Raw genomic sequence first — 71,465 nt, forward strand, 5'->3', positions numbered from 1 at the left:
TTTTATTTATTTCCACCATATCATCCCTCAAGCTTCTCTGCTTCAAAGGAATAGCCCAACCTCTCCAGCCTCTCCTTATTCTCCCATCCTCTACATAGTTCAAACACGTGTTCTACAGAACAGTACTCAAGAATGCTTACAATGTTGCAGCTATAGATTGACTGGTATCTTACAAAGTTAAACCATAGCTTCCTTATTTTTTAATTCAAATGCTTTGTATATAAAACACGGAATCATGTTTGATCCTTTTATAACAACCTATACATCTCTATTCTTAGATACCTCTCTTCCTCCATTCCATTGTGAGTTTTACCAATTTCCATTCTTTATTCTTTTTCCTAAAATGTACCACTTCACATTTTTCTGAATTGAATTCTATTTTCCTCGAATGCTATACTACATGTTCCACATTTGACTATTCTGTCAATATCTGCTCATAGCCTTCTGTACTATTTGTCATTGTTAATAACAGCTCCAAATTTAATATCCTTTGCAACTGTGTAATTTCACTTGTAATCACTTTGTATCCTTTCAAAGAGACTGAACTGATTAGTGCAACCATGCATCCCTTACTATGCAGAAAAGTAATTTTAGATATCTCATAATAACAGGTGCCAAGAGACATCGTGTACAGCTGAATAAATGTGCAAAACAAAACCTGTCAGAGAGACTGAAACAGATGAGCATTAATGTGTTTTCCCCAACGCTGCGAATTGTACATTTTCAATCTGCTTTGTCTCTCTCCGGAGATTTGATACCTCCACTCCCATTGATCTCCCCTCAGTCTCTGTTGTGCAGAAGCAAACAGGGTTGTAACTGAGCCATTCTGAAGAGTGAAGAGGCCATAGAATGAAGAGTGAAGACTCCGCCACTGTGAAGTGCTCTGGGACGCTACCCGCGTGAAGGGCGCTTTATAAATGCAAGTTGTTGTTGTTGTTGAAGAGGCCATAGAATAGGTCTATCTGTCATCCCTTGACCACAGAACAGTGAAACAAGAAAGGAGGTAAAACTCAGGAAAATTAAAGTCGGGAAGAAAAGATGCTCAAAGAAAATCAGCATTAACTTACGCTGGGTACGGAGAAAAGATTATTTTTTAAATCGCCATTTTTTTCTCTGTCAATCTATCACAGTGGTCCTGTGCACCCAGACTTTTTGCAGCACTTCTGACCTTCAACAGACCTGCTGCTCTATTTGTTTTGTAGCCTGATCTTGCCCACATTGGGTAGAAATCTACATAGCCTGAGGCAATCCACAGTTTGCCATCACTTAGCCCTAAAATGAAATGCTTGCTCTGAGAAATTCATAACAGCACAACAGAGAAGCCTATCTGAGTTTGAGCCTTCACCGCCTCTTTAAACCTTTATGCTATTGGGTGCTGTGGTTGGGTTGACTCTACGTTTAATCTGCACTATATCTTACTTGGAAGCACATGGTGCTGATGCAGAGTAAAAAGCAGCAGAATGTTTTTCTTTGTTGCCCGTAGTGTTTCTGTTATTTTATTAATTGTGCAGTAGACTTCATGCTTCAACCCTGCTGGAAATTGCACTCTCACTCTCTGCGCTGGAAAGTAAAAAACAACCCCATAAATAATCAATATCTGGTGGTGATTGCAAGGCAGCAATCTAATAATGGATTTAGCTGCTAATATAAAGGGTGAGCGCAAAGTTTGAGTAGGCCTGAGCCCCAGGTAAGCATTAAGGTTAGATTACAACCACAGGATCAATCATTGGCATCTCATTGTTTGCACTAAGTGAAATGTAAGCGTACATGAAGGACAAACACCACTCTATTTTATCAATCTTCAGGCTTAGTGGCAGCTGCTAATGTAGACTGCAGCTCATTCAGAAGCATTAACAATTATTGTAGGTTTAAAGATAAATAAAAAATACCCTCTCCATGGCCATCTTTACAAACTATAGTCACATTAAGTACATACCTATCACCAGTTAAAAAAAATAACAATACTGTCTCAGAGACTTATTGACTTACAATAATGGGGGTGTTTCCCCAAGTAAGTTGAAGGCCAGGTAAACAGAGTGCATCCCTCCAGGGAGTGTTTCCATTCCATGTCAGACACAGAGAAATTTCGATGTGTAGGTATACTACATATGAGGAAATCTGATTTGTATACTTTTGAACATTATGATGGGTTTCACCACATATCAGACATCTGCCGAACCAAAATAAAGATCGAAAGAAGTTATACTAACTTTGTTTAGATCACTTTTCAGTAAAACATTTGAAAGCTGCAGGCAGATTTGGCCACCCTACAGTCAAAAGTGCATCGAAGCCTTGGCTAAAGCTACAACAACAGCACTGCTGGATTTATGTTTAAAAATAAAAGATCTTAAGCAGGACAGGAGATCAGATATCGATTTCTGTCAATTAAAGTCATGTGACTATTTTGTAGGCAAACTCCTTCTTAGTCCTCCTTTGAAGGCAAATATCTTCACAAAAGAGCAAGATAACTGTCTGTTTGAGATCAATTTTAGAGACCCCAGTTTTGGAATACATTCTGTCAGAAATTAGCGAATACTCCACAGAATATAATGGTTTCTGTATGGTTGGGCCCAGAGGAAGGGGTCATTGGGAATACTGTCTGTGGAGAGATTAAGTTAGAGTTTAGTAGTGGAAATGGATGAGTCTTCGGGAGTGTTTGTCTGACTGCCTTTGGTGTTCAGGAAGCATCTAGTCAGTGTTTTTGGCTGGTGGGTGGGTGGGATGGGTACGGATGATAAGCTATTTTGTGGACTTGATGGGTCAAATAGCCTTTTTCATTCCAAACTTTCTTAAACTGAGTTGATCCAATTCTTTAGAATACATTATATGTAAGGTTGAATCTATAGCAATGAACTATCATCCGTCTGAACCAATAGCCTGACGCACAAAGATTGGAAAGTGGGAGCCTGGAGGGCGGAAGGACCCAGGACTCCTACCCTAAGGAGTGCCAATCTTCTGAAATACAACCTGTCCCCATTCCATTGCTATAATTAAAGCAGGACTCTGGGAGATATTTTTAGAAATCACCAATTAGGGAGGTTTTCCAGAAAGGACTCATGACAGCCAGGCTAACAGTGTGTATCTTAGCAATACAGAATGTTTAATCTTATTATTTAAGAGCTAAATGCCCTGTAGGGTCAGAATGTGCAACATTATTAAGTACATTACTGTTGAACAAGAGATTGCGTTAAAAAGACCAATGTGGTTACATAATTAATGGGAGCTGCAAAAACCCATTGTTATTGTAAACCCATGAGTTAATTGTATCTATGGGGAACTTTACTGCAACTGTTTTATTCAAGGTATGGTCTACGCAAACTAGTTTACCTATGACCCTCAGAGGCCTTGATGCTCCATTTGTCTTTGGGGTTTACGTTTTCTCTGATATACAATAAAGCTAGAATCCAGCATTGCGTGTTCTCTCTCTCTCTCTCTCTTGACTTGGAAAGGAGGTATAGGTTTTATAAGAGTCACACCTCCGTCACATTCTTCTGTCAATCAAGGACAAGATAACCTGCTCATCTTGCTATGCTTAGCCAAGACCAGGAAAGATGAATGCGATCCCTTGCCTCAGACGCCGCCCGTTTGATCCTGAAGAAGCAGCTCTGTGATTTTGGACCGTCGAGGATGTGCACCCCATCTGTGGGTTGGGACCAGGACGGCAGGGAGGGTAGGGGTGGGAGGGTGATCCAAGGCGCGGTTGAAGAGGAAGGTCTTGAGACGGGCCTTGAAGGAAAGGAGGGATCGAGGCACAGGGACCGTGGGATGGAGTTCCAAAGGGTGAAGAACCTCAGAACTCAGGACATGATTGTGCCCATCGCCGTGTAATCGTTTCGGATGAAGTGAAAGGTGAGAACATCAGATGTTCGCCAATTGGAGTCGAAAATGACTGAGATCACTGCAGACTGGGGGGGGGGGGGGGGGGTGTGGGGGGGGGGTGAGTGGAGTGTGGGGGGGGGGTGGGGAGTGGGGGGTGTGGGGTGGGGGGTGAGTGGGGTGGGGGGGGGGGGAGTGGGGTGAGTGGGGTGTGGGGGGGGGGTGGGGTTGGGGGGGTGGGGGTTGGGGTGAGTGGGGTGTGGTGGGGGTTGAGTGGGGTGGGGGGGGGGTGGGGGTTGGGGGGGTGGGGGTGGGGTGAGTGGGGTGTGGGGGGGGGTGGGGGTTGGGGGGTGAGTGGGGTGTGGGGGGGGTGGGGGGGGTGGGGTGTGGGGGGGGGGTGAGTGGGGTGTGGGGGGGGTGGGGGGGTGGGGTGTGGGGTTGGGGGGGTGAGTGGGGTGTGGGGGGGGTGTGGGGTGGGGGGGGGGGGGGGGGGGGGGTGGGGGGGTGAGTGGGGTGTGGGGGGGGGTGGGGGAGTGGGGTGGGGGGGGGGGGGGGTGGAGGTGTGTGGGGTGTGGGGGGGGGGGGGGGGGGGGGTGGGGGTTGGGGGGGTGAGTGGGGTGTGGGGGGGGGGGGGGGGGGGTGGGGGGGGGGGGGGGGGGGGGGGGGGGGGGGGGGGTGGGGGGGGGGGGGGGGGGGGGGGGGGGTGGGGGGGGGGGGTGGTGGGGGGGGGGGTGTGGGGGGGGGGGGGTGGGGTTGGGGGGGTGGGGTTGGGGGGTGAGTGGGGTGTGGGGGGGGTTGATTCTGGGCATTGCTGGGGGGGGGTTGTGCAATGGATTATAGCGTCAGTTGCCCTGACAACACGGCATTTGTTTGTGTGGGTAACCGGGAGCCGCGGAGAGAGGAACCCAAACCAGGAAACGATCGTCAGATCAGAGCCCAGAAGCCGAATCCCGGACACTGAGCGTCTGCACCGCTGATCGAACCCTCGACACACATTTACTGATCACATTGATTTTTGAACTTGAATCGATACCCCGAGATATAGGATTCCCCTTTTCCCCACTTTCCCCCCAGACACAGACACACAGACAGACAGACACATAGACACACAGACAGACAGACACACAGACAGACTCATAGACACACAGACACACAGACAGACAGACAGACAGACACAAACACAGACACACAGACAGACAGACACACAGACAGACAGACACACAGACAGACACATACACAGACAGACAGACAGACACACAGACAGACACATAGACACACAGACAGACAGACACACAGACACACAGACATACAGACATACAGACAGACACATAGACACACAGACAGACAGACAGACAGACAGACAGACACACAGACACACAGACAGACAGACACACAGACAGACAGACAGACACATAGACACACAGACAGACAGACACACAGACAGACACACAGACAGACACATAGACACACAGACACAGACACACAGACAGACACATAGACACACAAACAACACATAGACAGACACACAGACAGCCAAACCAAGGTGCACTTTTCCTCTTGTGCAAACCCCCCCCCAAAAAAAAACCCCATGTGAAATCACTTCTTTTCGAAGCGTTTTCTCTCTCTCCGATTGATGTAGGAATCGGGAAGAACTCCGGTCGCTATGACATTGCCGAGTGTTGAGCAGCGACTCGAGGACACAGCCCCAGGAGGAGAGCTGAACCCTGAAACCCGGGATCGGGGCATTGCAGATGGCATCCTCCACCAGGCGGCCCCCCCCAAGCCTGTCAGCCCCACTCACACAGACACCCCCCACCTCAGCCCGGTGCCAAAGGCAAGGCAGCCCGAGCAGGCCTGGTCAGATGGCTGCACGTATGAAGGAGACCTCAAAGACGGGCAGAAGCATGGGTTTGGGGTATTTAGATGGGGCAATGGGGAGGTAAGTGGATCAAAGATCAATCAAAACCTGTGTGGGGGGTTGGGGTGGTTGGGGGAGTTGGGGGGGGTGGTTGGGGAGGTTGGGGAGGTTGGGGGTTGGGGGGGTTGGGGTGGTTGGGGGAGTTGGGGGGGGTGGTTGGGGAGGTTGGGAGGTTGGGGAGGTTGGGGGGGTTGGGGAGGTTTGGGAGGTTGGAGGGGTTGGGGGGGTTGGGGGGGTTGGGGGGGTTGGGGAGGTTGGGGAGGTAAGTTCCTCTAAAACTGGCCTCATCCACAAATCTCATTTCAATAACCACAACTTGCAATTTACACAGCATATATGTTTATGTTATATATATTCATTTCAATGTTGTGTAGATATACATGAAACAAGGGAATAGAAAAGTATTGGGGTTGGGGTGGCGGGTGGGGGGGGTGGGGGGGTGATGGAAGAGGCTCATGAGAGTATAAATATTGGCATCGACTATTAATAAAAATAATGGGACTTGTTGGGCACAATGTCCCGTTTCGGTAATTCCACGTAATAAGCACAACTGGTCATCACTAAAATAAGTGGCACAGCCTTTATAAGGTTTTGATTGTCGTTTGAAGGGTATGGAGAAATTCTTAGCGAGCCAAGAACAGTTCGCTCTTTAGAACTTACTTACATCCTGCTATGACCTACAATTCAGACAGAATATATTCTATATATTCGGAAAATAATGAAGCCCTAAATGTTACCATTGCAGTCTTATGAAGGAGATTTCTATAAAGATCATCGTCACGGTGATGGAATTTACTCTTGGACAGATGGAGTCAAATTTATTGGAAAATTTTACCTTGATCGTAAAGAAGGCTATGGTACCATAGAAATGAACGATGGCTCTGTGTTCCAGGTATTCAGCGATTCTGAAACATACATGATCTAATAACACACAACAAATTCCAAAATGTAACTTTGTCCATTTAAATTTACAGCTAACAGAATCTTTCTAACAGATGTAACTCCATTGGCAACAAAGCTCACCTGAATTACCCCACATTTCACATCAAGAGTGTCTATACAATGAATTCTCCCCCTGTTCTTCAACCAAGCAAACAGTTACTACACTGGCAAGTAATTACTTGTGAAGAACTCAGAATATTTTGAGACAAGGTCCTTTAAAAATACAAGTTCTTTCTTTCCACTCTCATTCTCCCCCAATGACTTAGAATGGGAAGCCTCATTCAACCCAAGATCTTGATTCCACTGGGAATTCTTTAGATATTCCCTATGCATCAGATGTATGAATAAGGATTCTATTCATGTCACAGCATGTTTTTTGTTCAGTAACCTAGAAAATGTATTTTCTTTGCTGTTTAGGGGTTGTATAAATCTGATGAACGCTTTGGACCGGGGGTCTTGACGTACCCCAATGGACACCAAGATGTGGGTCTGTGGTACCGCGACCACTTGATCAAGCTTTGTACTGCTCTCCCCAGAAAGTTTACAATGAAGAATCACCCATATTATCATCCCATTATCAAGAAAAACACCCTTGTGATAAACCCTTCAGAAGAAGAGAAGTATGTTTGGAGAAGGGACCCTAACACAGACCCGTTTTTCTATCCTTTCAAAAAGCTGCTCTTTGATGATAAATACACTTTGCCTCAAAACATTGAGCAATACTCCAATGATTGCGATCACCTCCCTCTCACTTACTCATTCAAGGATGATTGCGACAAGTATTTTTTCAAGAAAGATTATAGAATAAGGATTGCAGAAGGTAACCAAGAAATTGACTTACTGAACAATACCCCTTTGCTCATTAAAATGCAGAAGCATATCCACAGACATAGGTATGCAGTTGTAGATTACAATGTTGTACAAACCTAATCTTTTACTCTTGCTAATTCTCTCTACCTTATTTTCCCCCTCCCTGATCTCCTGATACTGTTTCATTCTATTTTTTTCTTCCATTGGTAGGATTCCACAGGTGCTGGATCGCTACATAGTGATCAAGAGTTAGCTGAATCCAAGCAATAAGGACTTGGATAAGTAACTGTAGTATCTCTGTTGCCTCAGTTGAGATCAGATAATTCAGCATAGGCTCTGGAATCAACCTCTGTGTGGCTCAGATGATCATCTCACTGAGCCATAAATCTTTAAATTAGTTTTCTCTCTCCTGAGGACCAAATTGGTCTGAACAGATTTATGTAGGGTTTTTATCAATGTTAGACTTCTGTTGATGCAACATTTCCATCATCTCTGGGAGTTTGCCAAGTATAGCCTGCCAGTGACTCATCTTTCAATTATTCACCCAATGTCTGGTCTCAGCTAGGCACATGGAACTATATACTGTATCTACAATTGGAAATTCAATAAAGAAGGGTAATAAGCCAGTGTTCCTGACTTTCCAGGTTGAGGCTCTTGCTCAATTTCCCTTGATGTTCCTATATCTATTACATAGATTTTAATAATAATAATCCTTGCATTTGATATAGTGCCTTATCACGTCATTCAGACGTCTCAAAGAGGTTCACCAAATATACTGTAAAGTGGATTGATTGTGTATTTGGTGGGCAAAACATTTAAATAAAATATCCTCAAAAAGTATCCATAGTTTGGCAAATTTTTAGATAAAGTTTTAATTTTGAAGCCTTTTTTGTAAATTATTTTGAGAACTACAGAAAACTGAAAACTACAAGAAAAGTCTAAATTTTTAAAATTGCCAAATTCTGATGCTCTAAAATGTTACATAAACAGACATAGTCAGAAAAAGCTCCAGTGGAATGCAACTGCCGTGATTGAAGGAATTCGGGAGGGCTTTGGACCCAAAGGCATTCTTGAGTGCAATGCTGAAAAGCTGATTTCTGCAGCTGGAAATGGGAACTTTAAGAAAGTAAAGGAAATCCTGAAAGCCAACTTAGCAAGTGCAGATGTTGCTGATCTCAATGGGAATACGCCACTCATTGCTGCTTCTGTAAGTATTCAGTTATCACTTGTTTGGCTTGTCAATTGAATCTGTTAAGCAAATTAAGCTGGGGCTCACTCAGTTGCTCAGAACTGTACGAAAAGGCTCAGAAGGTCTCACCTTCAATTTCTTATCTGTTTTGCTTTAGCTGATCTCAACCAGGATGGGGTATAAAATTGTTGTTAATGCCTTAGTATCCCATCTCAAGTAAGAACACACTGTAATTGTCTTCAAGTGCAGAAGAGAGAGAAATATGTCAAATGTATTAGATGTAGATGAGAATCGTTGAGCATTAATCCTTGACAATTGCAGCTCATTCACCTGTTACAGCTTATGAACAATTTCTTACAGATCATTTGTCACAACAACATCATTAACTTTCTCCTCGATAACGGAGCTAATGTGAACAAGCTGGATGATGAAAGTACCACTGCCCTCATTTCCTGCAACACTTTGTACTACCCCATCGATTCTTTCCAATTTGAAATTCCTGCTCAATTGGTAAATTCAGTAGGTTGTAAACTATTGTAAACTATAATATGTTTGTATATCTGTATCTAGAGTCTGTTTGGCAAAGATGAAAAACAGTGTTGCCAAAAAGTTAGTATTATTGGTGTGTATCAGACCCCTCTTCCAGTCAGAGGTGGCCCCTGTTGAATGAATTCTTTGGATAGGGTTAAACCTGCCAAGGAGTGACGCTGAAAGAGATTTAGGTGTGTTAGTTGACAAGTCGCTCACCATGTTAAAACAGTGTGAGGCAGCCACGAACGAGGCAAACAGGATGCTGGGCTATATTGCTAAATCAGGTGAGTTTAGATCCCCAGGCATCATTCTCAGGCTGTACAGTGGTCTGGTCAGGCCGCACTTTGAAAACTGCATACAGTTCTGGCCACCGTGATAGAAGGGGGCTGCTCAAGCCTGAGAGGCAGTGCAGAAGAGGGCAATGAGGATAATCCCTGATGTTAGAGGAATGAGCTAATAGCAATGAATTAGACAAGCTAAGGCTCAGGCAAAAGTCTCAGTCTCAAGGGTGTCCAGCATAGAACAATCAATGGCTGCTAGACACTGAGGCTAATTGAATCCAAACATATAAGTGCCCAATTTACCCAAGATCTCCTTTTCTTTACCTCCAGGGAAATGAACTATATAAACCTTAAATGTACCAGCTGTAAAGACAGTAGATTATCCACCCCAATGTTACTCACTAAGTGTTTTCTGAATGCCACAATTCCAACCAGTAACAAGATTAATATCTACTGCCCAGAAAGCTCCCTTACTGCATCATACAATGAGTGTGATTCCACACAGTGAGCCCTTGGATTTAATCATGCCACTGTGGTCAGGTGTCCAGTTGAGATGATGCAATCCAATAGTTGATTTGAATACCTGAGTTGAATAGTTCTCGTTTTAGTAGGAACATTTCATTTGCTTTATTGTCAATGCTATTGTCTTGTTTCTGGATAGACAAACTATGAATCCCACAAAAGGATGAGTTCATCTAATGGGCAAAAGTAGCCAGAATACTAAGAATAACAGTTTCAGTTATGCAAAGAATGACTTAGATCAAATGTAGTTTAAGCACATTATTGTTGTCTTCTGATCTTTGTTCACTTAATTTTCAACTGCTCTTTCACCAGAATTCTTCAACAGAAATGGATAAACCACTCACGACTGATTTGAATACAGAAATTCTCCATGTATACGATCAACAAATTAAGCTTGGCACCTTAAATCGTGTGAGAAGTCTACATGCAGATCAGCATTTGAACCAAAAGCATATTGAATTATTTGAACAAAGCCTTGAAGAAAGCGAGGATATCATTGAGCACGAAGCTAAGGAGGATCAGTATGAGATAAACATTGGCTCTGCAACATCTCAGCCTTTCGAATCTTTTGAGGCCCTCCATGACTTTTCTATTGATGTTTCCAACAAGAAATTGCAGTATGCTGCTGAAATCTTAAGCCGTAATGCAATGTTCAACCGATTGATTGAAGAACAAGGATCATCCAAGCATGATATGGCAGAAATTGTGTGGAAAATGGCCCAAATGAAAAGCGAGTAGGTGTAGAAGATGCACTGCTTCATTCCATGTTTATTAATAGTTGCTCTCTCTGAAACTAACCCGGAAAAACAGGTTCCTGAATTTTGCCTGCAGTCTTTGACCTTCAGTGTAAAACCAAGGACCATCAACATTTAAAATACTAAAAAGACAATGTTCTTCCACTCTCATAAGCAAACCTCTTACTTAACTTAATTTTTTGAATGTTCAGTCATGTAATATATTTAAAGTAATTCCCAAAATGCCATTTTTTCAATTTTTGTAACATTTTCAGACACCGGAAAAGAAAGAAGACAATCAAGTTGCTTCTCCACAGAGGTGCAGACCCTAATATCTTTACAGACCCAATGCAAACAATTTTCTTTCCTGTGCTAGCAGCCGATGTTAGTGGGGTGAAGCTCTTACTGGAGACAGGAGTAAATACAAATATCCGATTCCCCAAAAAGGTAAGGTAATCGGGATGTTTTGTGGTAAAAAGAGCACTGTGTGACTGGAGATAAATTACCATCATTGCCTCACATTATTCCTCTATGAGGTATTGTCGTAACTGTCTTAAAACTCATACATTGCATTTACAAGAGAGGATAAAATACTGTTGAATAAAACACTGAAGTGATGTTGTCAAGTATAATTCTTAACAACCAGCTACAGCTGTGTCGTGTGACTCATACTGCAATGTAGCTTTACTGTGTAGCTAATGCTGCAGTGATACTGCCTATGTGAGTGAGTCGTGGTGCACTGTAGCTGCTGCATGATTCACAATGCAGTGTGGCTACCACATGGGCAATAATGTGACACTACCGTTAAACCGTATAGTATAGTATGACTCATTTTGCAAACCTATTTGTGTACTTACTGCACAGCAATGATATTTGTATTTACATATTATGGAGCTGCAACACAATCAGAAGGTCCAGTGCCTGCACAATCCAAATGATGGATAACATCGTCTAAGTCCTGAGGTTGTGATTCTGCTAAATAAGGCTGCTTCCATCTTACCTCTAGTCTTTAGCACCTAGGCTGATGGTACTGTGCGCTCTGAGAAGCTATTCTGCGTAGAGGGCAGGTGCTATACAAGTGCAAGCTGTTGTTGTTGTACTAATAATAGGTCTCACTTCCGATTTTTAATTATCTGTTCTTTTTAAACAGAGTCAAGGCTTATTAGTTGGAGGCGGGATTGATCAAACATCCAAAGTAAGGCAAAGTTGAACTCAAACTCGGTCTCCCAGTTATTACAGATTCCGAGTCTCTGTTTTCTTGTGAAGGTTGTCAAAGGAATGGGAGGGCGAAGAGTAGTAGTACATATTATAAAATGTGGTGTCTATATTATATGTTGAAGGGTACCAGACCTCAGATTACAAGGTAAAAACTAACTCAAGGAATACAAGAAAACGCATGATAATGTAGTCTGGGATACCATCCAGACAGCTGTCTGTATTTTATTCTCACTTTACCCTCAGAGACACATTGACTGTATTTGAGACTTTACTTGTGATAATGTTGCTTTCAGCTGACCTTTATGAAATTAGTTGCTATCAACCTCTGTACTTTATATACAGGTTTGATTTTGGGAGCAATCTATCATTGAGTAAAACGCAATGAACCAGTTCATTACTGCAAGCAGGCTAGGCAAGGGCAACTAACCCCTTTTCAAGCTAAGAAATCCAGTGTAGGTATTTAGCTTGGCACCTTTAACCGGTATTTGTAGTAGCAAAATGATGGAGGGGGTTGGAATTTTGATGTCACATGATGGAAGGGCAAGCATCATGTCTGCAATTATCACATGATAAGTTGAACTGACAGCTAGCAAAGCCCCGCTATCTCAATATCACTATGATCTCAGCCTCACTTGTATTCCATTTAGATGCGGCGGGTGAAAATATTCTTGGTGGGGTTGGGGGAAGGCTGAGTAAAACTTAGCTAAAGAGTCGGTTCCCTTTAAGACAGGTGAGCTGTTGGCTTGATTGACTGGTCCATCAGCTATTTACAGATGAGGATGCCTCTGCAAGCCGCCTGCTGGACTGTAAGAGGATAGGCACTGCCAATGAGTTAGGAGAGGGGCAAGAGTGGGCTTGTGGGGGCCACGGCAGCTCAGAGGTCTGGCTGTGGTCTTCCTGAGAGCTTTCCCCTTCTAGCTTCCCTTAAAGAGGCAACTACAGACAGACAGATGGAAGAGGAAGAGAGCAAGTGGCAGTGAGTTAAGTTCATGGTAGTGTAGATTTCACAGAAACATTAAATGGTATGTGAACAGAATGAGTTCAAATCAACCTCATTTGTTTCTAGTCCTAGCCATCCACTGGCTATGCTTCTATATACATTCCACATCCTAAAAACCTGCATGATAAAGCTTTTTCCAACCACTCCTTAACCCCGAGCTCTGTGCCCTCACTAGCAATTTACCAAATAGCAGAACTAATCTTTTACTATCTATCCTCTCAAATACTTTAAGAATTTTTAAGATCTCCATTAGATTCCCCCGTAACCTTCTCTGTCAATCAATTCCTCATTCAGCCGAATTGGAGAGATATGGGTTGGTAAGGAAAATGATTTAAGAAGATTGCTTTAGGTCCTGAGCAGGGTTGGAATTAAACACGTGCCCCATCAATGCAATCCCCATACCTGTATCCTTCTAATAATGCCCGTTATTACGACTCCATTATATGAATGACAAAATGAACTATACACTGGGAAAAAAAACATTCCGTGGCCCCAATTTTTGGAGCATTCACATGAAAAACTAACTTGCCAAAGGCTCCCATTTGGTAAAATTATGCAAGTGGCAGTGAGTTAAGTTCATGGTTGTGTAGATTTCACAGAAACATTAAATGGTATATGTGAACAGAATGACATCAAGTCAACCTCATTTGTTTCTCATCTTATAGAAATAATTGACCCCTTTTAAAGCATGGCAATTTGAAGTCCCAACAATCCCAAGAGTGCTACAACATGGCCTATTACCAGTCAGTGCTTCTGTAATATTGTGGCCAAATCCTTGTCCTAAAAAAACAATCAACTTCTGGGTTATCAGATCGCTACTGACGTCACTTCATGCAGAGTTGAGATCTAATATCCTTGAAGTCATCTAATTTTTTGTTTAGTACAGGGCCTGGCAACCGGCTTTTTAAAGCAAGTTCACCAGCCTTCTACGTATATTTATAGGTGGGGTCCGATACCCCATTCATACTGTAAGCAAACCCAAGTTATAAAGAAGATCTATTTAAACAAGGAACACATGTGGAAATTAGAACTATTTCTCCACAGCTGGCTGGACTACCTCCTCTACACATTGCTGTGTCCATCCCTGGCGTTAAAGGAGTGAAGATTACAGAACTACTGCTTAATTCAGCAGCAGACCCAGATGCTGGAGCAGAAGATATGTATGACATATACCAACCTGACATGGTACACTTTCCAGGGTTTCAGTTTCTGGTTCGATAATTGAGTAGAAAGGTCCGCAAGTCTTTGATCACCTGCCCTAAATTTCTGTCCAGAGCAAGGGATATTGAGTAACCTGCAACAAAAGCAGAAGCAGATGGTTAAACTCTAAACTTAAAACTAGAGCAAAACAGTTTAGGATTGAGAAGAGGAAGAATTTCGATCATAATAATAATAATCATAATATTTGCATTTAATGTGGCGCCTGTTTACATTGTTAAGGCGTCTCAAAGTGGTTGTGACAGGATACAATGTAAAATGGATTAAATGTATTTATGGGTGAAACGCTTAACAACAACAATAACAAGATTTCATTTATAGAGCGCCTTTCACGTCGGGAGGACGTCCCAAGGTGCTGGACAGTTGGGTCGGGACCCGAGCAAGGGGGAAATGGTCAGGGTGAGGGGAGGGAAGGGAGGGAGCGAAGAGGGGGTAGAGAGTCGAGATGGGAGCTGAAGGCACGGTCGAAGAGAAAGGTCTTGAGACCGGCCTTGAAGGAGGAAAGGGAGGAGGCAAGGCGAAGGCACTGGGGGATGGAGTTCCAGAGCCTCGGGGCTGAGAGGCTGAAGGCCCGGCCACCGATGGTAGGGCGGTTGGGGCGGGGGATGTGGAGCAGACCGGAGCCAGAGGAACGGAGGGTACGGGCAGGTAAGTAGGGGAATAGTAGGTCGGAGAGGTAGGAGGGAGCGAGGCCGTGAATGGCCTTGTAGGTGAGGATGAGAATCTTGAATTCTTAAGTGACAAGAGCACAATTAATATCCTCCACAAGATAAAAAGCATCATCCTCTTTATATGTAATAAAGGTTGAACTTCTTTCAAAGAATGTGGAAAATGCCAAGTCATTTACTGTTTTCCATTTCCATTTCACTCACTTTCTCAGTGGCAATGTTTTATTCTCTCCTCACTCTCTTCTCACTTTTCTGTTTGCCCACTCACTTTTTTCCTCTAACCCACTCTGCCTTCCTTCCCCAGTTCTTCTCCTTTCTCCCTCAACCTTTCTTTTTCTTGCAGGTTTCTGGTGTCCAGCAGCTGATCGGGTTCGAAGTAAAAAGCCTCAATCATTCTGGGGTCCCTCCACATTACTTCGATCAGCCTGCAATAATTCCCCCAAATGTTGGTCGATCTCCACTGCACATTGCTGCCCAACGTGATGATGATTACAAGGTAGAAAGAAATTTTTAAAAAATTCATTGCGCTGTTGAATATAACCCCAGTCACAGTTTTGCATTATATTCGACTGCGATATTCCTTGATTTTACTGATTTGTCCTTTTTTTTTATTATACTTTCTGCCTGCACTGTGTAAGGTTTCTGCTGCTGCACATGTGAGTTGCTTGAATATCATTGAGCTCACTTGTAAAGCTCTTCCCTTGACTTTAGAGTTTCTCTTTTTACTCCTGCGTAGTGACTTGTGGCATATTCCAGATTTCAGTGCTTGGTCCTTTCCTTTTCTCTAGCTGTGACTCTCTCACTCGGTGAATCATCCATAAATATATGTGCGCTGACGATCCCAGCAAGCCACATATCTAATAAGCTGTTTCAATGATATCTCTGAGCTGATGAGTTCTTTTTGTGTAAACATGGTTATTGATCTGTAAGTGAGTTTCCTTCTTTGCTGCTCATCCCAGAATGCTCATGAGATTGTTCAGCAGCTATTGACGCATAATGCAAATCCCAATACCCTGTGGAGCGGGCACTCACCACTCTCGTTGGCAATCGGCAGTGGAAACGACCTGGTATGTCTTCCCTTTCAATTCTCTTTGCTTCACTTGAAGGTAAAATCCAGTGCTCTGGCAACAAAATTTTATTATTATTATCCTTGCATTTGATATGGTGCTTTTCACGTCTTCTGGACATCTCAAAGCGCTTCACAGAATATGCTGTAAAGTGAATTGACCGTATATTTGTAGGCGAAACGCGGCAGCCAATTGCGCACGGCAGCATCCAACAAACAGTCATGGATTGAAATGACCAATTTATTATTGTTTTTTTCTTGAGGGATTATTATCATTATTATTAGTCGTAAAAACTAACATTAACAAAGAGGGAAAAAAATTAATGCTGGANTTTTTTTTACACAGTGAGTCCTGTGATTATGGAGCCAACAGTTCCACTATTGACAAAATTAATTAATTAATAATAAGGTTTACTCACCCGCTCTAAACTCCGTAGACCCATCACACCAGTCCTCGCCAAGTTCCACTGTCTCCCTATCACAGAACAGATAGATTTCAAGATTCTTATACTCATCTACAAATCCTTCGACACCCTGACACTTCCCTACCTTTCCGTCCTGCTTACTCCCACTTACCCTCCATGCTCCCTTGTTGACAGTCCAGCAAAAATCTGGGTCTCACCTTCTGTTGTTATTTTTCCGCTCCTTCATTCGGACCATCTGAAACATTTTACCAAAAGTGGGTGGGAGCAGGAGGAACAAGCATTCATGGTTGCAAGTTTAACAAAAAACAATTGTTTTTTAACCGATGCGATATTGATGTAAGGATAATTGTGCGAGTGTGGACACAAAAAGAGTGAAACTCAGTGCAGTTTGCATGAATGCAACTAATGATTAGACACCTTATGGGCCCAGAGAATCATTTTTATCAGAGAAGTCTGTTTTAGCTTCCTGCAGGACTGATGAATTGCCACTGAGTGGCATCAGTGTGCTTGCTACAAAATCTTCAATGTATCCTGTCTTCCATTAGAGGCAATATTAACCTAGCAGCAGTAAAGACACCTGCCATTAAGAATGTAGTTGACAAGAAAAATACAACAATAAAAACTTTTGAAGAAACTAGAAAACCACTTGCTCAACCCCTTGCAGATGAAGTGAAGGCAAGTGTATAGAAATAAGCCTGAATTTATCAAAGGAAACACAGGTTTGAAGCTGTAGTTGGGAAGCGAATAAATGTAACCTACAACTTGTACACTGGTCCAGGCAGTTGTGACCTCACAGTCCTGTGCAAGAGAAGATTCAATAATTGTTTGGTGACCTTTGAGCTTTCTTTTTTCTCTCTCTCTATCTTCTGTCGTACGTAGGCAGTGGATGAACTCTTGAACAATAGAGCTAACGTGAATCTACCACTCGGTAACGGGGTAGGGAGTGCTCTTGCTTCAGCACTGAACCCAACGTATGAGCACAGGAGATCAATGCAAGATCGACTTGCACTAGTAAGTAATTTGCCCTTTGCTTTTTTAAGCCATTAATAGGAAAACTCAAGACTGCATGCTATTACCACAGGACTACCCAGGTAGTGTTTTGTGCCTTGATCAACTACCAGAGGCAATTACAGGAGATATCTACACTTGTTCATTAACTATAATTTTAATTTATCATTCTCCCTTATACATAAAGCTTGCTACATTTTATTATATTTGCAACCACTAGTTTTAAACATGTCTGTTGCACAGGTGGACAAATTAATTCGAGCTGGTGCCAATATTTTGATGCCTATCACAATCGCACATGGAGACAATATGACTGTGGGAACAGCTGTAGACTATGCATATTTCAAGTTTTTTCAGGTATATCTGTCATAAGGAATGTCTTGAGCTTCCTAAAGAACTTCTTTACTGTAACTCTTATGTAGTGACTAAATCCTGAAAATCGTTTTTTATCCACATGGAATAAATATCAGGGAAGCTAGTTATTGCGGGGGAATGGGTGGGGGGGGGGGGGGGTGGGGGGTTGGGGAGAGAAGAGGGGGGAAGTTGTGCTTTAATGCCTGAAATGAACAACTCACCACAGTTGAGAGCATGGAGCTTGGGATCTTTGCAAACTTTACAACTCGGCTTCACTTTGAAACCGTTCTGGTTACCTGAATATGCAGGATCAGAAGATAGCGCAAACGCCTTATCATGCTCTGACACCCGAGGAGAGAGAAATCTTCAACAACCGTCGCCAACTGCTCAAAAGACTTGGTGGACCCCTACGGCATGCTGCCATTTTGAAGGAAAAGAAACGGATAGATGAGCTGGCGAAAGGTATTGGAGAAACATTAGCACTTTGTTTTGACCACCACACACAATTCGTTAGGGAATTTCCTTAGTCTGGCCAACAAACATGCAGCACGCGTTTTCGATTTCTGTTTGCAACCCGATATAAAAATCAGAATTGCCTTAAAATGGGTCAAAAGTGATTTTTTTTGTATGTCAAACAGAAACATGCTTGATTAAAGTATCATTATGTTGCAATGAATTGTCACCAAATTTGTTATTCTTCAATGCGAGTCTGGCCTGTGAGAGTCCGAGCTGGGGAGGAAGGACAAGAGCACTCCTCTTTGAATTTTGGCCATAACAATTACTTTCTTTTGATTTCAAAACCTAAAGTTGACAAGCAAGATGGTGTAGAAGGACAGCCTAATCAAATCAGTCTTACCGCAAAAGCCATCTTACACCGATACAGTGTAGTGGGCGACTTAAAAGAATATCCAACCCAAAAGGAATTTGCTGAGACGTGGCAAAGCATGAAAGATAATCAACTGCAGAGGTAAGGCACACTCTATAAAAATTGTCACTGTCCAGCAAAGTGCAAAGACCCTCAAACAAATCATGAAGTGAAGGCATTGGGAGAAAATCTCGTCTCTTTCCAGATATGTAAAATCCACCTGAATAGATAGCGCTAGCAACTTAGTTTGACATCTCATCTCACAATGCAGCACTCTCCCAGTAAAGCACTGGAGTGTTATCTATCTATCTTCTATCTATCTGACTCAGTCAGGATCGTTTGTGTTAGAAATGGACAGACACCGTTTCAGAAAATATTTGTATCCCCCTTATCTCCATTATTCAAATTGGCCTTCTCTTCCATCACAGACAACAACAACAACAAGATTCCATTTATAGAGCGCCTTTCACGTCGGGAGGACGTCCCAAGGCGCTGTACAGTTGGGTCAGGACCCGAGCAAGGGGGGAAATGGTGAGGGGAGGGAAGGGAGGGAGCGAGGAGGGAGTAGAGAGTCGAGAGGGGAGCTGAAGGCACGGTCAAAGAGAAAGGTCTTGAGACCGGCCTTGAAGGAGGAAAGGGAAGAAGCGGCGAAGGCACTGGGGGATAGAGTTCCAGAGCCTAGGGGCTGAGAGGCTGAAGGCTCGGCCACCAATGGTAGGGCGGTTGGGGCGGGGGATGTGGAGCAGACCGGAGCCAGAGGAACGGAGGGTTCGGGCAGGTAAGTAGGGGGATAGTAGGTTGGAGAGGTAGGAGGGAGCGAGGCCATGAATGGCCTTGTAGGTGAGGATGAGGATCTTGAATTCAATCCTCTGGGGGATGGGGAGCCAGTGGAGGCGAGCGAGGGTGGGAGTGATGTGGTCACGGTGTCTGGTGCGGGACAGTACACGAGCTGCAGGGTTCTGAATGACCTGCAGCTTGTGGAGGGAGGTGCCGGGAAGGCCGGCGAGGAGAGAGTTCCCATAGTCCAGCCTTGAGGTGACAAAGGCGTGGACCAGAGTTTCAGCAGCGTGAGGGGTGAAGTAGTGCCATAGTCTGGCGATGTTCCGGAGGTGATGGAAGGTGGTGCCAGTTGTGGCGCGGATATGAGGGAGAAAGGACAGCTCAGGGTCGAACAGAACACTGAGGTTCCTGACTGGCTTTGAGAGGTGGAGAGTGCAGCCTTGGATGCTGATGCTGTCAGCGCCTGAGGTGCGGAGACGCTGACGTGAGCCAATCAGGAGGGCCTCAGTTTTCCGCACGTTGAGCTGAAGAAAGTTGTCTCTCATCCAGGACTCAATGTCAGACAGACAGCTGTCAGGACATCGGTGGTCGTGGAGTTGAGGGTAGAGGAGGAAAGGTAGAGTTGGGTGTCATCCGCATACATGTGGAAGTTAACCTCATGTCTGCGGATGATGTCACCACAGGGGGAGCATGTAGAGGGTGAAGAGGAGGGGACCGAGGACAGAGCCCTGAGGGACACCGCACGAGACAGTGTCGGGGTTGGAGGAAAAGCCGTTCGTGGAAACAAAATGAAGACGGTGGGAGAGGTATGACCTAAACCACTCAAGGACAGGGCCTTGAAGGTTGAGGTGGGAGGACAAGCGGTGGAGGAGCATAGTGTGGTCGACCGTATCGAATGCTGCCGATAGGTCGAGGAGGCAGAGGGAGCCCTGGTCGCAGATGGTCAGGATGTCATTGGTGACCTTGACCAGGGCAGTTTCTGTGCTATGGGCAGCACGGAACCCGACTGAAGGGGTTCGAATAATGAATGGGTGGAGAGGAAAGAGCGCAGCTGGGAGGCGACAACTCTTTCAAGGACCTTGAACAGGAAGGGGAGGTTGGAGATGGGCCGGTAGCTTGACAGCTGCGACGCATCAAACATTAGACGACAGCATTAGTATTATACACAACTGATATCTGACAGCAAAATGAAGTCTGCAATACAGAGTATTGCATTTCTTTCATCCTTCAGAAATAGCTCAGATACTGGTTTTCAAAACCTAACAACATCTAACGTTCTGCTTGCATTATACAGACAACCCTTGTTTCTGTTCAAATTCTGTTACAACTGTGGGCGCTCAGTGGGTGTGCGTCTGACTCTGTGCAGTCGGTGCAAAGAGGTCTATTACTGCAGCAGGGCCTGCAAATTGACTGCTTGGGAAGAATTTCATAAGTATGAATGCAAGCGATTCAGAGGTATGCCCATTTCATTTTTAATGTACATCTTTAACAAATCCAACCAAGTAATTGTACAGTTGTGCAAATCTAGTGGTGAAGGTATATGCTTTCAGTATGTATCGTAGATAAAATCCCAAGAAAATTATAGAAAATGAGTGTTGGCAGGCCTTTTAATATTGGAGGCAGGAGGGGGGTAAACGAATCACAGCACTCATCCAACATCCACCACATATTAAGGCTTTCCACCAAATGCACTGGATGATAAAGAGCAAGAAACACAGACCCATGGATTTTTAAAAAAAAAAATTGGTTTCGGACTTAGACCTATCAGGTTTGAATTCCAGATACCTGGAGTAAGATGGGGTTTACTGTACATCAGTACTGATTTGCCTAGAGATTACAGAGTAACTGTACTTTATAATATATCCTGTGAAGTGCTTTGAGATGTCCTCACGATGTGAAAAGGGCCCCAAATGCCAAGATTATTTTATGAAGTCATTTATGAAAAAAAACATTTACTTTTGTGATTTATCAATTTCCAGCTCAACCAAAAATCAAAAAGAAAGACACAAGTGGGGAACAGCAGCAGAAGGTCACCAAGAAACCCCCAATAGATAACTACAGCTTTAATTAAAGTATCTTTGAATATATGACATTTCTTTACGCATTTTGTTTTAGGGGGCAGAATCTGTGCTTGCAAACAAAGGCATAAGGTGTCAATACCTGTCAATTCCAGGAATGAAAAGCCTTTAAAATTTTGCACAGCACAGGTAGCTTGCAGTACATTGTCCCAACTATTTTAACTTCAATGGCATGTAAAATAAATTAATCAAACTAAGGAATAAGTAGCACAAGTCAATCTTTATTGAAAACTTAAGTAATAATACATAACAATTCTTGTTACAATAACATGCCTTGAAGTTTCTTTTTAAATCTCCGAGCTCACCTACCGTCAGATTGCTTTTTTAAAAAAATACCAATGTATGAATTTACACATAATTGAACTGGCTCAGAATGATAAGAGTTTGTGGTTGATGAATTAGCCAATGTAAAATGAGGATTTGAAACAGGTTGCTGGAAGACAACACTGACTGAGACTAAGTAGTAAGTACCAAAGTAAAATACTTTAAAGCATAATGTTCAAAAAGGGTGCTTTTTCTGTTTAAGAAAAAAAGAGTGCCTTTTTAGTAACAAAAATGAGCAGGAAAACTCAATTGGGCAATTGTACCTATAAGTTGCATGCATTTTTGAACAGAAAGGCTATCATACGGCACAACAATCAGACACCAAATACAATCTACTCACAATGTGAAATTCTGTAAACCAAAAGGCAATAAACAATTTCAGACAGGGTAATATTTCAGGCTGTATCCATCTACTACTGCAGGCATCCTAATTACTAAGTGTGCTTATATCGGTGGTCAATTAAGATTGCGTTGGCCAGTTATGATTGCAGGCATAAGTGGTGCAAAGATTTTGTAAACGTGCTGGATCAACAGTGCCATTTTCCCGTCCCTCTCCTCAATTTACAAACTGCAGGAGCTCTGCATTGCCCCCCCCCCCTTCTCTTTCAGGGTAGATGATCACCCAAATTCTAACCTCAAATTTCCAGGTGCTCAACAGACTGAAATCTTGGAAAAAAAATTTAATCTTTCTCCCTCCCCCACCAATCCAGCCAAAATATAAATTAGTAATGGACTAGAATGTGAGTCAGTGACTGAAACATTAAACACTGTTTGAAAAGTGATAGTGTGCTTAGTTTTTTTAAAAAAAGCTGACTCCAAAATAGTTAATTGAATCTATACAACAAAACATTTTGGTCTAGCCAAGTTTTTTTTTTGAAAAACAAAGCAGGCACATTAAAATTGCCTAGAGTGATAGTTGAGGGTCTCCAAATGTACTGCACTGTGTACTATAATATGAAAAAATTCCTTAATTCAAATAATGCTTTATGTTAAACATTCCAAATGAAAGCTTTTCACTGCCAATTATTCACCTCAGCACCCATTACCTTCTTGTTGAAATATACATCATGGAAAAAAACAAATGATATCACCACAGCACTTTTGTGCTGTCACTTAGTTGCCCATTTTAACTTTTGTAGAATCATACAACCTGTAAATACAGCCAAGTGATCAAAATGTATTTACTACGTTGTGGCACACTGGAACATTCACATTAATCAATACACCTACAATACTGCTCTTAGCTGCACCCCCTCAAATGCTAAGAAAGTTGCAGTGCTGTGCATTGGTTGAGCAAAGATATAGGAATATATGGAAAGAGAGCAGAGGGAATTATAATCAATTTTAACAGAATTTAGTTAACAGTAGTGTTGATAGACTGACTAATTTCTGGATTGTCAATACTTTTATCTCATGTCTTCCAGCACAAAACACCGAATCCAAGTTTGAGTTTGTAAACTCTCGGAAAAGATCAACCACACATACTGTCTTTATTCTCATTAGAATTTTTCTTAAATTGGCTTCTTTGCACTTTTATAGCTAAAATAACAATGTTTTGTGTGGGCATTTTGGCAAAAATGTTACTTGCAGAAATGCAGTATTTTCATAGGTTGTGTGTGCACATATTTGCCTAAAAACAATAAAAATCACCTCTTCTGCTCAGCTACACTTGTTTGACAGTCTTGTGTACATCAGTTTACAAAAGGATTTAAGAGATTAGCACATTGGACACCATTTTATTTGGGAATCTAGGACTATACAATTGATGACCTCTTAACCAAAACAAAAAGTAAAACTGAAAGATAAAAAAAAAATCAAATTCCTACTTGCTGAAACTACTTTAACATAGGGTCAGAAAGAGCTCAATGTTCTCCTCAAAACTTTCAGTGCTTTTCTAAACTGGGAGCTTTTCAGGCTTGAAAATCTCCATTTTCTGTGATTTTTTGGCAATTTTGGGTAGAGAACATACAGTAAGTATCAGATGTGTTTCAAGCTGGAATTTTGCTTTGAGCGTGTTCTATAAACACATTTTACCTACAATTCTTTACTGTTCCTTAGTGTGTTACAAGATAGCTTGATCATTCCACTTCCAAGGAGTAACCCCACTAGCTGCACAGCAATATGTTCCTCAAGAACTAGTGTAGGAGTATTTTAAATAAAATTCTAATCATCTTAAACCACTCATAACATTAATGTAAAAAAAGATTAAGAGTGATAAGACCACGTTTGTGCTTGATCTCCTTTAATATCCTTTTGCTAGCTATCAAACATGATACCATAAATAACTCAAAACAGATAATTGTTACTGTTCTAGTTAATTTTAGTGTATCCATTCCTTTACATTGAAACTATTTGGTAATCGATACCATTTTCCTCATGAGGCCCGATATTGAGAGAACAGAGACAGCTGAAGGTTGGATCCCTTTATGTCAGGTACATATATTATTAAGTTGCAATGCAGGATACTGTACTACCTGCATTATCAATATCACAATCAAATACTCTTAGCTGTACTCCTAAGACAATTGTATTCCTTTGTACCTATATTCAGAGTTAACCATTTTTGAGGTGGCTAACAGATCTCAGAGTTGCAACCATTCTCTTTAAACTGGTTTGAAACTCGAGGAGGGTAATATTGCTTTCTTTACTTAATCAGCTTCTCTTCTATTGTTAAACTTGTGAAAAATGAGAAAACCTTACAGTGACAATTGTTGTACAGCATTTAGGTCATAAAAGAATCTTGAGACTTGTTAACCAAAAAAAACTTTTCATTTGAACACAAGGAATCACACAGTTGGTTTACTACATAGTTCAAGAACAGTACTGCCAGAGGCAACAGTAATAGAAACCTTTTGGTGAGTGAATTTTGTATGGTGCCAGTGGAAGTGGGATAGGATGATGAAAGGAAAAGGTAAATGCTTTGATAATTTTATAGCCAGTAAAGATCTGCTCTTTTTTTGGTTTCACCAACAGCTAATTGGATGAAAATTTCACTGCACAACAAATGCTATTGCTTTGGAGCCAAGTCATTCCTATGTATACCCTGTGAGAATAGTATTTGATAATGGCATTTTATATAGAGATTCCTTAAACAAGCAGACAACTAAAATGAAATCAGCTTCCTTTGGTTTTATACTAGTTTGAATACTCATAAGCATGTTATAATTCCTTGAGTTATTCAACCTCACTTTACCAATCAAGCTATCCTGTATGATCCACAAACTGGAGTAAAATCAACTCTGAACCTGAACAAATGTATGTAGAAACTAAGGACTTTTTTTAATATAAAAAGAAAAGCACAAATATACTCCCATTTAGAGGATGAGTGTTCATAACTGGAACAGTAGCCAAAGCACCCTCCATGCTAACAAACTGAGGCACAGCACCCCTATTCTATAAAAGAAATGAGTGCATAAATTGTTTTTAAAAAAGGAAAATGTTTCATTACGTTGTTTTTGGAAAGCATTGAAAAGTATGGAATGCAACCATCAAGAACAGTATTGCTAGGATTAAAATGCAAAATTTAGTAGCCAAAATATTTTCTGCACTGGTAATTGTAGTTTTAGACTTTCATGGAACATGAAAAATGTAAGATTTGGGCCAGGTAAATATTTTAAGATTGTCAAATTAAAAACCTACAAAATTACAAGCGTCATGTTTTAAGTCAGAGGAATTTATAAATTGGAACATTCCATTTACGTGGAATATTAAAAAAAAGAAAAATTCAACTTGTATTGCTCTTCCAGATCCATCTTTAAAAATGGCCACACATCTCCTTCATCATTTTGTTTTAATCTCTGCCCCTATTTTTCATTGAAACATCGAACCTAATGTCGTCTAAATTGAAGACTGTCAAGTCAATGCCTGAATGCTTCATTTAACGCCACTGGAGTATCACCTCCAGGTGCTCTATAGTAAATGCATTGCCTATCTGAGGTTGGGAATGAATACAATGACTAAAGAAATGTAACTAACCCTTAAAAATGCAAGTCCAACAACAGATCAGGTTGTATTCTGGCATGTAATAGAAATTCACTTCCACTATTCTTTTGGAACATTACGTTCATATAGACTGCATTATTTGAAAGTTGCAAAACACTTTCAGTTCCTTTGGATTTTGCATATGATGTTTTGCTTTAGTCACTGAAGGTAGATTTTAGCAAGCATTTTGTAACATGCATTGAACTAGATATGAATCCAAATATACTTATACTCCCTTTTGTATAATCTATAAAATTGCAAGACAGTCCACAAAAACAGATTTTGCCATCAGACTGGAGTACTGTTGAGTTCCAAGATGCAAGATATGCAGCCATGATAATCTTCTGTTTTTTGGTAGTGTTTGGCAAGTGTTGAGAGTATTGATGTTCAGGAAGGAAGGGGTTCAGGTTGGAGGCATGTGGGAATCAGCACCAAGTGTTAAGACTTGTTTGATTGCATATCTCCCACCTTTAAACCTGTGTAAAAAAAAGTGCATTGAAAACACGTTAGTGTTGATAATTACCTCCCTCCACTCCCCATTTTTGGCATTTTACCAGAGTGAGCCATTAATGTTGGGAGCATCTTGTAAAGTATAGTTTTCTTATCAATTAATAGCACAACATTCATAAGTTTAGCAAATTCTGATTTTTCTCAGTAAGAATTCAACATGTTAAATCACAACATCCCCTTTACATAGCACATCTTCTTCACATCCCCTTGTGGTTCAGAAAGTTCAATACTCAAAAAAAAACCAAGGTCAAAGCAGCAAGCAGATCTGACTAAATACAGCAGATTGCATATTCCTTAAATTCAATGTCTGCCCTTTCTTGGTCCAACTCCAAATTCAGAAGGTCTATACATCTCAAAGCATTATATTTCTTGCTAGGACATTAATGCTTCATAACAGCCAAAGAAAAATGCTTACAGTAACTAGCTGTTCACCACTGTGGGGGTACATAGCTGTAGGTAGGTGTTCCTGGAGGCCGATAAGCAGGCATAGAACCTGGATGAGCAGCGACTGGAGTCGGGGAATGAGTTGTCAACAAAGTGCCTGTGTAGAAAACAAAATCTTGTTTCAAAAAATATTGTTGAATTTTGAGTTAAAAGTTTTTTTTTAAAAATGTTGAATTTGGTTCAAAATACAAGAGTTAGAAAACGTTTTAACATAAAAATGCAAAAACTGAATTTGAAGAGTTTGAAAAAGTTTAAAGCTAGAATTATAGAACACATCAACCAAAGGAAGCCTTTATCTCCCTCCCTCTTTAAAACAAAGTTCCCACAATTTCACAAAATCAACTTTTCTGTAAATTCTGCTCAACTGGAGGAGCAGAAATGTATAAGGAAACCAATAATTTGTCATTTTATAAAATATACATTCAATATAAAAACATAGGAGAAAAGATCACAATAAATATCTTTAATGTCCACAGACTTTCCTCAAATAGGAAATCAAGAGTTCTTTGACCTGCAAAAGTTCTACAGATACAAGTCATACAGTCTAATACTGTGAATGTCAACTCGTGCCAATGTGAACAGCCTGCGTAAAGGTAACAGAGTAAATCAGAGCTCTATTCAATCAGTTCAAAAAGCTTCACAAACCGTGCGCCAAAACACAATCCCAGGTCTTAGAACTGTATATTGTGTTCCACTTTAGATACTGCATTTATCAAATTGCTTAAAAAATGCTTTAGAATTTTAATCAAGAGGGCTCTGAGATGTCGCTTGGACAAGATGTTTGTCGAGGGCATGATTGGCTTACTCCTTTTTCCTCTTGCTCATTCAGCAAAGTCCTTAAATTGCCCTTTCAGTGAAATTCAAGCTCTGAAGGTCTAGCGGCAAATCAAGTGTACTAATAATAGGACAAGCAAGCTACCGAGAACAAATAGATTTTTTTTTAAAAAACGTCGAATTTTAAAACACTCAATTTTCTTTAGGTTTCCCAAATACCCCATTTTGTGGTACACACATTTAGTGCCATTAAAGTCTTAAACCCCCAAGCCTTTATATCTTTGAAACTCTATAATCCAGAAAAATAGTTTCTCTTACACGGATACCCACCAGCTGACATTGCCATAGTGGTTCCAGCTACCATTCCCATGGCAACACCATTTCCTCTGGGTTGTTGAATATGCTGAGGGTACATAGCAGGCATTCCATTTGGTTGGACGACTGTGGTGTGATGAATTACATGTGGTGGTGCTGCATACAGGGGTTGTGTGTAGAAAGCACCTTGCTATTAACAAAAATGACAATATTAAAGGTTGAGTGTAAGGAGTACTAACTGTATATACACACATATAAAAAAATACACATCTTGTATACAGTCTTAAGTTGTACCCCAAATTACTCATTTTTGTAAACCTTATCCCCTCCAAATTCTGTCAACACAGCATTGGTTAAACTGATGCCAAATCATGACTAATCTTGCTCAGATCAGACCTTTGCCTTACCTGAGCGTAAGGGTTCTGCTGTGGATAGGCACTTCGAACTGGGTATACTGCTGTCTGGTATGGATTGGGAGAGGAGGAATATGGGGGCACTGCTCCACTGGTTGGAGAACAGGACACTTTATAAGGTGTGCCTGGTGTATAACCTAAAACAAAGAACCCACAAGGTTAAACATTTCACTGGTCAATTCAGCAAAGTGGTCTCTGATAGGCAATCAATATTTCTTTATTTTCACTATTCTTTCACTCACCTCAGCTCAAGCTCAGAGCAACATTTCAAATTGGACAACGCAGCAACAAAATCTTCCTTAAAGGGGTCATCAATAATTGCTTTTAATACAAGCATTACTTAATTGCTTCACCCTCCAAGCTGCACATGGTAAAGTTATCAAAAAGTTGAAAAATAGAACACTAATAGTGTCTCTAGCATTCTTGTTTGAGTTATTTTACCATTTTATGTGGGACTCAAGTGAACCCCAGTAGTGTATCGTTCATCTAAGAAGTCACTACACATTACAGTAAATCCTGTGAAACACTTCAAGACTTCTTCCCAGATGAAAGGTACTATGTCACATGCTTGAATTATGACACACAAGTGATCAGGCAGAGTTAAAGTGGTATAAACTAGATACAATACCTGTCGGGAAGGCTGGATTTGTAGCAGAGTACATATTATGAGAGAAAGCAGGAGCAGCTGTAGCATAGCCCACTGGGAAACCTGCTATTTTGTAAGAACGAAAACAACATGTAGATTAAGTTAACAGAATTGTACCAGTTTTACAATATAAACAAACAGTACAACAAGAAGTGGGTCTTAAGAATTTTTTTAAAAAAATCAAGACAGGGTCAAAGAAAACAGTTCAAAGTACCAGAACTCTTATCAATGATTTAAACAGAATTTTTTTTAAAATTTGGACTAAGAGCAATACATGAATACAAGAACTAACTTGTTGAAGTTGAATTAAAAGAGGACAAGGTGAAAGAAAATGAGGCATAATTCCATCAATGTTTGGATTTGAACTAAGCTCCAGAGGTGAAAGGACACCCAAAACCATTCAGGCCTCACTAATGATACATGTTAATTCAGCTTCTCTATAGTCAGTCTTATTAATTCTTATTGGTCGTGTTATTATTTAGGTGAACCAATGGGCATGGTGTACATCTGTCAAAAACCAAGAATAAAATATCAGTTATTACAACAGTTTGTTGTAACTGGTATGATTGTACTTATTTAAAGAGTAATCAATTTACCTGGGTATCCAATTCCTTTTGGATTTGCATAGGGAACCCCTGAAGGAGCTGGGCTGTAGACCGGGTTCATGATGTTTAGTTGGAGCTAGCTAACAGTTACAGTGCTCGGTGACTCCTGCTGTAATAAATAATCCAGATTCATTATGAATGTCAGTTTATAGACTGCATTTAAATACTGAAGTACTACAGACACATATGCATTATTTCTTGTTTTCCCTCGAGCTCCTGCTTGTATATAGTTCCCCTCGTTGCAGCCAAATGCACTATGCCAATTTTCAAGAAATCACACTGATAAGATTGTTAACAATTAAACAATTCTTAAATATGATATAATGTGTGAACATGTTTCAAGTTTGAGTCGACCTACTGAAGGAATGAAGACTGCCCAACACTTCACAGGGTGGAGGAAAATCCACAGCTTTAAGATGCTCTGGAGGAATGAGTTTGAAAAGCTGAAAGACTTTTTCTTGTTCTAAGCTTACGTTCTTACACACCAGCATCGGAGGACTGGAATCAGAATACTCGCTCAATATATAACCTAGGGTATGGTGAGGAGACTTAAGCAGGAGGAAGCAAACATATCTTTTTTTAAAAAATCAAAGAAATTAATATTTCTAGTTGTGACAGATAAAATATTTTAATTATAGAAGATATTTTTATCCCCAAATATATTTCCCATGAGTTATGCAGCTATGAAATTCAATTTACAATCAACTTTCCATGGGATGAGTTTAGAGTCACATTACTACCAAATAAAGGTAAATTTGAATAGGTATCGATTGCAGAGAATAAAAATAAAAACTAGTCAAAGAATGAAACTTTGAAGACGAGTGTTCATTTTAGGAGACAAGGTAAATCTGATCCTTTCAACCCTTTGAATTATTTTCAAAGTGTTTTCAGTCTTTCTGAACAGTTCAAATGGAAGTCAATGCTCAAATAACAATGCAAAAATTGAACACTTCTCTATAATATCTGCAAGTCACGAAATACATGCATCGTGCAAAAGACGAGGTGAAATTCCATTTAACCCAAGAGATTTGGTAGTTCCACTTAATAAAACATGATGATGCTTTTCCTGAGTTCTTACAAAGATGGCTTCCAATCATTCAGAGCATGAAGCATGAAATCATTGTACAGTACACCACAGGTTCAGGATTTCTGTCTTGTCAATTTTGCAGTAGAGTAAATGAATCTGGCATATAACTATGCAATACAAAAACCAACTAGATTCAGCACCGAAGTTCACTTTGGTTATAACCTAGAAATTAAACAAACCACTTTTTTAAAAAATCATGGAAAAGGAGCAATTATCATACCTATTAAAATAAACACTCAAAGATGCTTCAAGTACTGCAGCAATGCCAAGAATGAGATTTTAAAATTCTCAATTGAGTTCAATTTTAAATAGATTTTCTCCCAATTTAAGGACCAAGGCTAAAAAATTTGAGACGCTCCAAAGTTGCCAATCCCATTCAGCAATCTCACTGTAATACAGTTATCACTAGATGCATTAGGTACATTGGCATGGACATGGCACAAGCAAAATACAAACATACTCCACAAACTCCATTCCTCAGCAGAATGCTTTGCTCATACTATGACCCATTGTCAGTGTTCTCCATTATAAATTTAGCCAATTTCATAATAATGGATACAGAGCTGAGCCATACTGCTTTGCTTGGGAGAAACCAGTGAGATTTTGCATATTTTAGTCAGATTGGAATCAATTAACCATACAATGAATTTCTCATCTCAGCCAAGTCATTCACAAAGCGAAACTACCTTGTGTTACTGAATGATAGGCTTTTGATAGCAGTATAACTTTTGTGCAAATTAAAAAAAAGAGAAACAAGGCTAACAATTTGCCCGTTTATTGCGATGTACAATTTTAGAATTACTATATGGGCCAATTGAAAGTCAATAATATTGTATTCAATTACCCAAATGCAATTTGGATCATATTGTACTGCAGCACTATTGGCAGGTAGCTAACATTGTTGATCAAATGCTCTTTTGAACAAGAGCCTTCATGGCTGTGATAACTTTAAAAAAAAATGAAATATCTCCTTAATTTGAGAACTCATTGAATTTGTGATCTAAGCTCTGCATTCGCAGACCTCAGCAATGCCATTTTCTCACACAACCCTCAACTAAGAGAGCACACTGAGAAAACCAAAGCGGGGAATCAGTCCAGCTAGGTTTGTATAGTATTATTCTGTGTTTTCCGGATTATAATATGAATTTAAATCTATGACTTTTCACATTAGTTTGGGTACTTACCCACTCACACTTTCTCACCACCCTTGGTCTTCTTCCAATCAGAACTCAGGAATACAGAGCAGAAATCAGCAGCGAAGCAGACAAGGTATATTTTTGAGCTCCTACAATGTACAAAAACAACATTTTTTTTTTGGAGGTGGCAGTGGCGGGGGAGGGGTGGGGGGGGGGGGGGGTGGGGGGGGGCGCGGAGGTTCAGTATCTTTCCAAAACCAACAATGAGCTCAGGACCGAAATTCCAGTTTGAAAAGCAAACGGTGGGGGGGAACGCGTTTTCCCACTTCTTTATTAATACATTTTAATTTCAGGACGAGCTCTCTTTCAAAAACTGGGATGTGTGTGTGTGTGTGTGTGTGTGGGGGGGGGGGGGGGGGTGTGGGTGGGGGAGAGGTATTTTCTCACCAGCATAATGTAGTTATAGTTGAACCAGTAAACCGTGTCAATTACATATCTATCTATACACACACACACACACACACAGACACACAGACGGAGGGAGATTTGATGGATGCAGCACTATCATAACAAGTGTCTGGAATCAAAGATGGACGTTTTACAGATCAGGCGATCGGGTCGAGAACCAGAAGGATCGAGTGATTTCACTGTTGGGCAGTTGAGATCGGGGATGAGAACACGAACCGAAAGGACCCCCCAACAGGATTTTTGTAGCATTTAACGGGAGTCGGTGCGTAAAGCCCCCCCACCGCCCCCCCTCACTCACACCCCCCCCCTCACTCACTCCCCCCTCACTCACTCCCCCCTCACTCACTCCCCCCCTCACTCACTCCCCCCTCACTCACTCCCCCCCCACCCCCCTCACTCACTCCCCCCCCACCCCCTCACTCACTCCCCCCCACCGCCCCCCTCACTCACCCCCCCACCCCTCACTCACTCCCCCCCACCCCTCACTCACTCACTCCCCCCCACCGCCCCCTCTCACTCACTCCCCCGGTGAGCAAAATGGTTTCGCGTATCGTCAGTATCATTATACTGTTGGGGAACCAGGATTTGATCCGCGTTTGTTTGTTTGTTTTGCACAGGAGAGGCCCTGTCAGCGCGGCCCCTCCGGAGCCTCGGTCGGTCGGTCGGCAGTGCAGTGCAGTGCAGGAGGGCCGAGCACAGCCTCGAGAATCGCAGCATAAAAACAATGACAAAATGGGGGGAGGGAGTGGGGGAGGGAGGGAGGGAGGGAGGAGGCGGCGGTGCGGCCACCGCAACAACCCCGCCCGCCCGCCCGGGCATTGAGGCCGAGGCCTATGGCGCGCCCAACACACCCGCCCCCGTCCGTCCGTCCGTCCGTCCCCTGTACCCCGGAGCTCGAGCTGAGCGGCGACTCCAAGGGGATGGGCCCCGACTCAGAGGCCTCTCTCTCTCTCGCTCGCTCTCTCTCGCTGTGGTGGCGAACATTAATATAAGAGTCGAAAGAAAGGCCCGGCGGAGCGAGTGGGCCCGGACGCGGGGTAATCGGGTGGGGGGGGCGGGTTCGATACCTGCAGGTGACCGACGGCGGGGCTCTGGCGGTGCGGCTCTGCTCTCCTCTCCGGCTCTCACCTCCCGCAGCTGCTGCGCACTTACCAACCAACGCCGCTTCCTACCTCCCGCACGTCACTTCCGCCACTTCACACCTAAGAAAAAAAACAGGAGGGGCCCAGAGAGAGAGTCCCCCACCACCCCCCCGGGGGGGTGAGAGTGAGGGCTCACAGGGCACTGCCCCCCCACCCCCACCCCGGGGGGTGAGAGTGAGGGCTCACAGGGCTCTGCCCCCCCCCACCCCGGGGGGTGAGAGTGAGGGCTCACAGGGCACTGCCCCCCCCACCCCCACCCCGGGGGGTGAGAGGGAGGGCTCACAGGGCACTGCCCCCCCCACCCCCACCCCGGGGGGTGAGAGGGAGGGCTCACAGGGCTCTGCCCCCCCCCCCTCCATCCCCAGGGGAATGAGAGTGAGGGCTCACAAGGCTCTGCCCCCCCCCCCCCCCCCCCCCACTCCACCCCCAGGGGAATGAGAGTGAGGGCTCAGAGGGCTCTGCCCCCCCACGCCACTCCCAGGGGAATGAGAGTGAGGGCTCACAGGGCTCTGACCCCCACACTCCATCCCCAGGGGAATGAGAGTGAGGGCTCACAAGGCTCTGCCCCCACTCCACCCCCAGGGGAATGAGAGTGAGGGCTCACAAGGCTCTGCCCCCCCCCCCCCACTCCACCCCCAGGGGAATGAGAGTGAGGGCTCAGAGGGCTCTGCCCCCCCCACGCCACTCCCAGGGGAATGAGAGTGAGGGCTCACAGGGCTCTGCCCCCCCACACTCCATCCCCAGGGGAATGAGAGTGAGGGCTCACAAGGCTCTGCCCCCACTCCACCCCCAGGGGAATGAGAGTGAGGGCTCACAAGGCTCTGCCCCCCCCCCCCCCACTCCACCCCCAGGGGAATGAGAGTGAGGGCTCAGAGGGCTCTGCCCCCCCCACGCCACTCCCAGGGGAATGAGAGTGAGTGCTCACAGGGCTCTGCCCCCACTCCACCCCCAGGGGAATGAGAGTGAGTGCTCACAGGGCTCTGCCCCCACTCCACCCCCAGGGGAATGAGAGTGAGTGCTCACAGGGCTCTGCCCCCCCCAGGGAAATGAGAGTGAGGGCTCACAAGGCTCTGCCCTCTCCCACCCCCTACTCCACCCCCAGGGGAATGAGAGTGAGTGTTCACAGGGCTCTGCCACCCCAGGGCAGTGAGAGTGTTTACACAGACACCACCCCCCACCGCTACCCCGCTCCTTACCTCCTCTCGGGGCATTGTGAGGGGAGTCAGAGAACAGAGTGTAAGACACTCCACTCAGAATGGAGCCTGTAAGCACTACATAACCTCAGCAACAATATAATAATAATAATAATCCTCGTATTTAATATATTGCCTCAGCACATCATCGAGACGTCTCAAAGCACTTCCCAAGAATATATTGTAAAGTCACAAATTATATTGATCATGACAAAATCAATTTTGGATGTTCAAAAGAAAATTGGACACTTGGGAAGTAAGGGTGTTAAGTAGCATAGAGAAAAGTCAGACAAAATGGAACTAAAAGATCTGCCATGACATAACAAAAGGCTGGTAGAAAAGGCTTTATGGGCCAAATGCCCTCCTCCTTTTCCTATGTTGCTAAAATAATTCATGACTTAAATATAAAGGGGAAGCATAATGGAGAAGTGGAAGGGACAAGTAGACACGGGCATTTGCTGGAAATCTGACAAGAAAACAGAAATTCAAGAAATGCACAACAGTAATTCAGCAGTTAAAAGATAATAAAATAATAATCCTTGCATTTGATATAGCGCCTTATCACATCTTCGAGACATCTCAAAATGCTTGACAATATACTGTAAAGTGAATTGACTGTATATTTATGGGCGAATTGCAGCAGACAATTGTGCACAGCAGTGTCCCACAAAGTCGTGGATTGAGTGACCGAATTATTTTTTTTTGAAGGAATTATTACCCCAGAAAAGCGATCTGTCAATCGACTAACAACTTATTTACTGCTAGGTAAACAAGCGTGCGGATTAAGGAAACTTGCCCAACGTTTTGTCCTGCCGGGAATCGAACCAAGGTCGTCTCGCATATGAGGCGAGTGCTCTAACCACTAAGCTACAGGATTCCACATAAAGATGGTTCAGGTACATAACATTAAGTGCAACTTGAACTACACTCTCCCACAAAGACACTTTTCAATGTTGAGAATAAGGCTACAACTTGAATAAATGTAGAAGCAAATTACAGCTTAATAGCCATAAAAGTTACTTCTTTACTTGGTAGAAGCTGAAGTTACTACTATTTTTCCTGCTGAAGTTGCTGATAGACTTACTTCACATTCTGGTTGAGCATTTAATTATTCAAAGAGGTCTGTCATATGAGATTATTTGGCAAACTGTCAGATGTTGATTTAACTTGTTGCATGCCAAGTGGCAAGGAAAACGCACAGCTACGTCACTCTGCTTGGCTGCTGGAAACTGATAAACAGCAATAAAATTATCAACTACTCTATGACTCAGGTCCTTTTTAATTTTTTTTGTTTTTTAGTTAGTCAGCCAAGTATCTTATACGTGCAGAAACCCAACTTAAGAGTATCCAAACCAGCCTGGGAGTTCCACATTTGCAAGCCACCTGTCCACATAGAAATTTCTCTGTGTCTGCAACAGAATGCACACTTTCTCCCTGAAGAGATGAACCCTGTTTACCTAATTCCAGAGAAAATTAAGCCACTGATAAGGAAACTCCATAATCCCCTCTATCCCCGCCCCAGGAGGATACGCACATTGGTCGCTTGACATCTGACAAGTATAATTTTGAGTGCTCATTAAGTGGGTAGCAGGGTGCCAGGACCCTCCGCTGTGAGTTCTCCCCACAATATTTCAAATGTGGCCTGGATGGTTTGAACAATTTCTTTTAAGTTGTGGTGAAAATGACCTTGAGAGGTTTCAGTAGCCCACATCAACTGTTTTTTTTCCCCTGTGGCCCTTGTATTTTCCAGTCTTTGTACGCACCCCATTGCCAATCAAGATCCTTGAGGAGAACGTGAGGCCTTTAAGAGAAAACTCTGCATGCAAAGATCTATTCCACGGTACAGTCACCCAAACTAAAAACCATCTCTGTACGATCATGACACGGCACTTTTTTTTATTCGGGCACTCACTGTGCCATGATTTACATCCCTTAAAAGCCATCGACATCTCCGACCTGTGTTTGTGCTGCGGAGTGGAATGCGTTACCGCTCACACCGAGGGCAATAATGATGGCAATAATGATGGCCTTATCTCGTCTTTTGAGACGTCTTCGCAGAATATTACTGTCAAGTGGAATCATGGAATTACGCAGCACAGAAGGAGGCCATTCGGCCCATCGGGGTCTGTGACGGCTCTTTGAAAAGAGCTTCCAAATCAACCCCACTCCCCCCCCCACCGCGCTCTCCCCCATAGCCCTGCAAACTTGGTCCTCCCACAAATAATTATCTACTGACTGTTTGGTGGGTGAAGGGAATAATATCAGTCCTGTATCTTGGACAGTGTGCACACGTTACTTGCTCCGTGATATTGGAACAAACCCTTTCTTTCAATGTCATTGGCTTTTTCCACCAAACCCGGAAGTCCTCCCTGATCTCCGTCAGGTGACTCGCCGCGCGAGGCGTCCTGGGAGGTGTAGTTCTCTGACCCGCCGCCGCCAGCGAGACTACAACTCCCGGGAGGCACCGCGAACACAAGGGGGCGGGCGCGCGCGCGCGCACGCGCAGGTCGCTGGCGGTGACGGGTCAGTTTGTCGGGTGTCAACATCGCCGGTGTCGGTGTCTGTCAGTCGGTGTCGGTGTGTGTGTGTGGGTGTGGGCCGGGCGGCGGGTCCGGGCCGCCAGTCGGTAATATCCGCACCGCTCCGTCCTGACAGCTTTGCTGAAGGGTCGGTGAGTTGCTTCTGAGCTCCGTCTGGTTCATTTCACTGGGGGTGGGGAGGGGCTTTAGACGAGGTGAGCGGGTGTGGGGGTGTGTGTGTGTGTGTGTTGTGTGTCTATGTATGTGTTGTCTGTATGTGTTGTGTGTGTGTATGTGGTGTGTGTGTGTATGTGATGTGTTGTGTGTATGTGGTGTGTTGTGTGTGTGTGTATGTGTTGTGTGTGTGTGTATGTGTTGTGTGTGTGTGTATGCGTTGTGTGTGTGTGTGTATGTGTTGTGTGTATGTGTTGTGTGTGTGTATGTGTTGTCTGTATGTGTTGTGTGTGTGTATGTGTTGTCTGTATGTGTTGTGTGTGTGTATGTGTTGTCTGTATGTGTTGTGTGTGTGTATGTGGTGTGTGTGTGTATGTGATGTGTTGTGTGTATGTGTTGTGTGTATGTGGTGTGTGTGTATGTGGTGTGTGTGTGTATGTGATGTGTTGTGTGTATGTGTTGTGTGTATGTGGTGTGTGTGTGTATGTGGTGTGTGTGTGTATGTGATGCGTTGTGTGTGTGTGTATGCGTTGTGTGTGTGTGTATGTGGTGTGTGTGTGTATGTGTTGTGTGTGTATGTGTTGTGTGTGTGTGTGTTGTGTATGTGTGTGTGTGTGTTGTGTATGTGTGTGTGGTGGCGGGGGACTGTGTGGTGGTGGGGGGGTGTGGTGTTGGGGGGGTGGTGGCGGGGGGGGGGTGGTGGTGGGGGGGGGGGGTGGTGGGGGGGTGGGGTGTGGTGGCGGGTGGCTGGGGTGTGACGCAGTAAAAAACCCTGATCCTTGCCTTCCTTGCCCACAAAATATACAGTCACTACACTTTACAGTATATACTGTGAAGCACTTTGAGATGTCTTGAAGACCTGATAAGGCGCTATATCAAATGCGAGGACTATTGTTATTATTATTCCTCCAATCTAGACTTGACTTCTCCAATACTCAGTCCCTCCGTCTCGCCCCCTCCCTCGCCCCCTCCCTCGCCACCTTCAAGACCCACCTTATTACCCTCCTCTTCGACTGTGCTTTCGATCTCCCTGCTTTCCCCTGCCCTCCATCCTCCTCCACCGTGGTCTTGAGCTCGAGTCCGTAACTCTGCCTGTCCAGCGCCTTGGGACGTCCTCCTGACGTGAAAGGCACTATACAAATGTAATTTTGCTGTTGTTGTTTGCCAGCCTCCCTATCTTCGCCTTCCAGAATGTTCCTGATCAACCAGCATTCTGAAGCACAAGTTCTCTCCTATGCATCTGGTACTCAGCACTGGCTTCCTATTTCCCCCCCCCCCACCAAAAAAAAAAGATTGGCCTCAAGATCCTTGTCTTTACCTTCAAATGTCACCGTGGCCTTGCTCCCACCCTGTCTGTCACTGACATCTCTGTGGTCCTATTCCGTCACTCACTGCTAACTCAGACCCGCTTCATGTCCTCCATCCCACTATTGATGGGTGAACTTTCAGCCAATTTGTGCCCACTCTGGAATTGTTGCAATGCCCATCAAAATGAGCTGTGAATGTCTGTTTTAATTAACCCATTTTTCTACAGATCTTTGTTCTTGAAAGCATGGCATACATGAAGAGTGGATGGCTACTACGACAGAGTGAGTTACAGTTTATTACTTGTTTTATTTGATCCTCACTCTATTTTGCAAGCAAAAATCAGAGCCAACTTTTCTATTGCTCCCTTACTTTGCTATGCCTGGATTTTCTTGTAGAAAGAAAAATTCATGTGGAAAATCCAGCTGTGAATTAGTAGCCAAGGCATTACTTTATTGATGACTTCAAAAAGAGTCTTTGTGGAAGACATTGGGGAAGGAGGGGTTGCAGTTCATATTATATTTCTGCTTAGCTTTCTTAGATTTCACAGTTTGCTACAGTACTAAAATATCATACTTCTTTGAACATTGGAGGATTATAAGATAGATTCAGGAAAAGACTGAATAATGGCCGTACACTAGAGTTTCCTTAGTAAAGCACAGTCCCTTAAAGAAGAAGCTATAGTGAGTAACATCATTCGCTCATTTATCGCAGAAAATATGTTCATTTGATTTAAAATTGTTTATTTTAGGTACCATTTTAAAGCGATGGAAGAAAAATTGGTTTGATCTGTGGTTCAATGGTCAACTAATTTATTACGATCAACTGAGGGAAGATATGGAAGATAGGATTCATATGAAAGTGGATTGTATTAACATTCGATCTGGAAATGAGTGCCGAGGTATTGTTCTTTGTGATGCCATTAATGCTTATTTCAACAAGTGATATGCTTAATATAACACTATATAAGGGGCTTAATCTGATGTACTGATGAAATCCCGTTCATTGTGCAAAATAGTTTAATATGTAAGAACAAAGCCATTGAGACTTTTGTCCCATTTCTCACGATATGGGTAAATGTACATTCGAGTGGATCAACACTGAGAAGTGAATGCTGAACATAATGTTCAGTAGCTTATTTATTTTATTTAACCTTGGGTGTTGAAACCAGAGGCAATCCTATTTTGTGCCTTGTTACTACATATATTGCATTTATACAACTGTTTTATGCTTAGTGCTGTGTTTGTATGAGCTGACTATATGCTCCCATGAGTTAGCATTCACATGCGTCTCCTGAGTCATTTTGTATACTAATTAGTATTAAATTGCCAGATTGATGGATTGCTGAGGTTCAGCTCACCAGGAACTTCTCATGGGTTTTTACAACCAGCCTTTTATAGGCATTTACTGGTTTCCTGGGAAGCAAAATCTGAATTGTTTGGTGTGTGAGGCTTTACTTATGCCTGGGGCAGTGTTTTCTCTGAGACCCAGTGCAGTAAAGTGAAACTAAGCATTCACATTTAGATTGGTCTCTTAAAGTGTGATTCAATTTATGATTATATGCAAACACATGCTGACACCAGAAAGTCATGCATGATATTGACAGCAGAATGTATGACTACTTCAGTATCTATAATAGTGTTCAACAGTTTTTCTCTGGGGAAAAGTCCCTACTGCTACAAAACTTGCTTTACACATCCACAATTTCCATACAATCTTCATATTGTTAAATGGATATGAGATTTTTTGACTTGGTTTTCATTTTGACTTGACTGCCAATAAAATTCTGAGCACAATGCATAGAATGAGAGCACTTTTTTCCCCTATCAAGATTGTTCTTCCCACAACCACCATAGCACACCCTTAAATCCCTTAAATCTTTAAGGTACTTAATCCCACCCATTCAATTACCAAGAGTAAAACTCTATGTATATAATGCAATCAAGCAAACACTCTCGTCTGAGTGCTGACTTCATTTTTAAATTAGACTTCCAGCCTCCAGAAGGAAAATCCAGAGAATGTTCGCTCCAGATAGTGTGCAGGGATGGGAGGACAATCAACCTGTGTGCCGAGAGTCCAGATGATGCCATGTAAGTTTGTTTCTTAAATTTCACTTTGTCCCTATTTTTGTGAATGGTTCGAAGATCTTTTCCTGGTGCTCGATTCTCAAAGAGCAGATGCCCACATAGTCAACCTGGGTAAGTAGATGCCAGCCACAATCAATCTTGTTAGTTTTTTATAATGTGTTGCGTAAATATATGACAGTCAGGTGACTGCTTGTGAACTCAGCTTTTATTTGGCTCGTACCATTCCATTACAGCTTTAGCTAACACAATATAACAATAGGATTAGAAATGTGCTCCACAATGTAAACTGCGCAGAAGCCACTACTCCAGCAGCCATAGAGGATCTCAGAGCTCGTTCTCTTTTTTATTATAACTTGCATTTCTCTGGGACCTTTCAGTTAAAAATCAAAATCTCAAAAGCAGTTTTGCAGTTTCCTAGAACATAAATAGAATTGTATAGAATGTTACAGCACAGAAACCGAAAATTTAGCTCAACTAGTCCGTGCTAGTGCTTGTACACCACATGAGCTTCCGTGCCTCCTAATATAATACTTGTATAACTATAGCTTTGCAGCTACATTGCTGGTCTGTTGTATGATGGCCAATTAGCAACATAGTAGAAATTGGAATTTTTTTAATATAATCGTATCTCAACAATAACAACAACTTGCACTTATATAGCACTCTCCACGCAGGGTAGCATCTCAGAGTGCTTACGGCATCTCATCCCACTTACTCAGAGGTGGTGCCTCATTCAGGACAGAGCAAGGATGTGCCTGTAGACTTTGACCTAAGTGTGCTATCCAAACATCATTAAGCATGTTTGAAGAAAAGGAGGATCTAGTTTGTTCAGTTACAGATTCATGGAGATGTGTCAATGGGAGGTATGGAACCGAAAAAGGAAATTCATAACCAAAATTGTCCCTAGAAGTTGCTGCTGAACATGGTGTTAAAGCTGTTATATTTTACATTTTAAACTGAAAATTCTTTAATGCTTTCTCAGGTCTTTAATGATCAATGTTTATTTGATTCCCTTACTAATTTTCTCCCCATCTTCTCCTGAAGACATTTGACTTCCCCCGCCCTTTTATTGGGAAATGGTCCCTTAGGCTGACAGCTGCTGTCTGTTACCTCATCCAAGAGGCTATTATTTTCGTGAGAATCTCAGGACTAAGTGAGATATTGCAGTTTAGACTGGCTTGTATTCAACCAATTCTACACATAGCCAGAGGCTCCTGGATAGCAATCAAAGGTGGAAACCACGGCTGATCTTCTTTTCCCTCACCTGGAATGCTGAGGGCAGTTGTAGCACCCCTACTGCTCCTCAGCTGAGAAAAGGTTGCTTAGAGCAGTGATCGAATCCGATATGTTAAACTATCTGTCAGGGATACCCTAAGAGTATTTTGTTTAACTTTCCTTTGTTTGCTATGAATGCAGGGCCTGGAAACTTGCTCTTCAAGATGCACGGATACATTTGGTAAGTATAAAATAGTGAAAATAACGTCTTTTTTGCTTTGGACAAAACCAGTATTTGAGTAGCAACAAAATTGGAGACGATCACAGACTTTTCTAGTTGGATTTTTAAAACAAATATTCTGGAAACCTCCATTGTAAAGTGGAGCACGTATTCCAGCAGTGATCTGAAGAGCAAGGGAGGTGGAGTAACAAATGGCTTTATTTGTTTATTAGTGTTAATGCCCAATGATTGTACCTGTGCTGCAAAAGTAAGTGTTGAGTGGAGGCCAGGAACTCAAACATGGAAGCTCTGACGGAGGTTTTCAGTGGCGTGCTCTCATGGATATTCTGGCCGCAATGAGTTCAGGAGGTCACGCAATCATTGGTGTTGTGGCAATCAAACCACATTCTGTCCACAAGCACACAGTTCCCAAATATAAGCGTTATTGGGAACTGTTTCAATCTTGAATTTGTTTCCATTAATAATAATAATTAATAATAATCCTTGCATTTGATATAGTGCCTTATCATGCCTTTGAGACATCTCAAAGCGCTTCATAGAATATACTGTAAAGTGAATTGACTGTATATTTTGTGGGCGAAACGATGAGGGCAATTGCATTGCTGTGGATGCCATGGCTCAAATTAGCCAGCTCGGCACAGAGCAGGGATTGGACCTGGGACTTCTCATTGCTTGTACCACAGTAGGCAGGGCCTTTATCAATGGAGCCATCAAAGGAGCACTATATATGTTTGCTTCACAACAATAAAGGAAGATTTCAAGAATAAACTTAAGATATTGTTTGGATGTTTTCAGAACCTTTCTGGCGGACCTGAAATTGTTTTGGAAGGTGCTGATTTTGGCTCTGCTCCACCGCCATACACCGCTTATCCAACTGCACCACCACAGGTAAATATAACCACTGCACAAACCAATACTGTTCTGTTACTAGGAATGAGTACCGACAGCTATCAAGAATGATTGAACAGGTTATAGCTTTTTTCTTTAGAGTTGAGGTGATTCCTAAAAGCTTGTTGTATTCCTAATCAGAATCTGGCCTGGCACTTCATTTGCTAAAGCTCAGAACAGATGCATTTCTTCATCAAGTTGTTGCTTTATTTTGCACAATAAATCCTAATGCACAGTCTAGAGGTTGTTGTATTTAACCTGTTTCTGAATCGGGTAACCAGTTGAGTAAAACAACAAAAAGCGAATGGTGACTAAAGGGTGAAACTGTTTGGTTTTTAACAGTTCTGGGATGAGATTTTGGAAGATTGCTGATGATTCAGAGCCTCTTGTTATTTTGATTCAGGGCTGCAAACTGTTCAGCCATGAGGTGGCAGCAATCAGCTGTTAAGGGAACATTCTGGCAAAAAAAACAACAGGCAGTTCCAGCTTTTGCACACTTCTCTGTTGGGATGAGAGATTGTTTGATGTTGATCTACCTCCTTTAAGAAGACAATCCTTTGTTGACTGTGATTTGTAAACTAATTGGATTTGTACTGGGGGATAGCGGTGGGTTGTTGTGGTCTCTATCATTGGATGTTCATAAATTACTGCACATTGAGGCTTTCTTGAGTAGCACACAAAAAACATGTTCTGGGAAAAATACTTGGTATGATTTGTCTGTCTGGCCTGTTGTCTCCCCTTTAGTACCAAATTTGCATAATCAGGGTGACCAAAAAGTTGTGATACCATTACAGTGTCTAAAAAATCTTAAAGATGATTTCTTTTTAGATAATAGGGTAGCTGAAAAATAAGTTTTTTATTACTCTGTAGATGTTCATATTGTAGAGTTACCCAAAAGGAGGTAACAATTGGGAATTATTTGTAAGGTTCCATATTAAAAATCTGCAGATTGCTGACAAAGGGAACTCCAGATATGGTAAAGAGTTTCAAACCACCAGTTGAAGACCATGAAATGAATCATAATTTCTGCATGCTCATAAGAAAGTGGGAGGAGTGTGTAGGATGGTATATCTAGTGTCGGGAGAAAGAAGAATGTGAATTTCAGGGAAACAATGCTAAAATGGAGAAAGACAATGATTTAATTGTATTTTAACAGAGACTCGTGAACATTTAGTGTAGTCCTGTAGCTGAGTGGTTAGAGCTCTCGCCTCGCAAGCGAGAGACCTGGGTTCGATTCCCAGCAGGGTGAAACCTTGGGCAAGTTTCCTTACTCCACACGCCTGATAATAATCCCTCNAAAAAAACCCAATAATATTTGTGGGATACTGCTGTGCGCAATTGGCTGCCGTGTTTCGCCCACAAATATACAGTCAATTCACTTTACAGTCTTCTGTGGAGCGCTTTGAGACGTCTTGAAGACGTGAAAAGCCTACATCAAATGCAAGGATTATTATATTATTTACTGTGGCGTTCACTGTGGCTGTTTCTTTACGGTTGGAATCTGACAGGTTTACAGCTACGACTCTTACAGTGGTACCTACAATGCACAACCACCTCCTGCCCCTCAGCAAGTGATCTACACATCCAATGGTCAACCCTATGCCGTGGCCTATCAGTACCCCTACCAAGGTGAGTGTCTTCGTTGAGGGTTTAATTTCTTCAGCCAGTTTTTATATCTCTTAAGAGGACACAATAAGGTACTTTAGTGTGGACTGCAAGTATCTTCTGGGGGTAATAATTCCTTAAAAAAAAATGGTCACTCAATCCACAATTGTTTGTGGGACACTGCTGTGCGCAATTGGCTGCTGCATTTCTCCCACAAAATATACAATGTATTTTTACGGTGTGTTCTGTGAAGCGCTTTGAGACGTTTCGAGGTTGTGATAAGACGCTAAATCAAATACAAATAATTATTATTATTATTAATGTCCCTGTGAAGCGGTCAATCTTCCTTCACTCAGATGGCTTGTAAATACAGCGAGTCTCTCATTTTCACCAAAGGCTGATCGTTCAGAAATGAGTCGCAGTTGATGATATTTCTGTTGGTTTCTCTATTAAACATCAGCGTTTGGTAAATGTGGTGAGATTATGTGTTGGTCATTCTGGAGGTGCAGTAATTTCTTCTTGTTTCCCCCCCCATCCCTCAGGTCCTTACCCACCAGCTACCAATCATGTGATCATTCAAGACCGACGGCGTGATGATGGAGATGTAGCACTGGGAATGATGGCAGGAGCTGCTACAGGCATGGCATTGGGCTCCCTCTTCTGGGCTTTTTAGGTCCCCCCAAACAGCTGGCTTTACTGTTTGTAAAGCTCGACTTTCCCGATGGAAACTTTCCTTGCAATTTGAACCCCCAATTCCCTGCAGTGATATTCACTCCAGCACTCGATTCATCTGTACATGGCATCTTACTCTTTATACATTTCTACATTCTGACAAAAATGCGGTGGCATTTCTACATTTCTGGTTTTTAATCCATACTGATGGGTTAAAAGTTCCCTCTTTCTCCCCTCATTGTGGCAATATTACATTCTTACTCAAATGCAGTGAATCCAATGATATGAACCCAGTCAGGTTGGTTTGGACCCACTTCTGCTCCAGGTGTGACACTAGCACCAACTGTGATTGGCTGATGGGTTTAATTGAAATGATTACTGCAATTAAAATTAAAGGTAACAGCTGACAACCCTTGAGTTATCAAAGTTTTCACTCCCAGGATTTTACACTTGGCTGTTTTTTTTTAATTTTGAGCAAGTTTAGGAGTTTAAACCTTCTTAAAATCAAAATTCCATATCGTGGACCAACAAGCTGGGTTCCAGGAGTCAAAATATTTAAGGTACAGAATAGCAACAGGCTCTTGCTTGACATTGCAAGACTCAGTGCTAACATTGCTTTATGCCGTCATGTAGGCCGGGAAGCAGTGGATTTTATTCCTGGTGACTTTAGCTTCCAGGATTCACATGGCACAGGGTACACTGGTTGGGGCCTGTCATATTTCCTGACTGTTAATGAGCTCAGTGAGGCTGGAAGGTAGTTGCATATCACTTGACATTTCTGTTTTTATGTGCCAGCATGTGTATTGTGTAATGGGATCTAGCATTTAAAACATAATCGGGTGCCTCTCACTGAAGAGAGTAAAAATCTGTTTCTGCTGTAACATATCTTGCTCACTGCCCTTGGGGAGTTATTTTGGACTCATTCAGCATTAATCCTGGCTTTCTTTGCACAAAACTTCCACACTGCCCCACTCTCTGGTCTATTAGAGTAACGCACCCATTTCACCTATTGTACTGACCCTGCTGCTTCTGGTTAAACATGTGTGCCTTTGGTCTGAAACCATGTCTGTCAAAATGATACTCAGAGTAACTAGTCTCAGTGCAATGTATATCTATTGTTACCTAGAAACTCCACACCCAGGTCCTAAACCACAAAAAGCAAGGAACAGGTTGCTGAGGATTGTCCCCTTTGAAGTGTCTTTAACTGACTGACAAATGTCAGGGCTTTGCAGCATATTGGATCTTTCTACACTGTGCAACTGAGAGGTAGGATGTGGGCTCATTCCTCCCAGTTCCTCTCACTGTGAATTTGCACCTTGTGAGTGAGGAGAATTTCCAAAACCCTTCTGAATCCCCTTTCCTCTGAATTCCCTTTATCTCGGCAACAGCAGACCCCTGTGACAAGTCTGTTGATGTGAGGGAAAGTGTGGCTTGTGAGAGACCAAGAGAAAGAAAATGAAACCTGTACTCTGTGACTACTATAAATACTGTTAGAATTCTTTGTTTCAATTTTTTTCTGACTTGGAGTTAAAGCTGCTGCATTTTGCACTGACAGGTTAATGTTACGCTAAATTAATGTGATTCGGGAATGTACTTGGAGTTGATTTACTTTTAGATTTTTGCCTTGTGGCAAAGAGAGGAATCGTGAATTGGGATATAAATATCAGCGCTGATTTCTCTCTTTCTTCCACCCCCATCCCACCCCCCTTTGTTCTATTTTAATGCATATTGTTTAATTAGTAAAAGAGGAATCTCGCTGTGCAGTCGGCCTGTTCTTACTACAGTGGCTGAACTTGCATTTGCTGCTAAAATTGTCCTGGGCCAAGATCCATTCATCTGATGGTTTTGTTAATAACATGAATTGATTCTAAGTTTAGTGTACCAAAGAGTTGTACATTTTGTGGCTTTGCAACTGATGGCTGTTGTGTCTATAGACAACTGACAGAATGCAAGAGTACAGACTTCAATCCCCTTGTCTGAAATGCTTCTGTTGAAATGTAATGGTTTTGTAAATGCAACAGATTTCAAATTGGTTCCTTGAGTGAACTGAATCATATACTTCTGGTACTTTTGTAAACCTATTCCAGCATTTGTTTCACCCTCTTTTACTCCCCTTTTTCATGCTGCTTTAAACAGCAGAAATTTCCTACAATATTCTGCTGTGTTTTCATCATTTTGTAAGCCTCAAAAGGCTCTATTTTCGCCCATAAAATATACAATCAATCCACTTTATTGTTTATCCTGTGAATTGCTTTGAGATGTCTCAACAACATGATAAGGCGCTATATTAAATGCAAGGACTATTATTAAAGGATGTTATAGTCAATAGTGGAGACTGGTCAATAAAAAGTGTTAAAAGGTCTAGAGTTGGGGAAGGATTACAGAATTAGATGGTTACAAAAGTAAAAGGTAGAGAATGGCTGGGAATGAAATTGAAATGCATTGGAAAGTCAAAGTGTAATTTGGTTGATTTCCGNCCCCCCGATACAACAAAAAGTTATGAATTATTCTATTCATAAAAAGTAATTGTAAATGGGGAGGGTTTGAGAGCCATTTGCTTCTAACATTTGCTAGTAGCTGGCTATTATAAATCTTTATCTCTCTCCATTGATCTCTCCGTGAGTCACTCTTGTCCTAGCGAGTGGTTTATATTAAGATCTGATGTTAGGATACATATCCCCTGTGCTGCAAAGTTATGGAAAGACTGAGTGTGCAATTTGTTTTTGTTGACTTATTACTTGTTTAAAGCAATGGAATAATTATTGTGATGATCAACTAATAACTGCTATCGTAAAGTGATTAATCAATAGTAAAACTATTTACATGTCTGTTGCTAAATATTGTCTGGAGTTAGAAAATATTTTTCTGTAGAATGATTTTGTGTCTCTAAATAAACTGATCGATTGATGTTGTATGAATAGCCTATGTCTATTATAGATACATGGCTTTGTGGGGCATCACTGTGCTCAAATTGGATCCTACGTTACCCCACAAAATGCACAGTCAATACACTTCATAGTATATCCTGTGAAGTGCTTTGAGACATCTTGATGTGAAAGACACTATGCCAAAAGATGTATTATTTTTAAATATCAAATATTTCAGTGGTCTGGATGGTATGTTCTGCAGAATGACATTAATTCTTTGCCCCCCCCCCCCCCAGCTGTTAAACAGCAGTGAATAAATTTGAACCATATTGTTTGCTCAACTCCCCAGTTAATCATCTGGTAATGAGTCATTGTCTTGTAAGAATGAAGCCTCAGAAAGTGCTATTAATAAACTATGAACAAAGTCATCATCAGCACAGACACTTACCTGGTGTCAAGTAAAGTTTGCTTATTTTTCAGGTTCAATATTATTTGTGTACCAGTTGCACCAATTACAGGGGCATCATTATCTGTCTGCAGAAAAATTGACTGGCAAACAAATAAAACTAGGTTTGCTAATGTGACAATTTAAATTGAATTGAAATACTTGTGTGACAATATTTTAAAATCGAGCCACAATATGTGTGTGTATATTTTTGTGTTTAAAGAAAGACAGTTCCATTACATCTGGGAGAAATTTGGAAAACACTGTTTTCCAGATTTCTTACATCTTCCTGATAATCCTGCACATCATTACAGTTTACAGTAAATCCTTTGAAGTGCTTTGAGATGTCCTCCTGATGTGAAAGGTGCTGTAGCAAACGCATGGATTATTATTATAATAAGGATGTAAGATTGCCCATATTCTTCCAAGTTCTTTGACACCTTGACTTGAATGAGTCTGTTCAAGTTCCGATCCAAAACTCATTCAAGGTGTTGGCAGACCTCAGGAATGGTTTATCTTGGGAAGTCGGGAAGGAAAGAATGGCAGGTCAGAAGGAAAAAAAAAAGCTGTGTTCGGCTACAAATGCACAGTAACCACACTTCACAGTAAAATCTTGTGAAGTGCTTTAGATGAATCAATACTATATTAAGGTGCTACATGAAATGCAAAGATTATTACAATTTCATGTGAGCGAGTGATGCAGGATGATTATTTGTAATATTCGCTCCTCCCACCAGGTGGCAGAAGAGCACTGCTCAAGCGCTTGGGATTTCTTTAATGGACATAAAATGGGAAACAAAAGGGTGATGACAATGTATAAAGTCATTTTATAGAAGTTGAGTAATGTAAGATATTTAGGTGAGTTTATGGAATTATATTAATCAGAACTGCAGAAGCTGGAACCTGAGCAATCTACGCAATCATTTTAAGGGTATCTTGGAGTTGGGGACACGAAAGGTGCAAAATGGAAGACTTTTTTAAAATGTTGCCCTTTCTTTCTCTTGGACATTTAATGAAAAATGGACTTCCTGACTCTTTCTATGTAAACTCTTAATTTTACCAATATTGCAATGATGTCCTGAGCAGATACCCTCTGCAATGGATACTGATTGCAGGTGATTTGGTATTATGATCCTGTTTCCAGTAGTGGTAATTGGAGTCCAACCTCAGACCGCAAAGGTGAAAGGCCACTGAGCTCCTTATTGTGTCACCCAGTCCCACTGGCTGAACATTCCAGCTTTAATTTGCATTGATTTAAATGGATTTATACATTTTACAATCTTTTATTGCTTTGTTCTTTGTTGGGTACAAAGTAATTATATGAACTCAATTCTTCCATTCATCATCACTGGGTTCTTCTGGGCCTTTGATATTTGACAAGGACAAAGTTTGCAATGTGGTTAGTCTCTTCAAACACAGCCTTTCTGGCAGAGGCTTTTCATTTTGTCAGACGTTAATCGTTTTCGTACATCTGTGGGTTTACGCTTTCACAAATTAAAAACCCACGACGAATGGATCTGGAGGTGAATCATTCAGGAGCCGACAGTAAAACCTTCAGTCGCATGTTGAAATACATTTTTATTTTATTACAACTCACTCATTCCTTGCAGGTGTCAGATTATTCCCTATCGGCAGCTGAACACACGTCAGGCTCAGTCAATGAACACATATTAGAAACAGCCATCTGTTACAGTGTACAGTGAACTTTGTATTCTGAATACAGTGCTCTTTGCTGTAACGTCATCATATGTAAAAGGTAATTTTTGGTAGCCTCGTGCTCGAGTTACTCCTTTATGCTGCTCTGAAAACCTTGCATAATCAAACCCGCCATGGAGAAAAGATTCAAGTCAGTCCCTGAAACCCAACTGTTTGCACCTTTACACTCTTAAAGATTGTAATATTTGTTCTATTATCCCTTCTGTGTGGGGTGAGAGGTATTATTGTGAAGATAGAGCCTGGCCACTCAGTTTGTGAGAGGTTTTCAATTCACTTATAAGCCTGATCTGCAAGTTGATTTGATTTAAGGGATTTATTATTAGACATTTATCATTAATTTAATGGATTGAAATGGAATCTCCCATCGTGCTGTAAATCCAGACCAAGTGAAACAGCACAAGTATGGCTATTTACACATTAAGGAGAAGGGAATAGAAGGAGAGGGGGTTTGAACGGGTGAGGACTGAAGTGGAATATAAACACTAGCAAGGATTAGTTGGATCGAAGGGCCTGTTTTCATCTTGTACAGTATAATTCTATGGGGGTGGAGAAGGAATCCTGGGTAGTTTCTTAACATTTTGAATTTTGTGCATATTTTCACGGAGGCTCTTACGCTTCTCAACTGATGGTCCATCTTGTAATGTGGAGTTGCAGCAGAAGCTGAGCAGGTATTGCCTGAAGAGGGTGATGAGGGCAGAGACCTGAGGTGCTTCATCCAACAATCCACTCTGTGGGTGAAAAAGGACAAAAATACCTGATTAACAAAGTAAATGAGTTTGCCACAAAATACAGTCACTGTACTTTATAATAAATTCTGTGAAGCACATTGAGATGCCCTCAAACACGCTATATCAAATGCAAGGATTATTATTATTATTAATCAAATGCTTTCAAATATATCTTGTATTTAGTGTTGCAACAAGTGCAATTTAACTCTAATGGGTTTCCATTGAACCTCAAGTGTGACCACTTTATAAATAGCAGTAGGTGTACAGCAGGACAAAGTGATAATTAATTCATTAAATAGCTTGGCCTATGGAAGGTACAAGTCTGAATAGTGGAGAGAAGTACCTTAGCAACAGCGCAATTTGTTTGCTAGGAGCAAGGATGTCCCAAATCTTGCTCAGTTTCTGCTGCAGCTCCACATTGCGAGACAGTGATGGAGGTCAAAAAGGATCACTGGCTGAAAAGACAGATATCAGTCGGAAAGGAAATGTCAAACTCTTTGCAGGACTTGGGAGAGCGATCAAGACTGCATCACTATAACCAAGAGAAACGTGAGAAATGGAGCTTGGTGGAATTAATAACAGTAATGAGTGAAAATAGACTAAACAACTGGAAGTAAGCAAAAAATGGTGCTGGAGTTCCACAATTTCTTCAAAACCATTGCGGTAAAATAAACTTGTGTAAAATAAAGTTAAACTGCCCCCATTTAAATTCGTCCTCACAACATCGTGATGAGATGCAATGCAGGCACATCCTTGCTCAATCTGACTGACAGACAACCACAATGACCATCTGCAAGGCACTGCCTGCTCGTGTTCTCTGCTGAGATGCTGACCTGAAACCCATCCCTGGAGAGGCAAAGATTTCATACTAACGTCATTTTGTCTCTGGGGTATTTGCAGTCCAAATATGTTTTAACCCATTTGTACCAGATCCGTTTGAGCATGATCTAAAAGGTGAAAGAGTTAGGAAAGGACCTTACCATGTGGCAAACAATAGAACACATAGAGAATCTACCTAGAATAGGATTCAGGAATTTCTCTGTAACTAAGAACAACCTAAGGAATTACATTTAATGCATTTTCACTTGTTCCTGAAAGATAGCAGAAGGCAGGAGCACACTTGCCTATTGTTCAAGTGCGGAAGCCGGCCTCAACTAACAAGAACTGTTTGACGATTTGAGTCCAGGATTGCTTTGCCCTTCTTGTATCTGTACCTGTCTCTGACACTGTTTAGCATCCCTGGTGAGTGGCCATCAGGTAACAATAGGATCAAGCTTGGCCCATCATAGTCGAATAGACTGCTGAAACACAATGCCTCAACTCCTATGTGACCAATAGCCACTTACAATAAAACAAACCCTTGCATTTGATACAGCACCTTATTGCATCATTGAGACCTTTCAAAATGCTTCACAGGATATACTGTAAAGTATAGTGACTGTGTTTTGTGAATCTCACTTTGGTACGAATTACAAGGATGAAGATTTAAACCGTTTTTGTTCCCCCAGCAATCGGGGACCCGCTTAGTGCTTTCACTCAGGATGGCAGCAAATGTTCCCACCTGTCCTATAGCATTGCTTGATATCGGGATCAAAGATGCTATGAAAAGGGTGAAATAATACAAAGCTGCTGTGAGAACTGGCGGAAGAGGCTTAGCATTCAGGGCACAGAGCACTTTATTTGAATATACTGTGTTCTGTTTCTCTGGGAACACCTCCTTATTTCCATCTGTGTTTTCCTTACGCTGTTATATACCATGCCGTGAAGTGTCATTTCTAAAATATGGGAAAAGGGAATGAATTGTATTGCCGTGTTTGTGCAACAATAAATATTATTGAAACTGGGAGCAGTTGTTCGTTCTTTACTCGCCTTCTGTAAATTAAAAATAATAATGGGATAACCGGTGCCTGTCCATATCAAGTACAATATCATATCAGAGATGGAGAAACATCTCTCCTGTCCCTGACATTTATTGCCGTGTACAGTCAATCTTAGATGACTGTTATTGCTTATATAATTGTCAAAGCATCATTCATCCTACTGAGCAACAACCTTATCCCAGAATTGTAAAAATACATCCCCATCTATTTTTTCATCATTTACTTATTTTTTTTGCATTGCCAGAATTTTTTTTAAATGAATTTGCCGATTTGGGTTGGCTTCGCTGGTTCAGCTTCCATTATCACACGTTTTCAAGTGTAGGAAGGTAGGATCAGTGCTAATCCTACTACATCTTACTCATTCTCAGTAACTAGACTCTGGAGGCAAGGATTTAAAGTTAGGGTGAGTGATTGTTCACTGGGTGAATATGCTGTCCAATGTAGTAATGATCCAAGCAGACTAGGAAGGTCTCTGATCAGTGATATGTTACATCAGGGCAGAGCTAAAATTGCCCTCAATGTCTTGGCAGAAGAGCAAATAATCATAGATTTCCACTTCTGATCGCTGTGCATTGATCCAAGCAAATGGTTGCATTAAATGGGTCAAATGTCCTTCTTCAACCAAACCAAACTTAATTAAATATAATTTGTTTGTTGTTGAACTTGTGAACGTGCTAGTGTTACAATAAAACCAGAGAGTTTTGTCAAGATGTGCGAGTTTAAAAGCATTTCAGACCTCAAGTGTAACATTTTACATCTCAGATAATCTCTCGAGCTGCTAAAGGTCTTCAAACGGTTTGTTAAATGTTTAACACACTGGAAATACAGTTCTAATTTCCAGAAACAGTTATAAATCCGTGGCACAATTAAATTCAAGTTAGTGTTTGGAACCTCCAGCAGCACCTTGTGATCCATAATCTAAACCAATACAGGGTAATAATTGCCTCAGTGCCTTATCTTCTTTGCTGGGATCGACTGGAGAGCAGCCCTTGGCAAATCAACAAGTGCTCATGTGTTAAAAAACATTGATAGAAATAAGTTAAAAAAAATTGTGAACTCTCAGCATGATCCCCGAGCCTTCCCAGCCGCCGGAGTTTGCTGTCACCCTTTCGAGATCCATAAATTTGACTTGTTTTCCTCAGGAGGTCTGGTTGTTAATTATTTAGTTGAGGAAACCGCAACATTTCATAGAATTGCATTAAATATCCGACACCTCGGAAAATTTGAGATGTTTATAAATGGTGACAAGTACTGTTAAAAGGCCTGAACTGTTGAATTAATTTCCTTCTTGTCATGGGTGAGATCACACATTTATTTTCCGATGGCAGCCTTTCCCTCTAATTGGGCATACCAGGATAAACCCAAACAATGGGCTGATCCTTCAGAGAGAGAGAGAGAGAGAAAACATAAATTTAAAATTAATTTTTCTTTTTACAGAAAATTGTCAAGAAGCCTAACAACTTCTGAATTGTTTCCAGGGCCTTTTACGCGTAAGCCTTTTACGTGTTTGTTGCCTTCCCCTCCCAGGTCCTGCCGCAACATTTAAAGCAATGTAAAGCAGGATTTGCTCGGAGCCTAGATAAATTTGGACACGATGTCAAAGCTCGATTGACCATTGGAAAGGATGAGTTAAAATACAGATGAACTTATTTTCACAAAAAAAATGCAAAGGAGATACAATTCTTGGAGAGCTTTATCCTAAATGATTGCTTCAGTTTAAATAGTGAATGACCTTCCAGTCTCATCACTATGGTCACAGCAGCATTACTTGTCTGAAAAAGAAACAAATGTCTGTCTGCTCTGTGAGCAAAGGTTCAAATCAAGCATTTCCAGGTTGTTGGAAACCAAAGGTTAGATGTTGTTGACACTGCCCAACACTGTGCCTTAAACTTAAACTCAGAAGGCAACCCAACAGGATATTTTGTATTTGTTATACAGAGCTGCACAAAGTTTACTGGCTTCTCTGAAGGAAATTGTCCAATTAGTGACAATTTTCTGCTCAATTACGAAGAATTCTGTGTTGCAGGCTGATCTCTTCTGTGGCTTGGATTGAGCGAACCCAGATTTATTTCACTGAGCCTCCTAATAACTATTAGAGAAAGAAGGCTTTCATCCTGGCTGAATCTGAACCTAGGTCTCTGAGATAATAATCTTTGTGTCTGATGAAAGGACAATGTTCTAACTGTGCCATTTATTGAAACTCCTTTTTGACATAATCTAGACAGCAGCATTACTTACCACCAGCCGAATTCTGAGCAATGTTGCAACATCCTGTGTAAAACTAATGTGCTACTGACATCTAATGGTAAAGAACGTTATACTTGCAGACAGATGATACTGACTAAAATTCTGTCAACTCCAACTAAGATCACTCATTCCCTCGAGCGAGATACTGGCCTGAGTCCACTCCAGGACACGCTTGTCTGCTGCTTGTCTATCATACTCAAACACTGAGTGCAATAGAGGTCAATACCTTATAGCCCAAAATCTGCAATCAGTGTTTGTTTCATTATAACCTCATTCACACAGGCGGCAGTGTATGCTTTCTGACTTTAACAAAGAGCCATCTCTTGTTTGAATGCCTGCTCAGTTCAATTGCTGCAGACATTAATTAATGGCCAGCGGTGACAACTATTTTCTTCCATCAATTGCTGCTTTTCCGATAACATGTAGCATTTCTGCCCAAGGATATAACAATAAGACCTATTGCCTAGTGGTTGATGCCACGGTTGTAGGTACGTGAATAATGTCATCAAATCTCCCTCTTTCAATCTACTTGGTGTAGCATCAATGATAAACAGAATTGTATGAATCCAGCTGGATATTTTGGTATTTCCCTCTGTTGATGGATTGTTTAAAAATTACAAAATTAATTTCCCAGTTAAAAGGATTTCTCTGGGTACTGCACCAGTCCACAAATGTATGTGATATGACAGACAAATAGCTGTAAACATCATTTATAGCTGTGAAGCTCTCTCCCCATCACTACCACGGTTTTGAGCTCTGTCCCTTGAATACAAATTGGCAAATGCAAAACCAATCATCACTCATCACCTCAAAAAGTTCTAAGTAAGAATCTCATAATCCAGAAATTCAATTAATTAACGAATTTCAATCCAGCAACAGTTTGATGTAAAACCCCAATGAAGGACGGACACCAATCTTTTCCTGTTTCTATTTTCCTCACTGCTTGTGGTCTCAAGTGCAGTAATCCAACTTGGTTTAATCAATTTTGTTTAGCTCCATGGGGTAGAGGACCAAGGCAAACAGATTATTCCAAATCTCCTGCTGATTGGTGACTCTCTTTGTGGTGTAAAAACTCACCCCAAATTCCTGATGAATGCAGTTAACATGCAAAAACCTGACATCAGCTAATAGCTTGAACAAAATAAATCACTTTTGTTTCCTGTTATTGTTTTGGGCCAGTAATTTGCATCATTTTGCTTTGTCCTCACAACAGCTTGCTGAAGTAAAACATATAAGCTTCTCAGCCTAATTCCATCACACCGTAAGCCTTCTGTGAACCTATTTGTTTGTGGTGGGTTTCCAGCAAACTAATTTCCCCTTCAAGCTCTCTTTATTGTTCTGTAATGCTTTCTGCTTCCTGGGAGAGACAAAACATAAGTGATAAAATGTCCCCATGGTGCACATTTGGCTGCCACCCAAAACATGACCGAGGAGATATTGGGCTCCCTGATTATTTCTAATTGCATAGATAATTGCTGACAAATATGCATTAAATATTGGGAGTCTTTCAGGAAAAAGCTTTAACATGCTACAAATAGATTCTGGATACAGACTAATTACAATAAACTAGTGAAGCTTACTTCAATAAAACATTGGATTTAGTGCCATAATCTTTATACCCTTGTTCCCCAATAGCATTTTCTCATATATTGAAGTTTTAGATGTAATATGGAATTTTGTTATTTCTTTATTTTATAAAGAAATCCCAAGAACCCAAGAACAAGGGTGTAGAGTTTATAAAAAAAAATCAATTCATTCAAATTCTACTTTTGTTTTCTCACATGCCCAATGAGAGAATAGCCTGAATGTATTCTCTGTCGCCAGTTACAGATGTAAATGATGTTGATCTAAGTTGGGTTACTTACACTGGAGTGTGACAATACTGGAGTATCTGAGGGTGTATCCTGTGGAGGGCACTGTTGTCAGGTTTAACAATGAGTATTCTGCGAAATATCAGACATCCTACCATCACTAAAATAAATATTATAAGCACAATTATTAAATCAATGTAAATGGAACAAAGGGATGGATAATCTGGAGATACTGAACTGTCTGATACATCAGTGTAGATATCTACATCCAGTAATGTCCGAAATGCTATATTTTCATAAGGCCTTAAAAAAAGATCCAAGATACTGCACGTCCAAAAGACTGTGAGGTAGAAACCATCAACGTATCAATCAATGAGGATTGAAATAAAGTCTGTAAATCTCAAGTGAAGAGAATTCTACCTCAGCGCATGATAAAAATAAGTTTGGGGTTATATTTTTTGGCAGGATTGATGACTAAGGGAGGCTGAGGAGATCATTGTCTTGCTGTGCAATCAATGTACACCATCCAGTGTATAATACCTCTTCTACCTCATATCGCAGTGGCAGGAGCCGAGAACTTAATTTTATTTTCCTGGCTGAGATTTCAATTTGTAAGTGTTGACGGTTGAGAAAGGATCTGTTGGGTGTTTTTTTTCGTAATCTGCGGTATCCATCCTTAATGTGACACACAAAGGTGCATTGCACAAGAACTGCTACGCTGATTTGCAAGGTGTTCTGGGGAAAATGAAACAGATACAGCTTTTTATAAATTGTGAGCATTGTAATCTTAAATTAGCCTTAGGCCCTCGGTGATCCAAACTTGCTGTTCCACTTACAAGAGATAACATTGAGTTTATTGGCTACATTTAATTGATGCTGGGCTTTCAGCCTCTCTGTTTCCACTCTTTTGAACTTCATCCAAGAGTTCGCTTTACCTCACCCCTTCCCTCCTTCAAGGTCCGTCTCAAGAACTTCCTCTTTGACCACGTCTTTGATCGTCTTTAATAGATGCTAGAACTAGACTCGTGTAAGACATATCTTCATGCTACAACAGGAAATTAATAGGATGGATACTCGAGAAGGATGGTATCAAATGGGCCATAGGGCCTTCTTCATTCATATCTCTCTGAGGCTCTTCAGTCTCGAAAGGAGACATTTTGACAGGGATCTTATAGAGGTGTGTAACATTTCAAATGACATCGAGAAGGGGCAACAGTTCACCCAACACACTCACTTTCCAGTAGGAGTTATTAGAAAGTAATCAGGAGCAGGAAACCTGGCTGTTTTTTCCATTCCTTAATTTAGGGACTCTGAAGCCTAATTGAGATTAGCTAACTCAGCACAGGTGGAGCATCTAACCTGGCATCCTCTGGGAGGTAAGGCTAAGTTTCACTCCAGTGGTTTTACGAATTGAGCCATCAGGGGAACTACACTTTTGCACATTTAAAGTCTATATTTGCCTAGCTTACATTGTGCAGCACATTAATGGTAAAGATTTGATTAATGTGTGAAGGGTAAAAGATAGGCAATGACACAGTATGGTTAGCAGCACATCTCAAAGCTAGTTTTCCCACTGATGTCATTGTAAGCATCACTTAAAGGGACAGTGTTGCCTCATACTGTTTTTGAAGGAAATTTTCCCTGTACTTGAGCTAAATGAATCAGACATAAATAGATCTTGTTTTTTTAAAGGGCGGAGGAGATGTACATTGTTTGCATGCACAGTATGTGACTTATCAAAACCAAAATGACACTTGATCCCTTCTAGACTGGATGTCTCCCAAGTGACCATTCTTCATGTGTGAACCGAGACAGTGAGTGCTGCCAAGCTTTTGGCTCGGAAGCTGACCAAATTCATTTCAAAATGAAATTTTAAGATTCAGTCAGAATATAGAGATGGATGAAAAGATGTTGACATCAATTCTGCATCATTGGATAATTTATACAAATGAGCATTGGGTAAAGAGTATCTGCGGAAAATGTTATGTGGATAACTACTTCACAGATATTTACAATTTCTCCAATATGGCTTTCTGTTTAGTAAGGGGGAATTCTGAGATTTTGCTACATTAACCAAAAATTAATTAAATGAACATAAACTCTATGCCTCAATTTATTTATTTACATTGGCTTTATATTGCGTGATCCTGGATCCTATTGCTGGAGATTTGATGGCAATGGTGCTGCAAAGGGTGCAGCATAAAGCAAGCTGAGCCAGTGTGAAGAATCCAGAAACCCTGCTCCTAACACTACTTGAAGAAATAGTTTCAGGAGCAGTTTAGTTCAGTCTCTGAAATACGAATTCAGTAGCTGCAAATCTACACCCTCATAGTCCTGAGAAAGCTTTCGGTGGTCAGATCCGTTGGACTGCGCAAGAATTTCAAGGCATTATTTCTTAATATCATTAAAAAGTTAATAAACACCACACATACAAATGGTGTCATTTCATTCAAATGGATGGCTGGAGAGGGGATCATAATTGAGGTGGACCCAATTTATTTGAGACAGTTTTGGTTCTGTACTCACCTCTAATGATGGAATTGGGTACCACTGAATGTTTGAAATAAAACTGGAAAGCAATAATGGAGATGGGGGGCAGGAGAAGATTAGAAAAAAGAAAGGAATAAGAAATGAGATAGGGAGACTCAGCAAATATATTCACTGACCAGTTTCATCCCTGTGTCCTCATTTTGAAATACATTCTCTATCCTGAATTATGTATTCTTTTCAAATTGAGTTTCAAATTATTAATGATTAGAATATTGTCTGTCAGACAACTGCATTTATTTTCTTTAACATAAATTCTTCTGGCCCTAGCCTGTCAATTCAGCTCCAGTTTCAGACTCTGAGCTATGACAATTGCCTGAAGGGCAAAGAGGTTTAATTTGATGTGTCTTGGCACTCCCCTTGTTTCTTTAATGAACAGCTTGTGGTAAAAATAGTGAGACATGGAATCTTATCTGTGTCCATGACTCCTTGCTTACGGTCTGTTGTTTGAATCTGAGGGCCTTGGTGTCCACGGCCTAATATGTTCCTGGAAAAGGTACTACTTTAGCGTTGTCACTGAACAGTGTTGGGTCGCACCAAGTTAGGCTTGTCTCAATTGGCAGCGCTCTTGCTTCTGGGTCAGAAGATTGTGTGTGCAAGCCCTCCATCAGGACTTGAGCTCATAATCAGGCTCTTCAGTGCAATAATGGGGGAGTACTGCATTGCTGTAGGTGTTGTCCTTTGAATGGGACATTAAACTGCAGTCTTGTCTGCCTGTTAAAGTGGATGTTAAAGATCCAAAAACTATTCAAAAAGGGAAGGGAATTTCTCCAAGTGGCCTGGCTAACAATTGCCAAATAAATCTATCTTTCACTTTATGCCTGTCTTGGGTACGTGTATAATAATGTGCAATAATAAAAACTGAAGACATGTACCACTGAGGGCAAATACCCTTGGCTTTACTTATAATTCTACATTAAGTGAAATACACACAGAGGATGTAAGCAAATAACATTGTGTTCACGCTTTTCTCCATGCATTCTCACTTGATAGGCATTTTTTTTATCTTGTTCTTTTGCTGTACCCACGGTACTGCACAGTACAGTTCCCTCTGCATTCCGTGCAGTGCAGCCTGTGATAACTGGAACTGTTCACAAAGGGAAGGGAATTTCTCCCAGTGTCAGGATTTTAAATGATGTTATATAACATTGTTAAAGATAATCCCCATATCATGAAACCAAACAGTAAGTGTCATGTTCAACGTGTTAAATGAATTTGTACCTTTAGGGAAAAGGATGAGAATGACCTAAAGGCTTATGTTGTCCTCTAAAGCAATTTAGTCAACAGGTTCCTTCAGCACTATCAACATTCAGTCAGCTTGCAGCCTGGCTCCTCACAATGTAATATTCTGAACCGCGAGTCACAGGGTTGGCATGCACGTTGAAGTAAGTAATCCTGATTATTCGGCTTGACTGACCTAAGTAAAGCCATTGATTCAGTGTCAAGCAGCTAGTGCACTTTTTCACCAGTCCTCCCAACCATTTGCAATAAATTCTGGGAAGTGTAGTCTTTCAGATTTAATGTGGCCATTTCAATACTATACAATTCTATGGAACCGCATGCAGCATCCTGGTCCTAATGGATAAAATTTGCATCTGTTAACATTGCAAAGATGTATGTGTGTCAACCTGACTCTTGCCTCTGAGTCAGAAGGGAATGGTTCACATCCTACATCGGGACTGCATGCTGGGGATATCTTACTTTGTTGGATCTTACTTTGGATGGGACATTAACCCGAGGCCATGTCTGCCTATTTAGGTGGATGTTAAAGATCTCATGGGATTACTTAAATGCAGTTTCTCTAGATGTCATGGGGACAATCCCCCAAGTAAAATTGGTCATTCATTTCATGGCTGTTTGTGGAACATTGCTGTGTGCCAATAGGCTTCCTTTTTTGTCAACAAAAATACAGTCACTACACTTTATAGCATTATACTATGAAGAACTTTGAGACATCAGCCCGCCATGAAAGGCTCTATGTAAATTGCGAGGATAATTATTGTTATTATTATAATGTGAATATTGAAGTCATCAGCGATTGAGGGAACTGCCCCTTGTTCAGAATTCTGTGCCAAACATATGAGAAAAAATAAAAAAAACGACACTGAGAAATGAAACAAACTTTAATCAAAGTTGCAAAGTGTTTCGAATTCTATACATATTTCCCTGTGATGGATGTAGCACAGCCTGATTTAATTAAAGAAAGCTGTACATACATGACGAGATTATGCTTGGAACAGTTGTCTCTACTGAAAGCCATTAAATATGCAAGCAGCAAGCACCTTGATTAAATATGTTACACTCAGGTTGCTCCCTTGGAACCAGTGCAATATGTCTCAAGATGCACATGTCTCAACGTTCATCCTACAGTGGTTATCTCAACAGGACATCAAGGACTCCAACCCCAGGTTAATGTTTAATACAATGGTTTTGCTAATGATTTTTTACAATGCCGTCCAACTGATTTGGCAAACCACAGCTGATGGAAGAAATAACAAGCCCCAAAAGGATTACAGTACTTCACATCAAAATACAGCAACACTACACAGCAGCAGCAAACAAGTTTATCAGCCAATTGCTGGAGGATAGGAATCGTTTTATGGTCACCAAAATTGCTCAAAAAGGGCTTTCAAAAGGTTTGCTTTTTGCAGCACATATGAACAAAATTAATGTTTTGATGTGGTTTCAGTGAGCTTCATACATAAACTGCACTCCTTCACACACTTTCTAAAGGCATCCACAATGAGGCCCCATTGTTATTGGAAGCTATAGCGAACACTTGTTCATGTTCCCTTAGGTGGTAAATTATCTGTTCCTACCAACTCTTGTTGCTATTATGCATTCACAAGCCTCCCTTCCTCCCCAAACCCTCCCAATCTCATCCCAATGCAACCGTTTAGCTTCTTCTTGTTTTTGATCTTAAATAAACCTCAGTCACGTACTGTCACAGATGTACCAATTCAGTCTGGTTAGCCACAGATGTACAGATAGAATTAGGTGTGTTTGAGTTCAACGTTGCCATAGGTTATTTGCCCTTAACTATTTCGGGGCTGATGAATTGATCGTCAGGACAATATAATCGATTATCCCGAGTACTCTTCGAAACCTTAAACTTTTATTTTTGTCCTTTATCTTTCTTTATTCATGATTGAATTTGGGGAAATCTCGGAAATCATTCCTTCAGTCTTTAAAATTTTCATATCACTTTTCAAAATATCCTAATAATGGACAAGTCTATTAGTTTTCCTGTGGGAAAGCTGGGCTGGGGGAGTAGAGAACAGCAGGAGATGACAGTGACCGAGGGAGAGTATGGACAGAGGAGACAAGCAATCCATCAGGAAGGAAAATATCATTAGCCACTATGGAGTTGTCCTGCCCTGAAATTTGGAAATGTCATGTTATACTGTTTTCTTCCCATTAGGTAGCCTCATAAACAAATCTAATAATTTTCATGTGTTTTCAGGTTTACTGAATGAGAGGCATCAAAAATGTTTTCATTTTGACAGTTTCAAAGAAATATATAACTTCTTTCTGACTATTGTATTGTAATAGGTTTATTTCTTTGCATTGAATATTCAATTTTAGTGGTATGTGTAATTTTTTTTTAAAGTATTTCCGATCATGCAAGTTTTAGCTTATTACATACAGAAAAATCCATTTGAATCCCACAACAACTAAATATAGAAGACGAAGAGATAGTTTTCGTAAATATTCTTTATGAATAATGGAAAGAACAATGAAGATGAGATTAGGTACTATTCAAAATTGTTTCCGCTGAATTATTTTACTAGCTTGAACCTTTGTATGAATTAAAACTCGTGGACCTCTGAAATGATGGTGCGTTCAGCTCTTTTAACTCATTCACTTTACATTACACTATGGCACTCATTAAAACCTGCAATTATGCTGTGCATCTGCAAGACAAAAAGTCAGTCAGCCGTTCTTTATCTGTAGGATAAAGATTCTGGGCATATGGAATATGTTATCAGAGAGAGCCATTGAAGAAGACACTAAAATGAGTTCATTCTCGATAGGTAATAATGTGGACCCAGGAAATATCTTAACTTGGACTATGATCTTAGAACTAGAAAGCACAAGTAATCTTTTCCCACAGATGGAGGTTACAGAAGCAATCCTGTTATCCCACGTCCATTTGTAAAGTGCTGGATGAATATTTTATGGGAACGAGATTGAAGATTATAAGGATAATTACAGTGTGAAGATGCTCTGTGGAATATGAAGTTTCTTGAACTGTTGTAGATCATGTTATTCAAAAAGATAGCTGTTCCAAAGATGAATAATGCAGAATGTTTGATAGATATTCTGAAATTTTGCTCATCTTGCCTTTGGCATAGCTGTGGAGAGAAACTTTCCTCAGCATATTAAATGTGTTAGACAGTGTGACACAGTGGATGTAAATCTGAATGCCGTTATCCACACCTAATCATTTCCCATGTGTTTTAGAGTACTGGCTAGTGACAAGGCAAATCTATGTGAATACAAAGGAATCGTCAATCTGTATCAAACAAAACACTCTCGATTTGGCTAACCAAACTGTGGCTATAAAAACAGATTTACTGCTCATTACTGTATGCAGAAACTTGTGAGCATTATTTTTTGTTCTAAATAGAGACTTTTATACTGTTATTAATAGCAAATGATTATCCTGGAGATTGCGTATATTACAGCGCAATGTCACAAAATCACAACAGTTAATTCTGAGGAAGATATATAATGCCTTCTGAAAACTTGATACAATTTTGTTATGCACAAAGTTTTGCTGTTTCCAATGGTGAAAAGGATAGTTATCAACTTTTGTCGGATGCCATAATCCATATTTATCCTAGGAAGTAATTTACTCCCTTAGAGCTTGTTCACCCATACAGTATCCTGATAATTGCCTCTATGGGCTTAAAGATTAAAACTCAAGTGGCTAATTTTGTCATTACACATTCACTATACTTTACAGTTAATGCTGTGAAGCACCCGAGATGTCCTCCTGGTCTGAAAGGTGTTTTATCAAATGCAAGTATTATTATTAATAATAATTTTATGTTATTGACCACGAAAGGGTGAAAGCATTCTCTCGTAAAACCAACTGGTCCAAACTCCGGTGCTTACCTGACTGTTGATTTAGAAATTATAAAAATAATCGACAAGGAGAATTGCAGAATTGAAAATAGTTTTCCATGATTGATGGGTTTTACAATCCATGTCATGACTTTTGAGTATCATATTTTCAGTAATTGTATAATAAAACCAGTAGCATTGCAAGATGTTGCAGCTCTGTTTTTCAATTCAATCATGGTCTTTGCATTCGAAACATTACTTTTTATACATTAACACAATGGTGAGGTTACACAGTATTAATGAGCGGATATTGATGTTGGAATTACATATGCCAGAACTATATGTCTATGAGTTAGTATAAGCAGAGTAATCCTCCAGCCATTCAATACTGGCAAATATTATCCTTTCGTAAAAAGATTGAAGATCTCTAGCAAGCAGTCAGATGGAGCTGAACTATCCTGAAGGTATTTGGTCACCAAAGGATACACAGTTATTTCAGTGAATAGGTTGTCACTGAGGGCTTTGTTGATAGCAAACTATAATGACTTGGTTTTGTCATTGCAATAAGGCTCAGTGAGCTAGGTCAATTGAGAAGGCACTTCATCTTGTGTTTTTCTCCATAGCAGACTGATAGTTGGGATTCTGGGCAAAGGATTTGAGGGTGGTTTTATTACGCAAAGCAATCATCCTAGCTTTTAAAGCTTATTGAGAGGCACATTAAGTCAGGAATTGTGACCATATGAGCAAGGAATGGCACCCATGGACCCAAACACCAATAGAAGTAAAAATGATTCAGATACCATCAAGAGAAGGCAGAAAAATGGAGGAAAAGAAGATAACTGATGTTACGTTCATTTGTCTGGAGTGGGAGATTTAAAAATAAAGTGTACACTATGTTTCTTTTAATCTGTGCCAATCTTTACATAAAGTTGAACTATTTTCAATGAAACGGATGATACACACTTGCAACACTGCTTCAATATGTTACTCTTTGCTCTCTGGGGTTTTCTTCTCTGAGAAAGAAAAGGAGAGAAAAAAAGTTGGTTAAGTCAGACAGCTGTTAGGAATCACAAGCGAAATGAGGTCTGTCACAGTTGAATTCCCCAGTCAACTAAAAAAAAGCAAAGCAATTCTGGGATCATTATAAACAACTTTTTTTGTAACTTGCCTCAAGGCGTTGGAAATTTTGCTTAAGCTATCCTTGTGAAGTCTTTTTGAAAGCTTCGCTGTGTTGTTCACATGCAGCTGTTAAAAATTGTAGTAAATGGTGCCCATTGAAGTCCTGACAGTTCTTCACGGGATGAATGTAAAAAAAGATCTTTCATGTGAGATGTGAGAGAAACTCTAATAAATGAATTTTCCACAGGCATACGGCTGAAAAGCTTTAAAAGGCCTGCATTGTGACCAGTGAGCTCCTTTTTCCTTGTTGGGGTTTTTATAGGCATACAAGCTACTTGAGAAATCCATCTATCATTAGGAAGGGCCAAGTAGAGCTGGGGTGCTGGGGTTAGGACAAAAATAATTTTGTCTCTGATTATTTATTTGTTTATTAATTTATTTACCTGCCTCACTTTTGCTATTCCCCCCTATCTTTGGTGCAACTCTAGACGGGGATCTATATTGAAATGATGGATTCAAACCCTTCCATCTCTTTATATTCATAGTGCAGTGAATTGGTGTATCACTGTACATCACCAGTTTCCCAGCCCATGTAACTGTACATCAAAATACTCTTCCCACTCATATTCATAGAATAACTATTTTAAATGGAAGTTGCTGGAGACTGCACCACGTAAATATATTTTTTTCACTCTTTAATTTTCTCTGAGAGATACTTTCCAGTCGAACAGTGTCCTGGGATTCTTATCATCCACCTGAAAGCAGGCAGATTGAACCTTAGTTTAATGACTCAACTTAAAGATTGTACTTCCGATAATGCAGAAACCTGAAAGACTGTGAGCTCAAGTCTCAATTTGGGGCTTGAACCTCAGAAACAAGTTTTTTTTTGGACCCAGTAGCACGACTGCTGCCGACTGAGCCAAATGGTCATAGAAGAAAGGTTATGTGAATGCAAAATTGTCTTTTGTTGAAAATGTCTCCAAAATAAAACTAACGGTCACTTTCCTGGCCCTGGTATACTCTGGTGAGTTTCGTTAGCAGGAAGCGACCTTTACTGAAGGAAATCTATTATAGGCCCAATCTTCTTAGCCATGGCATACCTCATTCTGAAAACTCAATCAAAGCTGTCATTTGCTTAATGAGGTGTGTCTCTCTGTTAATTAGAAAGCATGTCTGCAGGACTACATTTATTGTTAATTATTTTGGGATTTTTTTTACATTAGCCATTTACACAAGGGACAAATCAGTGGTTTTGTTTTGAGCCAGACTTAGGTGAAAGTTCTGATCCAAAGTTTGATTTGGTCAGAAAATATTTACTTTTAAAAATATTCATTTAGTTTTTAGTTTTTTCTGGCTACAGCTTTTGGCATTTATTGCACTGAGATTTTGGAAAATGGCTTATTACCGTCAAGTGAAGTGATATGATCAGGCACAAGAGAACCTTTGTTTTTTTCCCCCTCTTCACCAGTCCTTCCAGCAGCCAGCCCAGCAAAGGGAGCTCTTTTGCTTCTCTAAATAAGTATTTACTTAAAATGACCATTCTTGGTTTAGCGAAGAAGATATGTAACCCATGGAGATCTAGGCAAGGCCTGAGCAATGCAAAAAGGTGTGGCTTCAGGCTTTATGAAGAAACCAATGAACTCCAAAAGAGAGTGGGGTTGAATGAGGAGAGAACCCCTATAGGTTCTGTTGTAGAGTACGCTTTTATTAAATTGTTTCTTGAGCCTTTACAAACAGCACAGTTGTCATTACTTGAGGACACTTTTCCAATTTTCCTTGAGAACTCCAAATCATAACTGAAGGGTAATGTTCACTCAGACCTGCCAGCCATCCCTGAGGCAACCAACAAGTTGCACTGAGCAACCTAGGCAACCATGAGTAGACTCTGTTAGCACTGTACCATCATTAATCAATTTCAAAAGCCACTGAGTTAGAATTGGTTCCGATTCAATGTATTTTTTATGCTGGAACTTAAACCCTAAATATCATGATGTCTCAAAAGAATCTCTGCTACAGGTCTGCAACAAGCTGCTGCATTTGTTTCTCTTCATGTTTTCACTATTCATGTTCCCATTATGGATCATTGGTCAGACTTGACGTAATCCGGACTGACATTTATTGATGAAACTGGATATTATGAGCTGCTGAGACATATAGTAAACACTGGAGGGGAGCTAACATTCTTTCAAATTCATTTGATCTCCACTATCCGTAGGAATGATCCACTCACGTTCAAACAGGGGAATATCACCAAGATATGATTCCTTCTAGATCTTGACTTGCACAGCATATGCAAGGAACCACACAATTCCGCCCTCTTCATTTTAATGGTGCAAAAGCATTGGATCAATGACAATGTACATTTTGTGTTTGCAGGATACATCGTTCAGTCCTGAAGGCAGGATTGCTTTGGCTGGTGGCCAGTGCTGGACTGATTCAGCTCTTGGTTTAAGTACATTGAAACACAACGGAAATCTTACAGCCAGCTTCTGAGTTGCTCTTAATTAATGATACATAAAAGAAAATCTTGCAGAGGAAGCTCCTCAGTAAATAGACAATCAATGAATCATTTACAAAAAGTCTGATTAATTACTCGACAGTCCACCTTTTAATGACTGCGTGTGATAAGAGCAATGTAGTGCTATTTAATCAACATTTATCCAGCCAGATGGTATCTCAGGCATATTCCTCACTTTGCTTCAATTAATGTCATTACTTAAAATGGATGTACAATGAAAAGCCAAGCAGCACATTGTTATCTGTTTCCCTGCCTCAGAACTGCCTTGATTTATTGTTCACATTTAGGATGATTAATGTCTAGAATGATTGTAGGACACTGTATTAATAATATCTTACATGGGGCCATTAAGCTTTGCCGCCGTAAATTTGATATTCATTTACTTGGCTACTTCTGTATATTTGCTATAGGCTGCAGTATTTTCTATACACCGGGATGCTGGACTCATAGCCATGTTGCACAGTATCTAATCTCCGTTGTTGAACAAAGGCAGTTAAGAGTTTTAACTGACATTGCCTCATTCCATAAATTGCGTTATTTGTGCAGCTGAGTGCATGTCTCCATTGATCTTACTCATAACATCACGACTGGGATATTCAAACTGACCTTTAGCCTGTGACTGCAATGATCCTGTCAGTATTGTGTTGTTGTGTGCTGCATTTCATATTTTGTGCACTTTTGTTCCTGTCACTTAACAAAGGCGGGTGGGTGGGTGGGGTGGGGGGGAAATCACTGCAATCCACAATACCGAAAGTCATTGCAATCCGCAAAACTGAAAAATCCATCTAAAATATTTGTGTGATGTATTGTAAGCTGAATTTTCCAACAAACTCACTCTCAGCTCAAATGCAATGTAAGTGCTTTGCATTAGCGCTGGGAAGCAAACTAAATGTACTTCTTTTGCAAGGTTAGCTGTCTTTTAAAATTTTATTCTAATTATATCCATGCAGAAGCAGACCTTTTCTCCCCATTTTAATGACCACGTCGGCATTTGGGAGTGAAGGAAATTGAAAATTGGGTCACAGAGCAAAAGGTAAGAGCTCACTGTAAATGCTAGCTCTCTACTGCTAAACATCATCCACTGCTCTGCTTTGTGCCAATGCTAGTTTCTCAGTGTTGCAGTTTCCAGGGAAATAAAAATGTCATCGCAACTGGTGTAAAGAAAAAAACCTTATGTTTCTTCCAGCACCAGGGTCAAAGATATGTCCACGCTGGCATTCAATGCTTGGCAGTGGCAGTGTCAAAGTACCTGTATTTCTTCATCTGTCATGAATTGGAATGCATGTGATGATACTGCAATTAAGAGGGTGATAAAATACTATCTGGAAGGTTTTACGATGAGAAATACTGAGAAGGCGAGATTGTACAGTACATGATTACCAGTGTTCCAAACAAAACAATAAACCAGTGCCAGATTCAATATTGTGCAAACCTGCGATAGTGCAGTATAGTCAGGGGAGCACACACAGTTTGGGTTTCTAATGCTGTAGAGTATTGCCCATAAATTATTTATATTAGGAGGTTTGAGACATGGAGCCATTAACGAACATGGAAAGCTTGTTGTAGAGGAGAAAAAAAGTTTCCAACAGTGGATTCAATTATTAACTGTGAATCTCAGATATGCTTCTTTGTTGTCTTCATTTTGACAGTTAGACATATCCTTTTTAGTCAAGTGTGTGACAATTGGGGCTTTTTAAGGAATTGATTCAACACAATAATGTATGCATATAGATAGCTGACTTCAAAGTTGTTCTGGCCCAAAGTGAGGTTATTCCAGGATGATTCATTCACCTTGCTGTCCTGGTCTTTTATAGGTTGCATCAAAATGAAAAATGCTGCGCTGCTGGAAGATCTGTAACCTAACCCGATGTGCGCTACAGTCTTGCATTGTGATATGAATTAATTGTTAGAATAACAGATGGGGCAGCCTATCTGCCTGGCCTGTCTGTCACATGGCATTTCATTCATCTTCATAGCCCGGCTTATAATCCTTTTAATGTTTCAGATCTTTGGAGCCAGTTGTTAATTATGCTGATAAACTGACTAAATATATTATTCCCTTCTGCCGTGTATATAAATATATTCTAGAGTTTTGTGCAAAAATAAAAGAGTTCACAAAGCCAAATCCAGATTCCAGCAGTCAATGCCTTCCTAATATCCAGAAAAGCAGACAAATTCTTCCTTATTCAGCATCTTTCATAAATATTGTTGGTTTTAATCCTCTGTCAGGCTGTGAATTCAGAAAAAAACACAAATGGGGGTATTGTCTTGTCAAGAAGCTTCAAGAGCGTCTACCATATAATGCAGGTTCTTCAGTGTTCCAGGACTCTGTAGAAGTCAGCCAATGTCACCGTCTAACTAGTAATGTTTCATGCTTTATATCTTTTGGATAGAGAGGCTGACTTGTTCCTCTAGGGATTTACTACCAGGCTGCCAAGAACTGATTCATCCACCTCCCTCTCCCCTCCTCCTGAACACATCCACCAGGGATTAAAAATGCTAAATTAAAAAAAATGCTGTAACACCACTGATTGTTCCTACTGTTCCGACCTCCAAGACAAACCACTTCTCAGCACTCAGCATGACTTTTAGGCATGGGTGCTGGAAGATGGATTACATACATAGTGGAATGTGGTTCAATTAGCATTACAAATTACTGATTTTTAAAAAAAAAATAAAAAATTTTTTTAGAATAATTTCCTAACAGGCACTTTATGAAGGGGTTTTGTCCATAACCTCTGAAGAGCACAGAAACCAATGTGGCAAGAGTTAGCATTGTTTTCATGTCTCAGTATGAAGCCATGCCCTTTCGATTCTCTGCTTCACATTCTCACAAAATTGCTGGAACAGGCATAGAAACTCCTCCTCTTCTGCAACCCTCCACTATGTACATCAGTGCAATTATGACCCATCGAGTAACTATTAGCTTTCAATATTCTCCATTATCCTCTTATGCCTTTGTGTTCCTTCTACGGGGTCATTTAATTAAAACAATGTCATATTCCCTGAAGAACATGAGCAGATATTTGTTGCATTGCAAACCTAACATTCCCATATTTTGTTGAACTTCATGTTCTTGAAGTGTAAGGTTACATATGTATCTACCTCTACTTTTGTTATCACAGATTCTAGCACAAAAGCCTCAATAATTTAAATTTGCACTTTATTCAAATAATATTTGTGTATATTTTGACCCAGGCTACAAAATCAATTTGGCATTGACAGGCAAGTTAATTTCTTTGGCAACTACTAATGAAAAATTTAACGTTCTTTTGCTTTTGTTTATGTTTTATTAAATATTCTTTCGTGCAAGCCAGTTACACGCATATAAATGTCTTGTAAGTACAGTA

General features: G+C 41.0%; 3 protein-coding genes across 9 annotated transcripts; 2 read left to right on the forward strand and 1 right to left on the reverse strand.

Annotated features, from left to right (window-relative positions):
* The first annotated feature begins 5,321 nt into the window (after positions 1-5,321).
* ankmy1 (ankyrin repeat and MYND domain containing 1) lies at positions 5,322-23,758 on the forward strand. Of its 3 annotated transcripts, none has more exons than XM_007887179.2 (16): positions 5,322-5,755; positions 6,480-6,626; positions 7,094-7,569; positions 8,477-8,693; positions 9,036-9,185; positions 10,322-10,743; positions 11,019-11,190; positions 11,894-11,938; positions 15,191-15,343; positions 15,807-15,914; positions 17,218-17,349; positions 17,590-17,703; positions 18,009-18,162; positions 18,508-18,667; positions 20,640-20,800; positions 21,325-23,758. In XM_007887179.2, the coding sequence occupies exons 1-16, from the start codon at positions 5,480-5,482 to the stop codon at positions 21,414-21,416; spliced, it is 2,979 nt and encodes a 992-aa protein (XP_007885370.1). In that variant the 5' UTR covers positions 5,322-5,479; the 3' UTR covers positions 21,417-23,758. The 3 variants fall into 3 exon arrangements, with proteins under 3 accessions (XP_007885370.1, XP_042194920.1, XP_042194919.1); XM_042338986.1 differs by having other exon boundaries at positions 7,094-7,296; XM_042338985.1 differs by lacking the exon at positions 17,590-17,703.
* Positions 21,625-33,373, reverse strand: fam168b (family with sequence similarity 168 member B). Of its 3 annotated transcripts, none has more exons than XM_042338988.1 (8): positions 33,279-33,373; positions 31,707-31,807; positions 29,427-29,544; positions 28,813-28,896; positions 28,179-28,321; positions 27,775-27,961; positions 26,654-26,779; positions 21,625-26,204 (listed from the first exon to the last, which is right to left on the reverse strand). In XM_042338988.1, the coding sequence occupies exons 3-7, from the start codon at positions 29,494-29,496 to the stop codon at positions 26,667-26,669; spliced, it is 597 nt and encodes a 198-aa protein (XP_042194922.1). In that variant the 5' UTR covers positions 29,497-29,544; positions 31,707-31,807; positions 33,279-33,373; the 3' UTR covers positions 21,625-26,204; positions 26,654-26,666. The 3 variants fall into 3 exon arrangements, with proteins under 3 accessions (XP_042194922.1, XP_007885351.1, XP_042194921.1); XM_007887160.2 differs by having other exon boundaries at positions 27,787-27,961; positions 33,194-33,373; XM_042338987.1 differs by having other exon boundaries at positions 33,194-33,373.
* A 3,562-nt stretch (positions 33,374-36,935) lies between these two features.
* Positions 36,936-48,081, forward strand: plekhb2 (pleckstrin homology domain containing, family B (evectins) member 2). 3 transcript variants are annotated; one of them, XM_042339335.1, is made up of 8 exons: positions 36,936-36,984; positions 38,689-38,743; positions 39,211-39,360; positions 40,447-40,549; positions 41,963-42,002; positions 42,798-42,890; positions 44,399-44,519; positions 45,038-48,081. In XM_042339335.1, exons 2-8 carry the CDS (start codon positions 38,707-38,709, stop codon positions 45,166-45,168), a joined length of 675 nt encoding a protein of 224 aa, XP_042195269.1. In that variant the 5' UTR covers positions 36,936-36,984; positions 38,689-38,706; the 3' UTR covers positions 45,169-48,081. The 3 variants fall into 3 exon arrangements, with proteins under 3 accessions (XP_042195269.1, XP_042195267.1, XP_042195268.1); XM_042339333.1 differs by having other exon boundaries at positions 36,942-37,132; XM_042339334.1 differs by lacking the exon at positions 36,936-36,984 and adding an exon at positions 37,131-37,195.
* Positions 48,082-71,465: the final 23,384 nt, after the last annotated feature.

This window comes from Callorhinchus milii, unplaced genomic scaffold, assembly GCF_018977255.1.
Source record: "Callorhinchus milii isolate IMCB2004 unplaced genomic scaffold, IMCB_Cmil_1.0 Scaffold11, whole genome shotgun sequence".
Classification (NCBI taxonomy): domain Eukaryota; kingdom Metazoa; phylum Chordata; class Chondrichthyes; order Chimaeriformes; family Callorhinchidae; genus Callorhinchus; species Callorhinchus milii.

Excerpts from the sequence above, each read along its gene's own strand:
- plekhb2 (XM_042339335.1), top strand. The coding sequence starts at position 38,707 with ATGGCATACATGAAGAGTGGATGGCTACTACGACAGA. Across the intron at positions 39,361-40,446 it reads ATCTGGAAATGAGTGCCGAG|ACTTCCAGCCTCCAGAAGGA; the intron begins GTATTGTTCTTT and ends TTTTTAAATTAG. Across the intron at positions 42,003-42,797 it reads AAGATGCACGGATACATTTG|AACCTTTCTGGCGGACCTGA; the intron begins GTAAGTATAAAA and ends GGATGTTTTCAG.
- fam168b (XM_042338988.1), bottom strand. The coding sequence starts at position 29,496 with ATGAACCCGGTCTACAGCCCAGCTCCTTCAGGGGTTCCCTATGCAAAT. Across the intron at positions 28,897-29,426 it reads AAAAGGAATTGGATACCCAG|CAGGTTTCCCAGTGGGCTAT; the intron begins GTAAATTGATTA and ends CTTACAAAATAG. Across the intron at positions 27,962-28,178 it reads AGCAGAACCCTTACGCTCAG|CAAGGTGCTTTCTACACACA; the intron begins GTAAGGCAAAGG and ends TTTTGTTAATAG.
- ankmy1 (XM_007887179.2), top strand. The coding sequence starts at position 5,480 with ATGACATTGCCGAGTGTTGAGCAGCGACTCGAGGACACAGCCCCAGGA. Across the intron at positions 6,627-7,093 it reads ACGATGGCTCTGTGTTCCAG|GGGTTGTATAAATCTGATGA; the intron begins GTATTCAGCGAT and ends TTTGCTGTTTAG. Across the intron at positions 11,939-15,190 it reads GGATTGATCAAACATCCAAA|GTTTCTGGTGTCCAGCAGCT; the intron begins GTAAGGCAAAGT and ends TTTTTCTTGCAG.